Consider the following 58,826-nt stretch of genomic DNA (forward strand, 5'->3'; position numbering starts at 1 on the left):
CGCATTTTTGCGCCTGTCCCAAGTCAGGAGCCTCTGGCCTTTGTTAGTCTTGTATTATTTTAATTTTAGTTTCTTGTGTACAATTTGGAAATTAGTATGGCGTTCATTATCACTGAACTAGTATATATTTGTTTAGGGGCCAGCTGAAGGACGCCTCCGGGTGCGGGAATTTCTCGCTACATTGAAGACCTGTTGGTGACCTTCTGCTGTTGTTTTTTTCTATGGTCAGGTTGTTGTCTCTTTGGCACATTCCCCATTTCCATTCTCAATTTTATATAGTATTAAAGTTTGGTTGGAACTATCCTCTTTTAAAAGTATTGGCAAACATATGTCGCCGAGCGATGCAAATTTTTTTTTGAAGGCTTTCTGAAGCCACTGAACATGCTGAAGGCCCAAGAAGCTATAGAACAAATGATGCAAAATCATGCATTCTAGGTATTCCCGAAGACCCTTTCATAATCTGAAAATGCAAGTTTTGTTTTAATAATTTTTTGACAATATTTTGGTCTCAAAGCAAAATGTATAAATTAAGTGTAAGACTTAAGTTTCTAGGGACAACACCAAAAGACCAATGTGCATGATAAAGCAAAAATGGAATTCACATAGTTAAGTCTGTGGCTGCTGTTATTTTTAAACTCATGATCAAGTTCGTGACAAAATTACTAGATTACAAAATGAATGCAACACTAACAGAATACAGAAGGGCAATCAATGAACAAAAGACAAATAAATTAGAAACATTGATCCCGAAAAATCAGGGCTATATCTGAGCATCCTGAGGGAAAACAGAACTTGCTGCTTGCAAGGCAGTCAACGTGAACACAATTTGATATGGAGACAAGCGTTTGGTTTTAAAATTTCCTATATGAGGCAGTTGTCTGTTAAAATAAATGTGAGGTAAGCCTTGGACAATATACCTCAAGTTAAATGAAATTTCAGACATTTCAAGTATATTTTAATAATATTTATACTTTTGTTATTAAAAAAAATTGGGAAGTGTTTCCCGATTTTTCTTGGGGAAAAAAGATGAATTTATGAAGAATCTGGTACCATCTCATACTTTCGATTAGACCTGCTGAGTTATTTATTTTCAATACATTGCAAGTCAGGTAATTTATTTTCAAACTACCACAGAACAAACCATTTATATTTGTGATTATCAAGGCTGAGTTATTTATTTTCAAAATCCTCCTGCCCACCCCCCCCCCCCCCCCCCCAGAATATCAAATGGTCGTCCCCTTATAGGAAAGTTTGGTCCGAAATTACCATTATTTACCATTATTTTTGTTGAGGAAAAATATGTTCATGATACTGCATTTAAGAATTAAATGCTTCTTTTTGTAACTTCATTGGGGTGTAAAAGCGTTGACCGAAGTAAATTTTGTATGAAACGCGGAAGCGCTTCATCCTAAAAATGTGCGCACGGTCAACGCTTTTACAACCCTATGAAGTTACAAAAAGAAGCATTCATTTGTACAGTCTAATGTGCTTCAATTGATGCTTTTTACCGTTAGCAGTTAGCGTTGTGATGTTTTATAACTATTTATTCGCATGCTGCTTGTTTTGTTTTATTTGTCATTTTTTATGCCCCATTTATGGGCATTATGTTTTGGCAGTGGATATTTTGCCGGTTCCTGCAAAGGCTCCGGCAAAATAGCCTCTTAGGTGCTATCTAACCGGCTCCGGCCAAATAGTCTCCTTGGCGGCACTATTTTGCTCCGGCAAAATAGTGATTTATATAGAGTTGCCGGTCTAATTTTAGACATTTTTTTTATGGACACCATTTATGCACAATTCATATATGTGGCTAGATGTCAATAAATTTTTGTCTCGGCTACCTTGCCTTCTAGATCTGGTTAATTCTCTTTTGGTGAACTGCACTCATTAAATTACATGTAAAAATTAATTAATGGATTTTGAAAACGACAATTATGTAACAGTGGAACGAGGACTATACATTTCATGAAAACCAGACAAAACTTTAAAAATAAATATATGGTGCAATAATTAAGATCGGCAAAATAGCAAAACTTTATATAAATCGCTATTTTGCCGGAGCCGACGGTAAAATAGCCTCTAAGAGACTATTTTGCCGGAGCCGGCAAAATAGCCACAGCCTTATGGTCTGTGCGCCCTTCCGTTCGTCCATCCGTCCGTCCGTCGTACCGTCCGTCCGTCCATCCGTTGTACCGTCTGTTCGTCCGTTCGTCTGTCCCGCTTCAGGTTAATATTTTTGGTCGAGGTAGTTTTTGATGACTGAGTTGAAGTCCAATCAACTTGAACCTTAGTAAACATGCTCGCCATGATATGATCTTTCTAATTTTAATGCCAAAATCTCTGACTACTTTCTGTATTATTTACTAATGAACATCACTATTAAATAAAGTTTCATTTCGACTACCCTTGCGGCATCTTACGATCCAGTCACATCAACTAGCATAGATGCCCTTGCGGATAAAACGTCAGATTGCCTTATAATATCATAACATATTCTTAATATGTATTTAAAAAATGTTTATTATGCCTGGATTAACTTTTATATGTTATTAGTATTACAGTTGATTGAGGTTTTTTTCTGTTGTTTCTTGGTCTGATTTTTTTCATTAGAATTTTCGATTTTCATACCACAAACTGAACAAAATATAGCTACTTAGCTGGTCTTACCTTTCAATTAAGTGAGTTTATCCACTCTGATAAAATCTCTCTTTTTGTAACGTGTTTATTGGCAAAGTACATGTACATGTAACAATATGCTAAAAGTACAGTAATCAGTCCATAGTTCCATCTGCAAAATCAATCATTGGCAAAATCAAGACAAGCACATGTGTTGCTTTGGATCATATGACAAACTTATAAATAAACAATAATCATGAAAAACCAAGGCAGTCGGGATAAAATCAGATAAAATGTTTTATTTATAAAAAAAAATTAGGCAGTTATATTAAAACTTGTTGCATTTAAAAAAAAATCGTTATAGACAGTCAAATAAGATTATCAAAAGACAAAAATAAGCTTGTTAGTTTTCAGTATGTGGTAACCATATAAAAATAAGGTGAAACACATTCTATGGCATTTAATGTTGATCTTTGGCTACCATAAGCATGCACTATGCAACATATAGCGTCATTGCAGATTTGCATTACTTTATCAACATGATTAAATTAGATTGTGATAGTTAGGAGATAACGACAGTCATGGCAGTTTATTTTCAACATCGATATAATCTCTGTAAAATTTCCTTAATTATTCTATGCATTAACCAGTGCTTATACGTGTCCCGAAAAACACCGGACTTATATAGCGATATAAAACTTATATTTTAAAAAGTTGACTGAAAATGCATTTGATCAATTTATAAACTCCATCACAACCTAATATGATTTTACATTATCTCCCTTACTCCATATCGTTTGTGAACATATGAATAATAAGAGGAAATATGATTTCAAACGAAACAAGTTCGGCAACTCTCCATTAGAGACCAAATGGCGTAGATACTTGAAATAAAAGGTCACCGTATGACCTTATAGAATGAACAAATGCCATAACGCATAACAAGCTATAAAAGCATCCCCAAAATGACAAATGTATGTTTTTTAAGAATTCAACGATACAATTGAGAATGGGTATGGGGAACGTGTCAAAGAGACTACAATCCGACCAATGAGCAGATAACATTCCTGGTCAACCAACGGGTCTTACAACGAGAAAATCCCGCATCCGGAGGTGGGTTTTAGCAGGCAACTAAACAGAAATGTGTACTAGTTCAGTGAAAGTGGAAATCCCACTAAACTCCAAAACATATAATTAAAGGAACAAAATTAAAAACATACAAGAATAGCAAAGACCAAAGGATCCTGACTTGGGACAGGCTTAAAAAAAGCGGGACAAGAAGGGGGGGGGGGGGGTAAACATGTTCTGTGAGATCTCAACCCTCTCCTATACATCTAGCCAATGTAGAATATAGACAAACATACAGCAATACGCACAGTAAACCAAAACTTAGTTTAAAACAAGTCCGAATCCGATGTTAGAATAACTAACGACTTGTCAATGCTTGTTTTATTAAAGTAAAACAAGAAACGAAAAAACAAATATGAAAAAATAAAAAAAAAAACATTAACGACACTGAATAACAAGGTCCGGTTTTTGAGATAAATATTAACACATGACATGGATAAAATCTCTTTGTTCTTACTGTGCTATAATCTGAATAATGCACAGCTAAGGTGTGCATTAACTACCTCACACTTACTGCACAGTTTAAAATCTATTCTTACCTTTAGAGGCGTTTCCTGGATTCCGAAAGAGGGATGTTACATGTACTCTATAAAATTATAAAACATCATCGGTTGTAGCGAGACTAAAAATGTTACGTTGTCCAATTCAAGGATGTAAAACCTATTCGCCCCCCCCCCCCCAAAAAAAAAATCCGCCATCTGACTTGAAGTAAAAAAAAAATGATTAATTAAACACTTTGTACAAACATCGTAGTTTCAAAATAAGGAAAAAAAAAATGATTGTTGATGTTTTAATGTCACTTTTAAGGGCCACATTTCGGCTATTTCGTGGCTCCCGTTTTATTGGTAGAGGGAGCCGGAGTGCCCCGAGAAAACCACACACATTTGATAGGAAAACTGACATCTTGTTAGCTGATGACACAACTTTATTAAGCGCAACTGTAAATGGTGCTCAGACATTATTAAACGTTGTTAACAGCTATGCGCTCAAATGGCGGTTAAAATATAATGCATCGAAAAGTAGTGTTTTGACTTTTACACCACCAAAAAAGACTCGCAACAATTATGACTCTGCAGCATGTCTTAACCTAGGTAATATTGTACTCGAAAGAAAACGTACATGTACTTACGCTGGAACACTTATTAGCTCAGATGGAAAAACTTTCGATAGATCAGATAAATCCAGTAAAAAGTTAAAACAGAAACTTCACTCACTATATACTGTTGGTGTTAATCCACGAGGGATGAGTGCCTTAACTAATAACTTGATATGGAATGTTGGAAATAACTCAAAGATATTTCGTCAGATTTATACTAATGATGGATAAACGTAGTCCGACTGACTCTTGTATTAGTAATGTTGGTTTGTGGTCTGTCGAAGGATATACTGATAAAATGAAACTTTTGTTTTTTGGGAGACTGTGTCGTGCAAAATCGACAACAATACATAAACGGATGTTTAATTTTCGTATGGGACAAATATTAACCGGTGAGGCCAGTCAAATTTCATTGACTTACGATTATATCAAAATTTTGATAAAATATGATTTTGATTCTTTTGTTGAAAACTTTGTGGCTGAAAATTTTTTTCCAGACAAGCTACTGTGGAGCAAAATTGTAAAACAGACTTTAGACATATACGAAGAAAACAAATGGAAACACTCAGTTGAACGGCGACCAGAACTTAAGCGGTACCATAAAATACATACTTGTTTGACGGAGCATCGTTTGTTACGACTAGCGGTAACTTATCCATCACTAAATTCAAAATTTATGACGCTTGTGAAATTAGGAGCCATAGCTATTCAAACAGGCAAATGCTCCTTGTGTAACTTATATAATACGGATATACTTATGCATTATATACTTTGCTGTACATCTCTTTTACAAATTCGGACAGAAATGTTCTACAAAATTGTTGATATTCTTGACGTAGAGGATTCCGTTCGTTTCTTTAATCAAGATGATGACGAAATTATCGAGTCGTTACTTGGAAGTATGAATCATACCATGCAAACTATAAATGCTGATGTATGGAGCCTCTTGATGTGCCACATAGCAGATTATATGTATAAACTATATCAGGTCTTCAATTATGATCTTTATAGTCACATATTTGATCTTAACTAATGTTGTTCTTGTATGAAGTTGGTGAATTATAGACGTTTTGTTTTTGACTCTATTTCCTATGTAATTATGTAACTACCTATAGACTTTTTTTATTGCTGTTTGTATACTTTGATGTTGTTTAGAATATGTAAATATGTTAGTGTTATGTTCTTGATTCTGTTCTTATAATATAAATTGTAAAATCTTCATATTATGGAGGAAATAAAGATAATCAATCAATCAATCAATCAATCAATTAAAATTGAACTCGAAAACCCCCGCACGTCGGAGTTCCCCCTTAAAACCCTCAGTGTTGACTGTCTAGTGATTACAGTAGAAGAACAACTTAGACTTCTCGGCAAACGAGGCCCCTGATGAAAAAAAGAAAGGTTTTTCCTTCCTGTTTTATTATCTAAACTGCTATCTGGGACATATTTTTGTTTCTTTATTTGTGTACACAATGTAATTTAAAATCTTAAATCAGTGTTTTAAAGTAGAACAGATAATAACGATTTTTTGTAGTTTCTGCAAAAAAAAAGAAAAGAAATCATGTATTTAAGAATATTCAAATAAATAAAGTCTGATTTGAATAAGTTTTAGACTCATTGAATGAAATTCATTACGATTTTTGGCATAGTATTCCTATAAAGGGACTTTATCAAATTTAAATTTGGGGTCGGGGGTTGAAGGGGTTAAAGATTGGAAAGATAATCGTTGTTTATGTTTATCTAACATTTTAAATTTATGTACTAACATCTTTCTCGGTTCATCTTTCTCTAAGCATATCACTAAGGAAAGAAAAGCAATTAATCTTTTAATTACTCAATAACACTGATTTGACAGTACAATATGTCAAAGTATTAATCGTCACTGTTTGCAAAAAAAAAAAAATATGATTAAATTTAACAGAAATGATAGGGAAAAAATACAATTAAATCTCAAATAATGTAACAATTTAGGAAGAAGTCTAAATATATATATATAAAACAAGACTGTGTCCTCAGTACATGAATGCCCCACTCGCACTATCATTTTCCATGTTCAGTGGACCGTGAAATTGGGGTAAAAACTTTAATTTGGCATTAAAATTAGAAAGATCATATCATAGGGAACATGTGTACTAAGTTTGAAGTCGATTGGACTTCAACTTCATCAAAAACTACCTTGACCAAAAACTTTAACCTGGAGCGGGACAAACGGACGAACGGACAGACGGACGGACGGACGGACGGACGGACGAACGGACGCACAGACCAGAAAACATAATGCCCCTCTACTGTCGTAGGTGGGGCATAAAAACTAGAGGCTCTAAAGAGCCTGTGTCGCTCACCTTGGTCTATGTGAATATTAAACAATGGACACAGATGGATTCATGACAAAATTGTGTTTTGGTGATAGTGATGTGTTTGTAGATCTTACTTTACTAAACATTCTTGCTGCTTACAATTATCTCTATCTATAACAGTACTTTCTGTGGAAAATGTTATTGAAAATCTTCAAATTTTAAGAAAATTGTTAAAAATTGACTATGAAGGGCAATAACTCCTTTGGGGGTCAATTGACTACTTTGGTCATACCGACTTATTTTTAGTTCTTACTTTGCTGTACATTATTGCTGTTTACAGTTTATCTCTATCTATAATAATATTCAAGATAATAACAAAAAAACAGCAAAATTTCCTCAAAATTACCAATTCAGGGGCAGCAACCTAACAACCGATTATCCGATTCATCTGAAAATTCCACGGCAGATAGATCGTGACCTGATCAACAATTTTATTTCCTGTCAGATTTGCTCTCTATGCTTTGGTTTTTGAGTTATAAGCCAAAAACTGCATTTTACCCCCATGTTCTATTTTTAGCCATGGCGGCCATCTTGGTTTGTTGGCCGAGTTACCGGACACAATTTTTTGACTAGATACCCCAATGATGATTATGGCTATGTTTGGTTAAATTTGGCCCAGTAGTTTCAGAGGAGAAGATTTTTCTAAAAGATTACTAAGATTTACGAAAAATGGTTAAAAATTGACTATAAAGGGCAATAACTCATAAAGTGGTCAACTGACCATTTTGGTCATGTTGACTTATTTGTAGATCTTACTTTGCTGAACATTATTGCTGTTTACAGTTTATCTCTATCTATAATAATATTCAAGATAATAACCAAAATCAGCAAAATTTCCTTAAAATTACCATTTCAGGGGCAGCAACCAAACAACGGAATGTCCGATTCATCTGAAAATTTCAGGGCAGATAGATCTTGACCTGATGAACAATTTTACCCCATGTCAGATTTGCTTAAATGCTTTGGTTATTGAGTTTTAAGCCAAAAACTGCATTTTACCCCTATGTTCTATTTTTAGCCATGGCGGCCATCTTGGTTGGTTGGGCGGGTCACCGGACACATTTTTTAAACTAGATACCCCAATGATGATTATGGCCAAGTTTGGTTAAATTTGGCCCAGTAGTTTCAGAGGAGAAGATTTTTCTAAAAGATTACTAAGATTTACGAAAAATGGTTAAAAATTGACTATAAAGGGCAATAACTCCTAAAGTGGTCAACTGACCATTTTGGTCATGTTGACTTAAATGTAGATCTTACTTTGCTGAACATTATTGCTGTTTACAGTTTATCTCTATCTATAATAATATTCAAGATAATAACCAAAAACAGCAAAATTTCCTTAAAATGACCATTTCAGGGGCAGCAACCCAACAACGAAATGTCCGATTCATCTGAAAATTTCAGGGCAGATAGATCTTGACCTGATGAACAATATTACCCCGTCAGATTTGCTCTAAATGCTTTGGTTTTTGAGTTATAAGCCAAAAACTGCATTTTACCCCTATGTTCTATTTTTAGCCATGGCGGCCATCTTGGTTGGTTGGCGGGGTCACCGGACACATTTTTTAAACTAGATACCCCAATGATGATTGTGGCCAGGTTTGGTTTAATTTGGCCCGGCAGTTTCAGAGGAGAAGATTTTTGTAAAAGTTAACGACGACGGACGACGACCGACGCCGACGGACGACGGACGCCGGACACAAAGTGATGGGAAAAGCTCACTTGGCCCTTCGGGCCAGGTGAGCTAAAAATTAAAACCTGCCAACCTATACTATATAAAGGCTCATTTCCTCCTGTTTATACTCTACAAGAAACTTTCCTAGGAGCCGTTGATTGCGGAATATCGTTTGCATATTTCTTAAATTGATGGCGTCATGTGTTAAAACAGTTATTGACGAATCAAATCGGTATATTGGATTTAATTTGCACGGCTCGTGTGACCCTTTAACCCGAACTCCTACGTCGTTCCGGTTAATCAGGGTCACCCAAGCCGTGCAGATTATATCCCAAATACCAACTTGCTTGGTCAATAACTATAACTTATTTTGCAGACACCCAGCACTTCAATAACCTGAGAAAGAGGTGTAACAGCATAATCATCAGTTGAAAGGGCTTAATTAATCAGATCGATACAAAAAAAAAAAAAAAAAAAAAAAAAAACTAACACAAAACACAAGAAGACCCAATGTAAAGGTCTGAGAGACTTCGCAGTTACTAAATGAAAGCTATTTCAAAGCCTTTCAAAGCCAAATCACAACTTTTTTTTAAAAATTATTTAAGACTGAAATGGCAGTTAAAATCTAATAACTTTAGTGTAAAGACGTCATTAACGGTCAGAGAAAAAACATAATCTTAGGCAATACCAAATTTAATTTAAAGAAGTTATCGATAGAATGTGGGACCGTGATTGTTCGTAGTTGTAAAAGCAATAATATTGAGTTGGATTTTAACATGTTTAATGTATAATTATTATTTTAAAATACAATATTGTACAGATATACATCATTCAATGATCTAACTACTGTGCAACCTACAAATCTAGAAAAAAGTTTATTTTACCATTTAATCGATTGACAGAACTGTTTCAATTTAATGAACTGGCAGAACTGCAGGTTATTTTTTTTAACAAAGCCATGATCATTTTCCGTTTGTAGCTATTTCCTACAGTGTACTTTTTCAGAAGTGAAAGCAGAAACAAAAACATTTAAAAAATTTCATTAAAATGCTACCTTACAACATATTTTACGTTTGATTCATTTATAATTCTCAAATCTTTGATTTTACATTTAATGAAGAGTTTAAGTTCTAACTCATATTGTAAAATTGTAATTTCATTTATTTTATAGCCTTGATTTTATTTATTGTTATGTACTTTAAAGACATACGCACTCTGTTTTGTTTACTATGATTGTTTACATAATATGTAAATTTACAGTTTATGAGACTATTTATTACCACAAACCTTGAAACAAATCCGTCACTAGTGGGGTATATTTAGAAAAGTTTACACAACCTGATATGTTAGACGATCTATGCCGATGGTCGACCGTGTTGTCACCAGCCCAGTAGTCAGTACTTCTATGCTGACATGAATTATCATTGATATGGTCATATTTATAAATTAGGTGTTAACAAAACTTTGGATTTTTTTTAAATACTAAGGCTGTTCTACCTCAGGAATAGATTACCTTAGCTGCATTTGGAAAAACTTTTAGGAACTTTGGTCCTCAATGCTTTTTAACTTCGTACTTTATTTGGCTTTTTAACTTTTTTGGATTCGAGCGTTGATGAGTCTTTTGTAGACGAAACGCGCGTCTGGCATAAAAACAAAATTCAATCCTGGTAGCTATGATGAGTTTATTTGACTTGCCTGATATCTATATATACTTCTGCCTTCTACTTCACGATTTGAAGACCATCACACTTCAGTCAACTTACAGTGTAGAATAGAAACAAAACTTGAACAATCGATCGTTATTCAAAAACAGAAAGGACACTGAAGATCAAATATAATTTTTAAAATTTCTCGAGTCATTCAAGCACCAATCTTTTTATATTATGTTTAGTTACTATCACGAATTGAAACTGAAGTCAAGACAACAACTATGAATAACATAATATGAGGCCGCTTCAAAACCTCGTTTTAAAATTCAGTCCTCAGATATATCAAAAGGGCTAACCCAACACCTATTGAATATTTCAATATGAGGGTAGTGTATCTGAAGTTCCTGCCGAGAAGATGTGAAAAGTCTTGGCAATGGCAGAATGTATCATCACATTAAACAAAATTCGGTTTACACCAATTCATCATAGGTTGGTATCAGAACTAAGAATTGGGATGAAAAAAATACGATTGAAAATATGAATTCACATGGCTTATGTGCATCATAAACGGAAATATCTCAGTATCTTAGCAAATTTGGAAATTGGCATCTTCAAAAACATGTCATGTTTATCTACTTCTGCATTTGAAGTCGGTCATATTATACAGGAGGGGGCTTATAATACTGTCTTTAATACTGAGAAAATTGACTTTTATAACAACTTCACTCTATTGATATGGCTGTCTGTCAGTATAAAAAGACTGCTACTTTAAATTCTTTCATTTAAAGTGTATTTTTTTGCTAATTTTATAATTCAGATATTATTTTCTGACTTTTGATAACGGCTTGTGAAATAAATTAAGACCAACCAGTGAATTTTTAGCTCAAGTAACACGAAATTGCACCATTTTCTGATTCTTTTATTTGTCAAAAAAATAAAGTTTATTAAATATTTCTCTCAAAGAAAACACATAATAATGAAGGAAGTGTGGTCCATTTAAGTTGAAAATTCATTGACTTGGTCTCTCTACTAATAAAATAATGTTATTTATAGGATCGATATTTTTACCCGGATCGTTTATAAATTTGCGTGCTCGATAATATTATCAGCATAACAATTAAACTTCCAATTTAAAATATATCTATGAAATAATTTTGTAACGATTTTTAAGTTTGTGGTAACGAAATCCTTATCTTAATACATTGCCAGTAGTACATAGATTACTTTCATTGTAATACAAAACGTCACAACAGACACGGGCATAGCGAACGAGTTGTGATATATAAAAATCGTAAGATGATACCAAATGAACATATCCGTCCAAAAAAGGAAAATTAACAGTATGAAATGAAAAACGCGTCACTGGTGAATCTTATGTAGACGAAACGCGCGTCTGGCGTACTAAATTATAATCCTGGTACCTTTGATAAACTATTTACACCACTGGGTCGATGCCACTGCTGGTGGACGTTTCGTCCCCGAGGGTATCACCAGCCCAGTAGTCAACACTTCGGTGTTGACATGAATATCAATAATGTGGTCATTTTTATAAATTTCCTGTTTACAAAACTTTGAATTTTTCGAAAAACTAAGGATTTTCTTATCCCAGGCATAGATTACCTTAGCCGTATTTGGCACAACCTTTTGGAATTTTGGATCCTCAATGATCTTCAACTTTGTACTAGTTTGGCATTATAAATATTTTGATATGAGCGTCACTGATTTGTCTAATGTAGACGAAACGCGCGTCAGGCGTACTAAATTATAATCCTGGTACCTTTGATAACTATTTTGTCAAAAAACTGGAATATCTAAATCATACAGTGGGCAGTCATCACTGTTTATATTTTAATATTCCATAGTTAGTAAGTTTCTTATGGTAAATATGGTAAATTTCGACAGTGTATTTAATGATGTCCTGATTATTTAACGAAAACATACCAAGATAATGGTGGATTGTTGAATTTATCAATTAAATGGGATTTATACGGGTCTTTCTGGGTTTGGCAATACAAAAATTCATAACAATACAGGAAAATGTCTGATATTAAAGTAACGGGTGCAATTAGTACTAATACGTCCTTTAAGCTAGGTTCATACTGCCGATTATATCAACTCGATCAAGCCCGATCAAGACAAATTACGTGATCGGGAGACTGGTCTGACTCAATCGACAAGGATGTTCGGGATAGTCTACCTTGCTCGTCATTGATCTGACTTTCTACCCGAGAGTTTTTGACATGTCAAAAACATTCCAATAAGGATCGAGAAGCAAGTCACTCGAGAAGAGATCGAGAATTCGTCGAGTAGCGGTCAAATTGATCGGGAAAGGGTCGTGTAGAGATCGAGTTTGCTCGGAATACAAAAAAAAAATACCAATCATTACTCGATCATATCGACCTTTGCTCGACTAATGTCCGATCATTTCCAGATTAACTGAACCAATGCCTGATACCTTCGTGACCACATTCGACCACTCTTCGATCTCTACTCGGCCATACAGGAGAACACATGACTGCTACACGATTCTCTAAAAGTGTGTGCGGATCTGATTAACTCTCATAACTCTGCTTCCGAAAAAATATATTGGCAACATAATTTTTAACTGTACAAAAATTCCTCCATGTACAGTACGTATCTTTACTTTTGCAAGGAGAGGTAACCTTTTAAAAGAGAGGCAAAAGACACCCAAGGAACAAACAAACTCAGAGGTCGAAAACAAACCGACACAGCCATAGCAAAAAACGGTAATTGACGAGAAGACAAACAGCAGTCAACATAACATAGAAAACTAAAAACTTAGCAACACGTAACCCAACAAAACCTGGGATGATCTCAGATGTTCCGGAGGGGAAGAAAATCCTGCAGTTTTGGCACCGGCGGATTTTTCAGATATAAAGTAATTTTGCAATAATATTCATTGTTAGACTGCTGATGACTTAGTTATCTTTCAAAGTTGGTTTATAAGAACATCAAGATTATATTTTACCTGTTTTATTGGCTATTTTATGTTTTGTATGTCCGTATTTTCCGTTTGTCCAGAAATGTTTGTAGCACAAAAAAAGAAGATGCAGTACAATTGTCAATGAGACAGTTCTTCACAGAACACCAAATGACACAGAAATTATCAATAACATATAGGTCACTTTACAGTCAATTTTTTTTTTCATTCGAACTTTTTGACGTAATTTCACACAAAAATTAGACGAAAGACAAATATTTTTTATTTGGTGCGAATTTCTTTCTAACAGTAACGATACAAACTGTTCAGCGAGCACAAGTTTTGATCATTTGTTTCTAACATACTTTTGAAAGTTTGCATAAACTTTGACAAACTATACACTCGCTGCAAATGCATCTACAGTTTGTCGTTCGTCGTTTGTTAGACCAAACGATACATTTATTTCTAACTTTAACATTATATCAATTATTTAAACGTGTTCTTGCTTGTCAACTCAAAACATTGTCTAAAATTACTCAAAATTACAATCCCCTCTAACCAAACGATGCATTTGTTTCTAGTTTATTTATAAGAACATCAAGATTATATTTTACCTGTGCATCGTTTGGTTAGAGGGGATTGAAATTTTGAGTAATTTTAGACAAGAAATTCGCTCCAAAATTTTTTTTATATTTTGTCTTTCGTCTCATTTTTGTGTGAAATTACGTCAAAAAGTTCGAATGAAAAAAAGAATTTACTGTAAAATGACCTATAGTTGTTATTATTCCTGTGTCATTTGGTGTTCTGTGAAGAGCTGTCTCATTGGCAATTGTACCACATTTTCTTTTTTATGCTACAAACATTTCTGGACAAACGGAAAATACGGACAGACGAAACAAAACATAGCCCATAAAACAGGTAAAATATAGTCTTGATGTTCTTATAAACCAACTTTGAAAGATAACTTAGTCATCAGTCTAACAATGAATATTATTGCAAAATAACTTTAATATTTGAAAAAATCAGGCGGTGCCAAAAATTGCAAGATTTTCTTCCCTTCCGGAACATCTAAGATCATCCCAGATATTGGTTTGGTTACTTGTTGCTAAGTTTTTAGTTTTCTATGTTATGTGGACTGCTGTTTGTTTTCTCGTCGATGACCGTTTTTCGCTATGGCTGTGTCGGTTTGTTTTCGGCCTTTGAGTTTGATTGTTCCTTTGATGTCTCTGGCCTCTCTTTTAAAATGTTACCTCTCATTGCAAAAGTTATGAGAGTTAATCAGATCGGCACACTCTTTTAGAGAATCGTGTAGCAGTCATGTGTTCTCGTGTATGGCCGATTAGAGATCGAAGAGTGGTCGAATGTGGTCGCGAAGGCATCGGATATTGGTCGAGTTGGTCTTGTGTATAATAAATATACACGTCGCATTGATCTGGAAGCGTCGAGTTAATCTGGAAATGATCGGACATTAGTGGAGCAAAGGTCGAAATGATCGAGTACTGATCGGTAAAATTTTTGTATTCCGACCAAACTCGATCTCTACACGATCCTTTCCCGATCAATTCGACCGTTACTCGACGAATTCTCGATCGAATTGATCGGGAAATGATCGTGTAGCGATCGACTTTGGTTGGAATACAAGTAGTTTACCGATCAGTATTCGATCATTTCGTTTTTTGCGCGACTAATATCCGATCATTTCCCGATCAACGCCAACCTGTTCGATACGTGATCCAGATTAACTCGACCAATGCCCGATCGCTTCATAATCCCTAAGACTTCTATATTTTTTTTCAGCCCAGACGAACTCAACCAATACCCGATATCTACGCGATCATGCATTTTGACCCCAGAGGATTGTTCAAGTATGAAAGTAAGTGTGCATTAAAATCAATTATTAGACAGTTGATGATTTATTTAGCCTTCAAAGTTAGTTTTTAAGAACATCCATATATTTTACTTGTTTAATAGGCTATTTCTGTTTGACTGTCCGTATTTTCCGTATGTCCAGAAATTTTTGTAGTATAAAAATAAGAAGATGTGGACTAATTGCCAATGAGACAACTCTCCACAGGAGACCTAATGACATAGAAATTAACTATATGTCACCGTACGTTCGAATGTTCACAAACATCTTTTAAATTTAGTTTTTGACGCAATTTTATAAAACAGATTGAGACGAAAGACGAATGATTTTTATTTGAATTCGTGATAAATATATGTAAACAGTTTCAGAAAAGGTATCCTCCAAGGGATTGAAACTCTATTTGTGGCCAAATTTTGTGACATCTATGTGACATCTTTTTTTGCAATATAATTAGTAAAAACAAACAGGTTGTTGTGCTGGATACACCAAAAGAAATATATTGAACCATGACAACTACTGGGTATCAGATCTATGGAAAATACTGATTACATACATATGCACATATATGACACAAACAGTAGGCTTAATTTGTAAGAAAGCAAAACAAGGGGATGGTAAAATTTAACATCAGTACTTCTGAGTGACAAATCTCATTTCGGTGTGCCTTTTTCAAGAAAAGAGCAGTAAAACCCCCAAAACAAATCACTTTCCTACTTAACTTTCAGGAAGTTTTTATAACCATTGGGGTCCTCTTTGTTGAGCCCCTGCAAATCTCTCATACTTTTGATTTTGCTAATTGATTAGAGACTTTCCGTTTTAAATTTACCTTGGAGTTCAGTATTTTTGTGATAACAATTTCCACTGTACACAGTGATCGCCGTGTCAGCCACTGCATCATCTAGATTCTCGGCAACCTTTGCTGTATACCCCTTTTTGTTCGTCTTTTACGCTCTCTTCAGGCTCCGTCACAGCTATTAACCTGTCTATCTGAGGTCTAACCACCTTGCAAAATAATCCAACTGCTTTATTTCCATTTACATACTTTAAATGTTTAATCTTTCTCAGACATTCTGGGAACTACCGAATATAACCAAATAAACGGAGAATGTGTCCATATGGAATACAGGTAATGCCCTAGTTTGCATGTAACGCTATAAAGAGTCATTACTCAAGAGCGATAAAAGTGACGCAACCCAAATTCGCACTTGATCTGTGTTTTATGGTATTAAGCAGTGTGAATACGTTTCATAAAATTTGATTGAGGCTAAATAAAATTAGAGAACGGAAACTAATTGTTGGGACGTACGTATACGTACTTACGGACAGACAAGGGTAACACTTAATGACCCCTCCGCATCAGCGTGTGATATAAAAAAAATCAGACGTTTTTATACTGAAATTGTACATACCCGACCAATACCCGACTTTTCCCACGACCCCTTTACGATCAAGCCGATCTGGTCTGGCCATATCAGGCTGAGATCGAGTATAGTTGATTTGTTCTAGCTAATCTAGTAAAGATCGTGTACAGATCGTGAATTGGTCGGAATCATCGAATATGTATTTAATTAGTGGTCGGGTTGGAATCGTGTTGGAGTCATCAATGAGTCGTGAATGTCAAGTTAAGTTCGTCTACAGTCGGATAGCAGTTGTGTAGAAGTCGTAAACATGCCCGATCAAGAATTTGGTTATGCTTGGTCGTGGAAATTTGGACAATCGGGGTCATCAAGTTGATCTGATCGGCAGTGTGAACCTAGCCCTTTTGACAAAAAAATCTTAAGTGTTAAATTAATCTTACGATAAAAATATTAAGTTAAATTGTTAACTTAAAAGGAATATTTAAGACTTAAGATATTTTGTGAATAGGGCTACCGCTACCTACAATCTGTCGATAAACTGTAATTAAATGTAGGAGAAAAATACAATTTGATCTATTCGCTCGTTAGTTTAAACAGTACTTATTGATGAAAACATTACAACAACAAGAATGTGTCCAAAGTACACGGATGCCCCACTCGCACTATCCTTTTCCATGTTCCATGGACCGTGAAATTGGGTAATTATCTAATTTGGCATTAAAATTACAAAGATCATATCATAAGCAACAAGTGTACTAAGTTTCAAGTTGATTGAACTTCAGCTTCATCAAAAACTACCTTGACCGAAAACTTTAACCTCAAACTCCCACTTTCATTTTCTATGTTCAGTGGACCGTGAAATTGGGGGTCAAAGGTCTAATTTGGCTAAAGATCATCTCATAAGCAACAAGTGTACTAAGTTTCAAGTTGATTGAACTTCAGCTTCATCAAAAACTACCTTGACCAAAAACTTTAACCTCAAACTCCCACTTTCATTTTCTATGTTCAGTGGACCGTGAAATTGGGGGTCAAAGGTCTAATTTGGCTAAAGATCATCTCATAAGCAACAAGTGTACTAAGTTTTAAGTTGATTGAACTTCAGCTTCATCAAAAACTACCTTGACCAAAAACTTTAACCTCAAACTCCCACTTTCATTTTCTATGTTCAGTGGACCGTGAAATTGGGGTCAAAAGTCTAATTTGGCTTAAAAATTAGAAAGATCATCTCATAAGCAACAAGTGTACTAAGTTTCAAGTTGATTGGACTTCAGCTTCATCAAAAAACTACCTTGACCAAAAACTTTAACCTAGACGGACGAACGGAACCACAGACGGACGGACGGACGGACGAACGGAGCCACAGACCAGAAAACATAATGCCCCTCTACTATCGTAGGTGGGGCATAATAAAGTATGAAATTCAAATATGGGATAAGAAAACAAGTTATTCGCCTTCTAACTTTTATCAATCCATCTACTATCGCTCTTTGAGAAAGTATATCTAGCATTCTTACTTTTTCATTTTTCATAACAGAAGAAGGCTTAATCTGACTTGAAGCACATGCATGTACTTCTAAAATAATTGAATCCAAAAGGAAAAAAAGTTTCGTTGATGATATTGAGTGGCCGTGTAGTGTAAAAAGCAGAAAAGTCAAAACCGTCAATCTCCTTATTTGTTTATCTAAAGCAAGCAAATATCAATCCTACTTTTTCTTATAAATCTAACATACATCTCTCAATTATACAAAGTTTTTTTAATGGAATGCAACAATGGAAATTTTTGCAGTGCTTGTGCTGTGTATCATTTCTATTGATATCAAAATTACATTATATTTTGTAGAATGTCTATCTAATAAAAAAAACCTTATAGACTAGATGAAACATATTAAAATGGACACATAACCTTGTTTTATAGAGAAATTTTTATGAAAAGGGTTCTGCATAAGCATTGTCGTTTGTTTTTTTATTGTTGCACTTCATGCAATGTTTCTGTTGTTTCGTTTTTTCTTCTTATAGTATCCTACCGTAGTCTAAAATCGTTCATCTTGTCAGTTCGTTAGGTATTTGTGTTTGAACTTAACACACGGGGAAACTCCGCATTGACGTCACTACGCTACTTCTGGCGTAGAAAAACAATGTAAAATACGTTTTTTCTGCACTTTTGAATAAAAAAAAACATTTCTGAAGGTAAGTTTTCATTGTTGTTCTCAATTATTGCTAAAAAAAATGCCAAATTTCTAATGCCCGTTTCAATCCCGACTTCCGAATGTCTAAAAACATTCTAGAACTTCACAAAATCCCACTTCCGGCCTCCATTGCTTTGTGTACATTCCATTCAGCGTCATCAATCTTGTGGCAGGCAATACAGGTCAAGCAAATCGTATTTTTAGGAATTTTAAAATGACATGCTCCTTACGTCTTTCGCGATTTTCCCGCGAAAAAGCCCAACCAAAATGAAAGGAAAACTAATTGAAAAAACGATGCCCATGCCATAATTTTGTACAGGAATATAGAGTAGGTTAATGAAAAATAATTTACATTTATTTTTCATAGAATTTTCTTTTAATTCATAATAAAAAGATCGATATTCTGACCATCATGACTGTAGATAAATATTCATACAGAATTCCACTGATGTCAAAAGGGATGGCAAAAAAAGAGTTTTCCTGTTGAATAAAACCCAAAATTATTGCAAACTATTTTTAAGCAATATCCCACCAAGAAATAACGTAATTGCCGTAGACTGGAAAATCCCCTAATTGACAGTAGAGCAATTTGATTGGGTAGAACGAATTGAAATCACGTGATTTTGACGCCATTGAAATTTAAATGTAAACAAACAAGGTCAGAAGGTTCAGTATGGGACAGCATCGTACATTTAGTTACTGACAAATAATTATGAGTTACCAAGCTTGACAATGCATGGTAATAAAAAATGAAAGCTAAGTGTACAGAAAAAATAAGAAAAAATAGCCTTAGGATAACGACTTATCATTACACCTGGATACGTATGTTTCCCTCGGTTTTAGTATGTAACCCGGATTTGTTTTTTCTCAATGGATTTATGACTTTTGAACAGAGCTATACAACTGTTGCCATTATTTATATGGAGATCATTTAATAAAATCTTCTTTTAGAATCAACATGTTGCTTTGTCAAATGGATTTTCCAATGTCTGATTGTATTTCGAATAATCATTTAGTTTCATTCATGAATAAAATTACAACTAAGTCTTTTCCCGTTTCTTGATTTTTAAATAGATCTTTCAACTTATATAATGCCATTGATACATTTTTTGCTATACAAGAAAAAACGGCTAGCTGATATATCAGAATTACGTGGATTGCAGTATGCGTAATCAAATGGTCAAGATAAATGACTATTGTCTATTATCAAACTAACGGTTGGTCTTTTTAACTACTGACAGTACCACTGAGTACCCAAGTGTGTTTTTTCAATCTAAATTTATGCTTTTGATTTTTTTTTATATATCTCATATGCAAGTTGTGATAAACAAACTTTATCGAAAAAACAAATTTGCATATTTTATTACAAAACGTATAGCACCGGCATATATTCTAATTACAAGGTTTATTATGCACAAGCATGTGTTTATTATATTTGTCTGTTATCGCTATATATTTCATTGATCCCTAATTATTCAAGCATAGTTTTGATTTTTTCTTCGTATATTGCAATGGTCAGCATTATTCCTGTACCAACAGATAATCCACAGATCTGAACAAACAATCGTCTCCAGGAATGCTTCTCTCCGTCTGTTACGGATGTAAGTTCAGGAAGCTGAGATAAAACAACATCGGTTTATATTTTAATTATTCAATAGATATCTACTTAATATATGTAAAATGCAGACCTTAAATAGTTGGTCAAACAAGGGGTAATTTGACAATATAAAAAGAAGATGTGATATGATTGCCTACAAGACAACTCTTCATAACAGATCAAAATAACAGACATTAACAACTAAAGGTCACCGTACGCCATTAACACAGTTTTCAATGTAAGATATGGTAGTGTCAATTTTCTTAGCGTATAATTTCTTTTACTTGTTTTTTCAATCAAATACGGATCATATTTACAGGTCTGAAAAAGATGACCCAGTTGATAATTGAGATTCGTTATTTATAGGTATGCGGAGAAGGCACAAAATATCGACAAAATTGCTTTAATAATTAATAGTTTAGAATGTGAAAGTACCATTACCCTTCGGTGGATGAGTTATAGAAAGATATTAAAAGTCGTAAGGTTGATTTCCCTCAATCTACTTTACTTGTTTAGTTGATAAAGAAATTCGATATCTCTGTTAAATTCTTCACAACGTTTCTCAGACACCTTGGGATATATTTTTCTATTGCTAATATTAGACCCTAGATATCTTTAAATTGGTTTGTTTCGTTTTGCTACAGTCTCATATTCATATGAGCATCATTTTCATTTATTAACATTACAAAAGTAATTTATTTAAATTAATAATGTAAAGGATATATACCATATCAACAAGGGATATATAAATAAACATCCCAGCTATCGCCACAAAAATCCAGAGGCTGACAGCACCAATGTTCCCTACTGCTATGCCGATAACCATACCAATGCAGCTCAAAAGTGATGATAAGCAGTTAAATAAAACTGCTCGTTTTACACTCATTCCTTTTTTCAACAACATAGCGAAATCTCCTAAAACATAATATAATATGATTTTAAAACCACAAAGACAATTCATAACTAGTTATTTATTCAACTGTATGTGTACTTTCTAACAAGTTAAGGTGGTATGGGAGTCTAAAATAAAAATGATAGAATTTGTTCATACTTTGCCAAAACGTAGTATCTATTGATATATGTTGAAAAATATAATAAAAATGATAGGTCACCGTGCGTTTTCTCAAGCTACAGGACGTGACAAAATGACACATTTTGTATGGATTATACAGGGAAAACACCATTTTGTTATTAGAAACTCAACAAAATGATAAAATTGTTAAATACTTAAGGAAAAGATAGCTTTCAGACAATGCTTTGAGAATATCAAAAGAAAAGATAGGGTCACCGTACGTTTTTTCCAGCTAAAATACAAAATAGGAAAATTCCATGTAGAATCCTTCAGAAAATGCACGGTTTCAGAGTTACTTCCCCTTAAAATGCCAATTTAAAAAAAATTAAAAACAAAAAAAAATAATCAATATTTAATAATTATAAGTTATATTCTTATAAATTGGTTCTTTTAAATGAACATTCACATTTAAAATTTTCATTCCTGCATCAAATTTTGCTAACTTGATAGAAAATCTGCACCTTTGGTTCTCTGTTTTTTACAATCCAAGATGGAGGAAGACACCCATACCACCTTAATTTATGAAGTCTCCTTTTTATATACAACAAATTAGTTTAAATAAACTATTAAGACTTAAGTGAAATATGTTTTTTTTCTCATAAATATCACTTAATGGGTATTATGTCAGAATTAACGGATAGTGAAAAATAAAAGAGAAGAAAACACCAAAATGATAATAATACATCTTCTTCGTTCCAAACTGATATTTATAAATTAAAACGGATGGACATTCCAAGTTCACAAGTCGAGAAAAACACGAACCTTACCAAACACATTGGTACTAGACTTCGAGGGCTTCGAAAGGGTAAGCGTGGTGCTGCATTAGTGGCACCCGTGTCAGTACTAATTTATATTAAAAATGTCATTTTTTATTTACCCATTTCGTGAGGCAACTCGTGAAATAATACAGCAATTGACGTGCTAACGCCTCCAGTTATACTGTTTGCAAAGGCAACTCCGATCGCTAAGCCGTCACTGAAATTGTGTATCCCATCACCTACAATTATACGCCACAACATACCAGAAACAGAATTCGGTACCGCGTGAGTATGTGTATGTCCATGCTTATGATGTATTTGTACATCATATTCCTGTTCAAAATCTAAAATTTCGATACCTACAATAAAATTTGAATATATCATGTACCATATTTTGAAAAGGTAGGTATCTTATCTGATATTGTCTATAAAATTTTATTATTTATAAGTATTTGTCAAACATAAAAAATGCAAATTTCAAAATCTCAAATGTTATACCTGCAATGAAAATTTGTTTTTATACAATAGCAATATTTTGAGTAAAAGTTGATATCGCATTTAATATTTGTTTGTATTTGTCAAACATAAAGTAATACATTGTACCTATTTTGACTAATAGTATGACAATTTCAGTACATTGTAGTTGTAATTGTCTACTAAAAAATTTAACGTTCTTCGAATAGATTAATAAAATATTTTTCACATATTAAACTAAAGATTATGCCCGTTTGTTAATTTTGTTCACACATTGTTGTCAATATAATTGAATTGTATGCGACTGTTATACAGGTGGGAGGTTTATTACCTAGCTATAAAACCAGGTTTTAACCACCATTTTCTACAAAAGAAAATGCCTGTATAGAGTCGGGAATGTGACAGTTGTTATCCATTCGTGTGTTATGTCTTACATGTAGCTTTTAATATTGCCATTTGATTGAGGCTTTCCGTTTTGAATTTCCTTCCGAGTTCGGTATTTTTTGTTATTTTACTTTTGATTGGTTTCGTACTAAATATTAAAAAATATCGTCAATTCCATATGACAATTGTGCATTTTAGAAAATGCGAATTGAGTCTTACTCGAATACGAAATTGTCAAATAGCTGCATTTTTATACCTTCCGTGTTTAACTTTTCGTTTTGTTCTGGAATTTTGACAAGTTTGTTGTTGTTTTCCTAAAACGAAGAAAAGAAAGATGTGCTACATACTGTATTCAGATATTCATTGAAGTTATAAGACTGCTGTGAAGTCATTGATGCTCATAAAAAATACATAATAAGTATTACATGTATGACGTCTATGCTTACCCCGCTAGTCTATTTATCTACAAAGCTGTTAATGGTCAAGTAGTTATTATAGTACATGTTTATGGTCAAGTAGGTATTATAGTACATGTATTGGATCACGTCTGTCATATGTGTTAGTCGTGAATTATTTTGTTATAGATTAGGCCGTTAGTTTTCTGTCTGAATAGTATCACATTCTTTTTTAAGTCGGTGCCTATTATAGCGGACTATACGGTATGTGTGATGGATAGTTGTCTCATTAGCAATCATAGCAAATCTTGTCTTTATATACATGTATATTCACCATGATTAATGTTAGTATCATAATATGGATTCAAACGCTTTTACTATAGGCAGATAAGCTGAACCCTATTTTAAATGACATGTGGCTACCTTGTAAAAAGTTCAAAAGATGAGATTTGCCCTACCCGCACACAATACCCGATATTTTGAAAACAACGCCATATATCTTTACTCTTACTTGTAATTCTAGACGATTAAATATAATTGATATTTAATATGTTCCTTTATTATACAAAGCTCATTTCTTACTTCCCAAAAACATTGCAATCAATGTATGGACATATACTATTAAACTGACTGTTTCTTACCTTCATTCTGCTGTTCGCAATTATTGTCTGAATACGGCTTATAAGGAAGAAGAAATATATTGTTGATAAGCCACACAGTGCTTTGTAAACGTTTTCATGACTGTGAGATCCTGATTCGGGATCATGCTCATGATCCGTTTCCACTTCAGGAACAAGTGCCTGCAAAAAAAAAAATAACATGATGCATTGATCCAACAATAATACATATAAAATATAATTAAATTAAAGCTCATCCAGGGATTGTCTCTTTCTCATCAAATTTACCATATGTCTTATGATTGCTAAAAAATAGTAGTAATCTGTTTGCAACCCGATAATATACTGGCATTTTCTATATTTCTTATATTCAAAGTGGCATAGCTTCCTTAAAACGAAAGAACCGTAATGATTTCAAGTACATCTTTCATATTGATCAAAACGTTTTCCTAACGTATGAGCGAAAAGCTTTGAATGTGATTTACAGTTAAAAAGGACATAACTCTCCAAAAACTTTCAACCAACTCAAATTTCCAATATCATCAGAGTAAAATGGAAAAGATCCATAAACTACAATTCAAACAACAACAAAAAAAAATAGAATTCAACAGTCTTCAACAAAGGAAAAATGTCTGTCAGGTTGATAAATTGAAACAATTGATTTTCTTGAAGGCATTTTACATAATAGTAATCACATTGCTACGTAAAATCTATCAAACATGTTATTATTTGTCAGACCCATTTCAGAACCATGCATTTAACAATGTATGCATACTAGACATACTAGCAGTTGAGTTAATAGAAAGATTTTTTTTTCATATTTCGACAACGTTTAACTATAAACATACTTTCCGATGCTTTTAAATATAGTTTGAAAGAATTCGGTGACCCCTTACATTCTGAATAAATCTGGCGAGTTAAAATTATCTCTACGATACTTTAATAAACTCAAATTACACACATAAGAGGGTCAAAGCCATAATAACATAATAATTTTATACACATTATAATTTTAACATTTACATAAAATAGAATAAAAACACACTACATCACACTAAATGGCCTCAAGTGCCCCTTGTCCTTAGTTCCACAGACTGTTTAATAAAGGAGCCTGAGGATTTCACTTGTGGCTAGTATATATAAAATATAAACACTTTTTAAAGAATTTTAAATCATAAATATAAAAGTTGAATGTTTCAATTTAACGCTATTTAACATAATTTATCAAAACAGCTAACCCAGTTAACCTGTTTTTGCTTTACTTTGAATGAATTATGTCACGGTTAAAAGACTAACTTTAAAAAAACGTTGACCAAAATTCTTTCATATGATTTATCCAAATATGAAATTGAGGATTTATCACATATTAATTTTGATTAAACAAAGATAATAAGGAAATTATTACCCAACACCGATAATATATTGGAAGTCAAGAAAAGGCAAGTCTTTCCGATACGTCTAATTAATTCAGTTTTAAGTCCTTTTATGTAATATTTTATACCCCCCAAAAAAACATTAATGATCTGCCTGGGCTATTATTCCAAAACTGCCATCAAATGTAGAGTGATGTCCTGAATAACATTTTATCATTTTATTAATATACATTGTATGCGAACTTGAAAAATATGTAGACTTGGTAAATATTTGATTTTCAGCAGGCTTCAACATCCTTCCAATTAGTCGAGTGAAAGAACTACATGGAAAATAAACTAATCATAAATACCAGAATTTAAATTTTGTATTTACGTCAGACGCGCGTTTCGTCTACAAGAGACGCTTCGTATAAAAAAGAGCACCGAGGACCAATAATTGTCCAAAGCCATGCCAAATACAGCCAAGGTAATCTACTCCCGAGCAAGAAAAGCCAAAGTATCCAAAAAATTCCACGTTTCGTAAACAGTTTATTTTCGTGTTTGGAAATTTTAAAATTGTATCAGCGTCTGTGGTGTTCGCTTAAATTGTATAAATTTCGAGATTTAGAAAAAGTTTCTCAGTTTGAATATTTTGACATGATTCATTTGACATCGTTCTATTATTGAAGGAGGACATCTGTTATCCGAAATATCTAATATTTGTTCATTTTATAGTTATTTAATGGTGATGTTGTACCCTTTTTGACTTGTTATATATTATATTTTGTAGTGTACAGAATCATATTACATGATCCATCGCCCTGTAAGATCTATCGTTAACTATTTATTCAGTCATTTTATATATATATATGTCTAAAAATAGCAACAATCAACATTCAATCTATTTAAGCGTGGATCAGTTTGTGAAAATAAACTGATACAGTTACTGAATTAAAATTATATAAATGTCTAAGAATATAACTAAAACACGCTAATTTATACATTAAAAGTTCTATTAGATTCTAAATAGAAATATGCAATATTTCGCTAAACAAATTAGCTTCATCAGGCGTGTGCATCTCTCAAGGTGAAATCGGATGCATGACAAAAAAATATTTTTGTAGCTTAATCTATACAAGATTTGAGGAAAAGTGTAACATATTGATTGATGTTGCAAAAATATGTTTGTAGCTACAACTACAATACTATATATATATATACGAGTCTAAAAGATTGTGTAACAATACCGTTAAATAAATGGAAAACAAAACACTAAAAAGTGTTGAATATCATCGCACAAAGATGGAAAAACTGAACAGATGATATAAATTATACAATAATTGCAAATATTTCGGCTCAACAAATGGCCTTTGTCAGTGTTAAATGTTTTAACAATACTGATATATCTTTGTGCGATGATATTCAACACTTTTTAGTGTTTTGTTTTCCATTTATTTATCGGTTTTGTTACACAATCTTTTAGACTCATATAATTTTTCCTGTTTGTGTAGTATTGTCAACTCTGATGATCCAATACTTATTAAGTTTACTGGTTGGTAGATTCTTATAGACTCTATAGTTAGTCAAATGCGTTTTGTTTAAATATACTTTTTCACTTTTTTGGTCTTTTGGAAAATGTTGTTTGTGCTGTTTTTAGACCCTTCTACAACGAAATTTGTTTTACATGCACACGTATAAAAATGCGGTTTTTATCCAATGCAATCATAGGTTTGAACGTAGTTTTCAATTTAGACTCGTATATATACACAGCCATGTATCACCATCATTGATGGCGATCCGATGGATACATCTGTTGTAGGGTTGTCACTGACTCAGACGTACTTATAAATATAATTATTTTCTGAGACTGTATCTAACATTCATTTGTAGGATCCTTTACTATAGATAATTTAGCTGATCTGTAACAATAACATCTTCATGCCTTATATATCATGTACTGCAGTACGCCGCTAGATTAAAACTGACGTGGAAAGGTAACACACGGCCAGCGAAAGCTCTTTTTTGAGAGCCCAGGTGGTCGTGTGGTCTAGCGGGACGGCTGCAGTGCAGTCGATTTGGTGTCACGATATCACAGTAGCATGGGTTCGAATCCCGGCGAGGGAAGAACCAAAAATTTGCGAAAGCAAATTTACAGATCTAACATTGTTGGGTTGATGTTTAGACGAGTTGTATATATATATATATATATATATATATATATATATATATATATATATATATATATATATAAACCTACTTGATACAGTCTATTCAACATATTTTTAAACACTGTCAAACAGAATTTTGAAAAAAAATATGTATTTAAGTTCAAGGCTACGATGTTTTTTTTTAAAAAAGGTGTTCTCTGTCACGTCCACGTTGCAGCTGTACTAAGTAAGACATCTCAATGTGAAAGCAGCTGTTAAACAAATATTATATTCTTCGGCGACAAGATGTTATGACTTTGGGAACGTGTTGATAATGTTAACCCTTGTCACCAGTCCATTAAAAGACAATACTTTTGTGTTGAAATGATACTGAAATTGAATTGAAATGAAAATGCTTAATTATTCTAAACACTATGGTATGGATCGCTTGTGATACTTGTGAAGATGAAACTCGTATTTGGGGTTAACAATTATAAGCCTGGTATCTTTAAAGAGTTTTTACAACTACTAGGTGGATGCAACTGTTTAAGAATGCTTCGTATCAAGGGGTATCACCAGCAATTGATATCTCATTTTACTGTAAATACAACCGATCTCAGTCGAAACAATGCAGTTTTTCTACTCCCAGGCAGCTGCTCATATTGCCTAAGCCGTATTTGCCAAAACATTTTGTCTTTTAATTTCTTATTTTATTTAGCCTACCTACTGCTTTGATTTGATCACCACTGACGAATACTGAAATCAAAAGGCGCGTCTGGCGTACCAAAATATACACGTAAGCCTTTTAAGGCTTTTTGAAAAGCAAATGGTTTTAAAACTAGAGGCTCTAAAGAGCCTGTGTCGCTCACCTTGGTCTTGTGCATATTAAACAATGGACACAGATAAATTCATGACATAATTGTGTTTTGGTGATGGTGATGTGTTTGTAGATCTTACTTTACTGAACATTCTTGTTTCTACAATTATCTCTATCTATAATGAACTTGGCCCAGTAATTACAGTGGAAAATATTTTCTAAAAATTTACAAAAATTTATGAAAAATGTTAAAAATTAACTATAAAGGGCAATAACTCCTTAAGGGGTCAATTGACTATTTTGGTCATGTAAACTTATTTGTAGATCTTATTTTGCTGAACGTTATTGCTGTATACAGTTTATCTCTATCTATAATAATATTCAAGATAATAACAAAAAACGGCAAAATTTCCTTAAAATTACCAATTCAGGACAGTAACCTAACAACGGGTTGTCCGATCCATGTGAAAACATCAGGGCAGATAGATCTTGACCTGATAAACAATTTTTGTCCTGTTAGATTTGCTCTAAATGCTTTGGTTTTTGAGTTATATGCCAAAAACTGCATTTTACCCCTATGTTCTATTATTAGCCGTGGCAGCCATTTTGGTTGATTGGCCAGGTCACGCAACACATTTTTTAAACAAGTTACCCCAATGATGATTGTGGCCTAGTTTGGTTTAATTTGGCCCAGTAGTTTCAGAGGAGAAGATTTTTGTAAAAGATTACTAAGATTTACGAAAAAATGGTTAAAAATTGACTATAAAGGGCAATAACTCCTTCAGGGGTCAACTGACCATTTTGGTCATGCTGACTTATTTGTAGATCTTACTTTGCTGAACATTATTGCTGTTACAGTTTATCTCTATCTATAATAATATTCAAGATAATAACCAAAAACAGCAAAATTTCCTTAAAATTACCAATTCAGGGGCAGCAACCCAACAACTGGTTGTCCGATTCATCTGAAAATTTCAGGACAGATAGATCTTGACCTGCTAAACACTTTTACTGCGTCAGATTTGCTCTAGATGCATTGGTTTTTGAGTTATAAGCCAAAAACTGCATTTTACCCCTATGTTCTATTTTTAGCCATGACGGCCATCTTGGTTGGTTGGCTGGGTCACGCCACACATGTTTTAAACTAGATACCCCAATGATGATTGTGGCCAAGTTTGGTTTAATTTGGCCCAGTAGTTTCAGAGGAGAAGATTTTTGTAAAAGTTAACGACGACGACGACGACGACGATGACGACGGACGACGGACGACAAGTGATGGGAAAAGCTCACTTGGCCCTTCGGGTCAGGTGAGCTAAAAAGAGATAAACACCATGTTCAGGGGCGTAGCTGCCGTTAGGCACTTTAGGCACGTGCCTACACATATTTTTTTTTCTCACAAATATTACAAACAACGTTATATGTACATGAACTCAGTGAAGTTGTCCCAACTCTAATTATCGAATGTCATGTGTACACTAGTCTCTCGTCCTTAGTGAATGGAATATTGGATAGAATTGAATGTTTTTTTTTTATGTGTGTACCTTATATAGAAACTATAAACTAGAACTTTGGTTCAGATCATTTCAATTATATCGACAAAAGACTTAAATGAACCTCAACTTAGACACATGAATTATTAATTAGTTGTTGTTAGTTTTCAACTAGCTTTCCACTTTGTCTTCACCCGACTTGCCAATGTTGGTCGTCCGTTTGGCAGTGCATGCAGGATGTATAAATACGTAGTCACGTCTGGTCAGAATGGGGAAATTTAATATTATGCCTAGTTGTAGAGAGAATGCCACTCTTTTTGGTCTACTGAAAGGCAAAGTTTCTGCTCCTATCCAATAATCCCTCATTTTCCAATGCATGGCATTTTCAAATTTCCAGATCTTCGTCCTGTACAACACCTATTACAGGACTAAGCTCCCTGTTGTGTTTATTGTAAATAATCAATGTTTTTTTTTTTTGTTCTAAACTTGCATAAATATTTTACACTGGATGTTTAAAAATCAATCTATCAAATAGCTTCCAGTAGTTTTGAGTACTCTCAGATCTACGTGTAATGACCACAATTATTCAAATTCCTAAGCAGGTAGGAATTTTACAGTAGAGCGGGATATAAAGAAATACGAATTTCTTGAATTTTGTTACGTTAGTATGAACAGAACAGAACTTTTGCATTAGGCATCGACTATGTGTGTATGTGTTTGTGTGGCTAGGGTGAAGGTTTAAGAATCAAAAGATTGATGGTTGATGTCTTTCTAGCCAAAAGGATAGTGTTATTATATAGTAATATCAGTGTTTACGTGCACGTGCCTATCTTTTTAATGAAGGATCGTGAATATGTATTATCAATTAAGTTAAACGTATATATCGATTATAACGGAATAGATTTGAAAATACCAAACAGGGTGTACTACTTAATTAAAGGGATACGCGGATCTATGCTGGGCAGTACATATTGTAAATTTTTTTTTTAATATTTGATTTTCCAATTGTACTGCGTTATTTAATTCACCATTCAGATGCTATGGTAAATTATTCTTAATTCTTCAAACTTTTCATCATGTATATTATAATTATCATGATTAAATAACCAAAAAAATTTTGTGCATAAAATTTTGCAGCCAAAACGCTGAAATCTATTTTTCGTAAGGGGGGCTTTGCCCCCCTGAACCCCCTACCAGGGCTCTGCCCTGGACCTGCTTGGGGCCTTGAGCAGCCCCCAGACCCCCTGCCTATTTGTGCCTACAGTTGAATGGACACCTAGCTACGCCCCTGATGTTTATATATATAAAAAAAAGATTTTTTTAGTAATAGACAATCAACTGGACCCTGCACGTTTTCTTGAAAGCATGTAATCAATAGCGTCACTTCGAAGAACGTGGTAAAATTGAAGAGTTCTATTTGGAGGAGCTATATTTTTTGTCGCCAATTTTCACAATGAAGGGTTTTATTGTATCTTATTGTATTTGGACTTAACTTTAAAATGATTATTTTACCATATCTCTAAAAGACATAAAATATTATCAAGTACACAACTAATGGTTTTATTATTTCTTTTATTGTCAAAATAAGTCTATACTTTGTTAGTTATACTGATAAAATAAAAAAAAAGTATCATTTTTGTTATTCAGGCTTTTGGCTTTATAACTATTTTGATCTGAGCGTCACTGATGAGTCTTGCGTAGACGAAACGCGCGTCTGGCGTATTAAATTAAATCCTGGTACCTTTGACAACTATTTACACCACTGCGGTCGTTGCAACTGCTGGTGGTCGTTTAGTCCCCGACGGTATCAGCAGCCCAGTAGTCAGCACTTCAATGTTGACATGCATATCAATTAAGTGGTCATTTTTATAAATTCTTGTTTACAAAACTTGGAATTTTTCGAAAAACTAAGGATTTTCTTATCTCAGGCATAGATTACCATGGTCGTATTTGACATAACTTTTTTTTGAATTTTGGGTCATCAACGCTCTTCAACTTTATATCTTTATTGACCTGAGCGCACCGATGCGTCATACGTAGAGGAAATGCGCGTCTGGCATATTGAATTATAATCCTGGTACCTTTGGCAACTATATAGAGTGAACTGTCCCACAGAAAACTATCCAATGTTTTATCGGGTTGGATTTTTAAGAAGGGTTTTTCCACTGACGATATAAATCATGGAAATAATATCACTTTAATTTACGTATTTTTATCAGTAGCATCATTGGCTCAGAATTGAATAAGAAAACTCTCTTGTCAAATATCTTACATGAGTTTTTACTCCATTTCATTTCATTTTCTTGTCTTATTAGAAATAAAATGAGAACAGATGTGTTGAAACATAGTTATTCCAATAGTTTAGATGCAGTGAGCAAAAATGTTACAAAATGTGACTCACATGTGGTAGAAGGTGAAGCATAGCATCTCCGGTAAGTGCACCAACGGCAAGCGATATCAAGAACTGTAAAATTCCGTCAAATGAAATGCGTTGCAATAAAGGAACCAACGATATTACCAACAAACCACTAATACTAATGATGATCAGACAAACAAAACCATATCCCCATGCTATAAATATAATTATTGTTATTATAATATATTATATCATATATATAATATATATTTTATTTATAGATAAAAAATGTTTTGATTTAATTTCTAACAAAATCTTAGAATATCAATCGATATTTTTGTCATTTTCAAATCCTAAAGAATTTAGAAAACTTAAACAAATTTACACTCTTGTACGAAATAACAGTCGTTGGCTTGTTAATTTACTAGACATTCAACTAGATTAGTTCAGTGCAGAGGTTCTCAGTAATAAGGTTCTACTGACAGCAGACTAACTGTCTTTACAATTAGTAAAAAGTTTTAAGCAAGCGTTCAAGCAAAAGTTTAATACGAACTAACAAAATGAAAGATCTGATAGATGAAAAATAAAAAAAAAAAGCGACATGCCTTAAAAACCAAGCAATGAAGATCTACATAGTTGATCCTTACCTTAACCTTAATTCTCTCCGCGCTAGAAGTCGCATATGGCCTCCACGCTGCTTTTCCACCCTTTTCTATCTTTGCCGCTGATCTGGCTACGTTCCAACTTGTCAATCCTTGTTGGTTCCTTTCTCTCTCTGTCGTTCTTCTCCATGTAGTTTTTGGCCTTCCTCTATTTTTTCCCCTTCAGGTGCCCATTGTAGAGCTACATAGCTGTTGTTCTCTCTTTCACGCCTTAATATATGTCCTATCCATGTCCACCGTCTCCTTCTGATTTCACAACCGATGTTTCTTGTGTTAGCTATTTCGTTTACTGTTTTGTTCGATATTTTACTCTGCCATCTTATTTTTAGGATCTTTTTAGGCATTGGTGTTCTACAGTATTTAGTTTCTTTTCTTCAATGTTTGTTAGTTTCCATGTTTCACATCCATACAATAATACAGGTCTAACTAATGCTTTATATAGATGTATTTTTGTTTTTCGGCCAATTCCTCTTGCATACCATATATTTCTTAGGCGATGGAATGTCCCTCTTGCTTTCTGTATTCTGTTTTTGATGTCACAACTTCCTCCTCCCTCTTTGTCCATGACTGCTCCCAGGTATGTGAACTTGTCTACATCTTCTACTTTCTGGTCGTATATGTTATCAACTCTTTACTCTTTGTTTGCTTGGATCTCAGAATTTACACTTTTTAGCTCACCTGGCCAAAAGGCCAAGTGAGCTTTTCTCATCACTTGGCGTCCGGCGTCCGTCGTCGTCGTCGTCCGTTGTCGTCCTGCGTTAACTTTTACAAAAATCTTCTCCCCTGAAACTACTGGGCCAAATTTAACCAAACTTGGCCACAATCATCATTGGGGTATCTAGTTTAAAAAATGTGTCCGGTGGCCCGGCCAACCAACCAAGATGGCCGCCATGGCTAAAAATAGAACATAGGGGTAAAATGCAGTTTTTGGCTTGTAACTCAAAAACCAAAGCATTTAGAGCAAATCTAACAGGGGTAAAATTGTTCATCAGGTCAAGATCTATCTGCCCTGAAATTTTCAGATCAATCGGATAACCCGTTGTTAGGTTGCTGCCCCTGAATTGGTAATTTTGAGGAAATTTTGCTGTTTTATTTTTGTTATCTTGAATATTATTATAGATAGAGATAAACTGTAAACAGCAATAATGTACAGCAAAGTAAGAACTAAAAATAAGTCACTATAATCAAAATAGTCAATTGACCCCCTAAGGAGTTATTGCCCTTCATAGTCAATTTTTAACAATTTTCTTAAAATTTGAAGATTTTCAATAACATTTTCCACAGAAAGTACTGTTATAGATAGAGATAATTGTAAACAGCAAAAATGTTTAGTAAAGTAAGATCTACAAACATATCACCATCACCAAAACACAATTTTGTCATGAATCCATCTGTGTCCATTGTTTAATATTCACATAGACCAAGGTGAGCGACACAGGCTCTTTAGAGCCTCTAGTTGGGGTTAAGTTTCATTCCAACTCTTTCGGCTTCAGTTGTTAATTTTTGTGTTTTTTCATCAAGGTCGATCAATTTTGAGGAAAGAAGTGCGATGCCGTCACCAAAGTCAACATCTTCCAGAACTGTATTAAAGTTCCATCGTATCCCTCTGGCTTTGTCTGCAGTTGTTGTTCGCATGATCCAGTCTATGACTAGAATGAAAAGAAAACCTGACATTATGCATCCCTGTTTTACTCCTGATTTTATCTCAAACCATTCTGATGTTTCTTCTTGATCAATGACAGAACACTTAAATCCTTTATATATCTCATTTATTGTTCCTATGATCTTGTCTGGTATTCCGTAGCTCTTCATGATATACCATAGACTCTCTCGGTGGACTGAGCAAAATGCTTTTTCGAAGTCTATAAAAAGTATTACTAAAGCTGCCCTCCATTCATTTGTTTGCTCGAGTATGTTTCAAAGGATAAAAATCTGTTCAGTTGTTCCCCTTTTTGCTCTAAATCCTGCCTGCTCATTCCTCAATCTCTTGTCTAATCCTTCTTTTATTCTTTCTATTAGCATTCTGCACAATACTTTACTGAAAACAGGTTAAAGAGTCACTCCCCTCCAGTTGTTACATTCTGTCATATCGCTCTTCTTAAAGATCTTACAAATCAATCCCTTTCTCAAGTCTGATGGCCAATTTTCTTCTTCCCATAGGCTGTTAAATATTTCTGTCATTTTCTATGCTGTAAGGTCGATGTCTGCCTTTATAAGCTCTGGTGTTACAGTGTCTATTCCTGCTGACTTCCCGTTTTATGTCTTCTTAAGTGCTCTTTTAACTTCAGCTACTGTCCATTCTCCTAGATCGATCTCATCTATTATAATTTCGGCCATATCTACATCTTCCTCTGAAATTGGATGAAGAGGGTCTTGCCTATTTAAAACTTCAATAAAATGTTCTACCCATCTATTCAATATATCATTTCTTTCACTTTTCAGTTCTCCTTTACTTTTTACTTCTATGTGTTACCTCACCTCACCTATCCTCTTCATGCCGGTCGGCATTTAAGGCCTATGTGTTGCCTCTTTCTTTCACCTGATAGGATTTTAGTGAAGTTATAAAGCTCTTTGCTTCTGTCATTTTCTGCTGCTTTTTCTGCATCTTCAGCCATCATATTGTACCACTCCCTTTTATCATATCGGGCACTTTTCTTAACCCCTTTATTTTTCTGCTTGTATTCTTCATTTAGTCTCACTTTTTATCTTTCCGATCTAGTTCCTTCTAATTTATTTTTAATTTCTTTTCTTTCATCAACCATTTTACATGTATTGTTGGTTATCCATAATTTACTGATCTTGTTACTGTTACCCAATACCTGTTTAGCTGCCTCAGTGTATATCTCTACTGAGCCTTCATATTTAAACACTAGATCTTCTATGTTACCTTCTTCCAGTACTGGGAATCTGTTTCTCAGTTCAATATTGTACTTTTTTTCTTACATCCATATTTTTGAGCTTGTTTAGGTCATACCTCTCTCTCTCTCTCTTGTATTTGTTCTTGTCACCTTTATTTCTTGCCAGTTTGAGTCTGATCTTTGACCTTACTAAGTAGTGGTCAGTATACACGTCTGCTCCTCCCATTACTCTTGTATCTAATATTGATATCCTCATGTCCCTACGTACCATTATATGATCTATCTGGTTTGTTGTTTTTCCATCAGGGGATTTCTATGTTACTTTATGTATTTCCTTATGTGGGAAAATGGAGCCTGTTATGAAGAGGCCGTTGATTTGGCAGAAATTGCATAATAATTCACTATTTTCATTAATTGTCCCACATCCATGTTTTCCTAACACCTCTTGCATATGGCTATTGTCTTTGCCTACTTTTGCGTTCAGGTCACCCATAACTATAAGTATATCATTCTTATTGCAGAATGAAACATTGTCTTGTAGTTGTTGGTAAAATTCTTCTTTCTCTTCATCTTTTGCATCATTTGTTGGAGCGTATGCTTGTATAACTGTCAGCTTCTTATACTTTGAATAGAATCTTGCTTTTATCATTCTCTTGTTGATTGGTGTCCATTCCATCAATGATTTCTTAGCTCTTTCATTCATCATTATGGCTACACCCTTGACTTGATGTTCATCATCCCCGTCATAGATCACTGTGTCTCCACTTTGCAGCTTGGTTTCACCCGATCCTTTCCATCTACTCTCACTGATACCTAGTATGTCCTTACCATAATTTTTCATTTCCGTCGCTACTTGTGCTGCTTTTGATATGTCTGCCATTGTTCTAACATTCCAACATCCTATATACATATTCTGTTTTGGCGCTACTATGGAACCGATCGGCTTTTGGGCTTCCTTTCGGCTTTCCCTAAAATGTGTCATGTTTGGTTCCTCAGCAGTACACCAATCTTGGGTTTTTTTTACAGCGTTTCTGGTTTCTGTAACAAGTTCTTTTTTACAGAGTTGGGTAGTTAGCCCAACGTCCAACCTTGCTGTGGTGGGTCGGGTTTTCTTTCTGGGTAGTCCTTCCCGTAGATGATTGAATTACCATGCTAACGAATTGTATCTGTCCGGATTTCTTTCTGGGTTGTCTCCCATAGTTTTGACTTTCCACAGTCACCCACAAGGCAGTAGGGCTATTTGCCCATAGCTGGGAGTTTAGTTTGCAGGCACCAGGGTGTATCCACTCACAGGTGGGCCTAGCATGCATTGCATCTAGGGGCAAAACCTTCTCCGAGACCTTATGGTTTTGCCTGGGGCCGTGAGGTGCCCAGTTTCCATCTATCACCTCGTGGAGGATCCCATATCTGGGCCACATAGGTCTTACTGCATGAGAGGCTGTAACTGGCAGGAAAGACTTATGCACTCGGCCCTCCTTTTCACAGCCAGCTGCTAGCCAGTGAAGAATGGTGAAAGCTAGAGACTCAGTGACAAGCACAGACACAACAACACACATACTGGTGCGCATCACACAGTCATTTGACAGACCTACATATTTGATCACTATAAAGTTTTTAACCAATTAATCCATAGAAATGAGCTTACCTTTCAGCTTACCTTCTTTGTAATGATATATAATGCATGCAATATACTTTTCACTAAAGGACAACATAGGCAATATTCTTTATACACAAGGATACATGTAACATATGCGATATTTTTTAAACTCAAGGATAACAGAATCTATTTGAAAAACACAATTGGAGCAGGAGACAATCTTTAGAAAACAAGGATAATATTTACAATTAAAATATTCAACAAAAGGGGTTTATCTTTAAATCGAGTAAACGAATCAACTTTAATATATTTTTTAAGCTAATAATGACAGTCTCTTACCTTTGCTACCTAATGTTGTGGGTGTTACAAAGTTCCGATAACGTATCAAAACATCCATTTTTAGGCATCGTCTTTGATCTAACTGAACTATTAACGCTGGGCAAAGCTGTACAAAATCTTGCATCGTGATAACTTCATCTTCGTGTATATCATACAAATTTAAAATTTGACCAGGACTCAAACACTAAAAAAAATAAACAACAAGCAATTTCAAATTCATTGCACCGTAAAAACAAACCTGACTTACCTAAAGCAGTTATGCCGCTTTTATAATTTGACTGACTCAGCTCACAATTGGTGCAATTTGGGGAGAAATTGAATGTTTTTATGATTTTGTTGTGAATAGAAAACATAAAACAGTTATTTCAGTTTACACCAGACACTTTATTGTTTGTTGCTTTGTCTGCAGGGAAGACAACATGTCATGATGATTTCACATGTATCTACCTATACACTTACTTGAGTCTTTGAAGAAAGTTCTCCCAGAATGTTCTTACAACAGATAAGCTCTTTCTTTCAAGTTTTTTAAAATGACAACGCCTTTTACATCCAAATAATAACCACATTTATATATGAGGGTGTGGATGGGGGTTAACAGAATAGAGAATATTGGGCAAAAAATATAATAAACAATAGTGAACAATGAATCAACAAAAATGAACATTGAACAATGAGGTGCTAAAATATAAGAATAGAGAATAGTTAGTAGACAAATAGTATAAAAGGTAGAGAAAAAAAGCTTCAAAAATAAAGGATACAGAAATAAAGAATCTTCATCTAGACCCTCTCACCAACATAATTTTATATGTCACTGTTATTGTAATATACAATGGATTGATATGTTCATATTTAGCTTACAAAATAAAAAGCGTTTACAAAAAGAACGGTTTCGGGTACACATGTAGATATTTTATTCTAATTTTGTAAAAGTAAACATATCTATACTATTAAACGAGAAGACCTCATTTTTGTGTGTCGCTTCTCTTCTTTCCACAATAAATTTGTCATCATGCCTCTATGTCATATAGGTACATGGCATAGTCGCATTTGTCATCCATTCATATGATTATTCAGATTGAGTTATTTTGGGAGAAAAACGAGAGAAAAAAAGCGTCCATTAAACGAGAAGACCTCATTTTGTGTGTCGCTTCTCTCCTTTCCACAATAAATTAATCATCATGCCTCTATGTCCCATAGGTACATGGCATAGTCGCATTTGTCATCCATTCATATGACTATTCAGATTGAGTTATTTTGGGAGAAAAACGAGAAAAAAAAGCGTCCGGATATTATTTCCGACATTGGACGAAATTTTAAGTCAGATTAGACTTCCGGTTTGCGTTTTCTTTATAGGGAAAATGGTACTATTACATTTTCTAGGGAAAATGGTACTATTACATTTTCCCAGCATTTGGTTGGCCTTTTGTGTACCCAAGACAGGTGAAGGAAGTCAACTTAGGAGGGCAGTGATTGGATGTAAGGGTACAATATATTTGTTTATTTATCTATGAATAACTTCAGTGTGTAAATTTACAATATGAATTTTAAAACCTATTGAAATATTTTCTAGAGAATTATTCGAAAAGACTTCCAAAATTTCATAAATTTGGTGCAAAATGACGGTGGGCATGGATAACATAAACAAGCTCCGTTGGAAATTGGTTATGATACTATTTGGCTTCAATTTAAATTTGTTTAAATAGATTAATAAAGTACTATCTTCACACATAACTGTTTTATTCAAGTTTTTATTATAAAAACTTGTAAATTTAGAAAATGTTAGTATTGTCGCCTATGGCAGAATAAATAGTACCGTTTTCCCTATACTTTGAACATACATATAAAATACGAATAAAGAGTATTTTCTATCTGATATCATTTTCAAGTAAACTATCCGTGGCGGTCACAGAGTTTATTAATTGAGAGAGTCTGTATAATTTATCAATGACCGCTGACCCGTGGATCGATTAGTAAAGCGAGTATTGGAAGTAAAAAACAAATACACTTTATTTATAGTAATGAATGTACATACTATACAGATAAGCGCTAAATTATCCATGTGTTATTAAAATTAATAGAAACCAAAGGAGAATTTTTGGGGAAAAAAAGGAGGAGCCGGACTAGAAAACAACCGTACGGCCTTCAACAGTGAGTGAAGCCCATACCGCATATTCAGCTATAAAAGGCCCCAAAATGACAGTGTAAAACAATTCAAACGAGAAAACTAACGGCCTTATTAATTTATGTTCAAAATGTAACACGTAAACAAACGACAACCACTATTTACAGGCTCCTGACTTGCATGTTCACAATAAACTAAATATATATGTTCACACTGTAATTAATAGAAAACACTTTACATACTTTCAACCACGTTCTAGTCAACTTTCCATTTTAAATAAAGAGCTTACTTTTCAATATTAAATAGACAGTGGTGTCCGCCTAGACATGGGTTTAGTTTCATTCAGCGACACAATAGATGACATTGTTATCCAAATGAAGGTGTCTATTTTCTATTAACTTTATTAAATGGATCTGATTTTTAACGCATACAGCTATTTGTTTACGGTATTAATGCACACTTTTTAACAAAAAGACATTATTTTGTAAACTGGAAATGTTGACAGTTCACATAAGTTTTGCCAATAATAAAGTACTGTGATAATTGCCTTGAATGAAAATTTGCAGCGCTTGACAATATATATATATATCGATCTTCTGGATATAATTTTGTTAAATACTTTAAAGGGGCACTAGCTACGAAATATATAAAAATATAAAGTTTGATTTTTTTTTTGTACAATCAATAATGAAAGTGAAATAGTGAAATATCAATTCGCTTTTCGCAGCCAAAAAGGTTCAATTTTGTCAAATTACGCTAAGAAACATTGATAAATTTAATAGTTATTCGCTCGTGTATGTAACAATGTTTTAGATTTTAACGAGAGAAATGTATGTATTACTGAAAAACTATTACACCAGGGTTTTCGATATCACAAACTAGTTAAAACATTTACTAAATTTTATCATCGGTATAAGGACATCATTCGTAAATATAGCTCAAATTGCAGACTTCTAATACGTTCAGGTATTTCACATCCAATATTTTATGGAAATATTCTTTATAAAGCACAAAAATGTCATTATTCACCTCAGAAGCTAACAAAACCTTTAAATAGACTTATTAAGAAGGGATATAGTTACGATACTGTTGTCAGGTCATTAAAGATTGCATATTTTGGCGTTAATATTGATTCACTTATAGGGTCTTTGCATCGGAACTAAACACATTTATTATTAATAAACCAGTTGTTGGCATGGCACGTGTTATGTTCTGCTCATATTTGTTATGATGGTATGATACTAAACCCCTCAGGGGGAGGATTGTGCCTGATATTCATATGATGAAGACATAATTTTTCAATCAGTTTAATTGAGATCCGGAGCTGGCATGTCAGTTAACTGCTAGTAGTCTGATGTTATTTATGTATTATTGTCATTTTGTTTATTTTCTTTGGTTACATCTTTTGACATCAGACTCAGACTTCTCTTGAACTGAATTTTAATGTGCGTATTGTTATGCGTTTACTTTTCTGCATTGGCTAGAGGTATAGGGGGAGGGTTGATATCTCACAAACATGTTTAACCTCGCCGCATTTTTGCGCCTGTCCCAAGTCAGGAGCCTCTGGCCTTTGTAAGTCTTGTAATATTTTAACTTTAGTTTCTTGTGAACAATTTGGAGTTTAGTATGGGGTTCATTATCACTAAACCAGTATATATTTGTTTAGGGGCCAGCTGAAGGACGCCTCCGGGTGCGAGAATTTCTCGTTGCATTGAAGACCTGTTGATGACCTTCTGCTGCTGTCTGCTCTATGGTCGGGTTGTTGTCTCTTTGGCACATTCCCCATTTCCATTCTCATTTTTATTCACTTGCAAGTGAATGAGTTGACCTCTTTAAATTCGTATTCATGTGAACTTCAATTTAACCCCTAGCTAGAGATTGACAACGCATGCATTGTACGTGTACTGGTTATTTGAAGAAAAAGAATGTCAACAATGAAAGTGAAACTACGGTAAATCATTTGATTACTAATTCGATGCACATAAAATCATTCTTATACGGTTAAAAACAATGATAAACATATATTTTTAATCTATAAAATAAAATCAAACAGACCTATACAAATCCAATTGCACGTGTTGGTTAAATCTATTCATATCTTTATTTATGTTTACATCGCTTATATGGTCATCTGAGGTCAAATCGATAGTTAATTAGATGGCGTCTGGACTAAAATACACACGAAACGAACCTATATATTATCTATCCCATGCTCTGTAAACCGTGTATTTTAGACTTTTGATAGTTTGGATAAACGTTTTACATTCTTATAAATCAACTATGAGAATTTAAGTCAAATCGGTGACCATGAATTTGACAGCTAGTGCCCCTTAAGGATTATGTACCTTTGTGTTGATTCAATGCTAAATATGTGGAAATTTTATAGAAAATCCACAGCCTATATCCTTGTACTCTCATGTTTGGCAAGTTGATGACTAATAGGTATAGGATTACTTACTACATGCAGTGCTGGTATTGATTTCCTTAAAAGAAGTTTATTAGTGTAGTTTTTGGTTAAAACAAATGAAAGAAATGATGGACCAAATCAAGTTCACCTTTTAGGGTGCACTCGACTTTAGTGACTCAACACGAAGTATTTTGAAATTTACAGGATGATTAAAACTTTTTGTAAAGAATAAACACTAGCACATCATAGAAAAGCAACTGAGTAATCTGTTTCAAATTTTATAACAAAATTCTATGTTTTAAAGGTTGTGGATTTTCTATAAAAATCTTGGTTTATTTGTCATGTAAAGTACTATTTTTCTATTAAACGCAATGAAATTATAAATAATAATGCTTTGCAGCAAGTTTCCCCTTGGTATATGTACAAAATGGCATATCTCCATTATTCATAATATCTGTAGTTTTTATACAATTGAAGTTTGAAAAGTTTGTATATAAAAGTTTGGTCATAAACCTTAAGGTCATTTTTAAGATTCTAGATTATTTGAGGTACGGTAACTTTTATCGCAATACATATAAACTATTGGGGAAAATTACTTATAAATAGTTACTACTTTGGTGAAATTAAGTTTTGGTCACAACTGTAACTAATAAAAAAAAACTATATATCTCAAATTGAATGATTTGTCTCTTGGTTAGACATGCGTACAAAACAAATCCTTTTATTTCTTACATCACACTTTCTCAATTTTACAATTAAGGATGTCCATGAAAATCAGTGAATACACTATATATACGTGTATACTAAGTATGTGTGATATAACTGACCACATGTTTTAAATACCGGCTTATTTTTAATTCATTTCAGCAAGGATTTGTATAGTTATACACATCCTTGATTTAAGTAAAGAATCCATATCACATTAGACAGTTATACCTCACCGGACAGAGTTTATACCAATAAATAAATGCTAAAAACGTATGATAGTAATATTTGATTTCCAAGTGCACAAACATGTTCCTGAATTTACTTTTCACCAAGTACGCTTGACACGAAACAAAAAAAAAGAAAGACAAAAAAATACGGGGAACAAAAGACAATTTTTTTTTAGAGCAGCCCTAAACATTGCTAAAATACGTTGGTTAGAAAAAAAAAGTTATAACGACGTACAAACCATTTTCAAGATGTCAGATGATTCAGCGACCATAGGTCTTTCACTTTCATAGTTCACATGACGACGTTTTCGTCTATGTTTTGGCAGTTGATGTGATATATCCACAACATGGCTATGGTTGCCATGGTGTAAAGACTTAAAGTCCGTGTCATTGCTTCCAAGTATGTGATGGGCGTCAACAGAATCCTCTAAAATTATATTTCCTAATTCTATTCCGTTCATTAAATGTTCAAAGCCTTCGAATGTCATAACTGTTTTATTTCCATATTTTATAAAAAGGCTGTCAATAAAAATGTTAGAATCTAGAGATTTTGAATTGTTTGTTGTCCGGAAATCTTGACCATTATAATCGCTTCCAAACACGAGGTACGTATGTATTAGATAACAAACTATGGCTATATTTACAATAGGTATTCTCGTCATCATCGAATTGATAAATGTATAGATAATCGCAAAATCTTATGTTAACTTAATGTCGTTCCGTGTCACTGTTTATCATACACTTTTAAACGTATATATACCTGTAAGTAGAAATGGACATTCATCTATTATAATGATAGTTTACATATGAGAGCATTTCAACAATTGTTTGAAAATATTATAAGAAGTCTTAATTAATTTAGGTTGGACACCGGTGATTATTAATCTGACACACTGTGGATTGGTCTACCAAGGAAATAAATTTTAACAAAATGGAATTTATAGTTGTTTAAAGTTCAGAACATTTCAAATGCATAAACTGAGTTTACTTTGCGTTTAGATATGTGTTTATTTAAGAATTGAATGCTCCTTTTTTTTTTTAAATTTATTGGGGTGTAAAAGCGTTGACCAAAGTACATTTTGTATGAAGCGCGGAAGCGCTTCATTCTAAAAATGTACGCACGGTCAACGCTTTTACAACCCTATAATGTTACAAAAAGAAGCATTCAATACTTATAATTAATAATTACATTTTTTAGCTATGATCATGAAATAAATAAATTTTTTTATTTGATTCACCTGTGCACTTTATTGTGGGACCACGTGTTATCCTGAATGAAAAGTTTTATTGAGCAATGCAATTGTTTAAGGAATAACATGTGATGTGCAGTTAGCCAATCAGAATAAAGTATTATAATGAAACATACATCTAATATAATTATATACTAAAAGAAGATGTGGTATTATTTCCAATGAGACAACTCTCCACAAGAGACCAAATTACACAGAAATTGACAACTGTAGGTAACCACACGGCCTTAAACAACAAGCAAAGACCATGCTGCAGAGTCCGCTATAAAAGGTTCCGAAATGAAAAATGAAAAAAAATCAAAATGAAAACCAGCGTCCTAATTTATGTTCAAAATAATGAAAGAAAAACAACAACGCAACAACGCAACAAACGACAAGCACTGAATTCATGCTCTTGACTTGTGACTGGCAAATATAGAATGTGATTAAACTAGTCTGAAGACGGCTAACTCTAATAACCTTGGATAGTTGTGTAACAGTAAAACATAAGAATAAACTATAAAAATCAGTTGAAAATTCTTAACTCATCAGACGGATACTAAAAGAAAAACATCTAACAAAAAGCAGTGGATGTGGCCGGTTATTTGTACACCCAAAATCAAGAACCTCTGGCTTTTGCTAGTCTTTTGGTGTTTTTTTTTTAAATTTTGGATCATTTATATGTTTCGGAGTTTATTGTGGCGTCCGCTTTTGATGAAATAGTATATATTGCTATTGAATCCCAACTTCGAGTTCTGGATTTTCTCGCTGCTTTGAAGACCCATTGGTGACCCTGCGCTGATTTCTGTTCTATGGTTGGGTTGTTGTCTATGTGACACATTCCCCTTTCCCATTATAAGCTTCAGAATACTTTTTACTCATAATGAACAAGTTTTATACTAAATCACGTATATGTGGACATGTGATAGGGGTCTGTGTGATAGGCCGCAGATAGAATCATATTCAAAACAGTGTGGCTGTGGCCATTGATTGACGACCTAAATTATCCCATTGACTGGGACAGATTATGTGAACGTTTGTCTGTAACGACCACTGCTCACTATGTACTTGTTAAAGACACTTAAACTGTGGGGTCACCAAAGGTTCTCAACACCTAAATGAAGTTATTCGAAAAATTAATCAGGAATAACACGATGTTATGATTTATATCAATGATATAAATCAAAACATAAAGATTATTCCTGATTAATTTTTCGAATTATTTTATTATTGAAGACGTTAAGAACCTTTGGTTACCCCACAGTTTAAATTCTACAATAAGTAAATAGTGAGCAGTGGTCGTTACAGACACACGTTCACCTAATCTGTCCCAGTCAATGGGATAATTTAGGTCGTCAATCAATGGCCACAGCCACACTGTTTTGAATATGATTCTATCTGCGGCCCATTTAAATGTTTATCACAGTCCTTAGTGTTATGGTTACGTTGTTTATAGCGCCCGTAAATTTAGAAACGACCCGTGTAAACTTATCGGTTCTATAAATAATTTATTTTAAAGATTACTAATTTAAATCAGTAATATTATCCTTTTTTTCGGTACGATATTATTCTTGTTATCGCCAAATTGAATATTTTCATTTCAGCAATGCAAATAAACTCATCATAGATACCAGAGTTTAATTTTGTATGTACGCCAGACGCGCGTTTCGTCTACAAAAGACTCATCAGTGACGCTTGAATCCCAAACATTTTAAAAGCCAAATAAAGTACGAAGTTAAGAGCATTGATGATCAAAATTTTCAAAAGTTTTGCCAAATACAGCTCAAAAATCTCTTTCTGAGGTAGAAAAGCCTTTGTATTTCAATAAATTAAAGTATAGATATGACCTAATCAATGATAATTCAGAAGTGCTGACTACTGGGCTGGTGTTACCCTCGAGGAATTTAAAACTCCACCAACAGTGCGTTTCGTCTTTGTATTTACGCCAGACGCGCGTTTCGTCTTCAAAAGACTCATCAGTGACGCTCGAATCCACAAAAGTTTAAAGGCCAAATAAAGTACATAAGATCATGTTTTTCTCTAACTTTTTATAATGTCTTTACACTGGAGACAAAACCGTAGCAGCGTGGATAATCGTAACCCATATTTTGTTAAAAATACAGCTTCATTCAACGTAATTTCATTTCATGTGAACACAGTCTGTCAGAGAACGTCTAGTAGAGATCTAATTAATTACATGTTACACATTTTGATATATTAAAAAAAACCTTTTTCAGAATCTTCCAGAAAATTTGATTATTTTTTTTTATCATCGCATCCAACAGTTTCAGATTATAGAAATCTTTCAATGTGAACTAGCTACGAGACATATTAAAAAAATATGATTTATTTTATGTTCAATCACTAATGGAACTGAAAAAGTAAAACAATAATCAAACAGACCTAGAAAAATTCAATTGCACGAGTTCGCTATCTTTTCTTGTCTATATCTATGTAATATTGGGTTATTTGACCATCGGTAATCTTAAATGGACACCTCAATAGTTAATTAGATGGCGCTTAGACTAAAATACATACGAAATGCTGATACATATTATTGAGAACATGTAATGTTCATTGTATATATTTAACTTTTTATAATTTGGGTATACGTGTAAGTATATATTATAAATAAAATATGAAAATTTGATTCAAATCGATGAACATACATTTGACATCGAATACCCCTTAAGGTTTATTATTTTTTCGCAGTAGTGGAAAATTTACCGTATATCCGTTCTATAAAATGAACGAATCGAACAAATATAAAAGACTGGCAAAGGAAGCACACTTTATAAAAGACTTTCAGCCAAAATTAAACGGATCTACTTAAACACGTTTGATTTATCTCCCCTTATCGTTATTGTAACGTAATAAACGTTACCAACGGCAGTGTCGTCAAGGACATTGTTAAAACGTCGCCTGAAGATTGCCAGAAGGCATGAAAGCGCTAGTGACAATATTTTAACGAACTGTTATTATTTGATGTGAAATGTAGTTTGCAAATTTAAAAATATTATTATATATATATATATATATATATACAACTCGTCTTATGCATGATATATATATATATATATATATATATTATATTAAGTGCCTAGAAAATCAACCTAACATTGTTAGAGTAGATCTAATTTGTAATATATATATATATATATAAGTCTTTAAAAAGGACCAACCATCAAATTTACTATGTACCGGGTCGTCTAGAATAGGCGATACTATGCAGATAAGGAAAAAATTATATCAGTCTAAAAATTTGCATACCGGTACTGATATAAGAAAATGTTGTTATTAAATCGTCTTGACAAATACTTCGGCTCAACAAATGGCCTTCCTCTAACAATACTAATGCATAATGTATAAGGTGTAAAAGTAGATCAGTAATAGTACAGGTAAGTTTTGGTCGATTGATTTTAATCCAAAATCTGAATATCATAATATAAACAAAACACTATAATTCAATATACGTGACTGTGTGTATTAACAATAAAAATGAGTGAAAACAAAACTGTTAGTATTTCTTATTAATGCAATGTTACCTGCAACAGTATGAATGTTATTTACATACTAGAATGTTCGGTTTGTGACCTCCAATATGTTGGTGAGTCAAAGCAGCCTTTCAACAAACGCCTCAATGGCCATAGGAGTGATATCTCTAAGAAGCCACTTCTCCCAGTTTCTCAGCACTTTAGACAGTCAGGTCACAAACTTGATAACTTTTACCGCATGCAAATTCTAGTGATTGAACAGAACATTCACTGGAGTGATGCCCAGCGACAGGTTCGGGAAAACTTTTGGATAAAGGAACTTAATGTACATCATCCAAACGGCATTAATAAGAAATACTAACGATTTTGATTTCACTCATTTTTATTGTTAATACACAATCGACCAAAATTTACCTGTGTTATTACTGATCTACTTTTACACCTTATACATTACGAATCAGGGGTGGTGTTCTCGAAGCTATCTTAGGATTAGGACGTGTCCTAAATCTATCTTATGACAAGTCTTTGCCAAATAAATAATAGCATAATAAAGTTTGGATTTCGCTTTTTGCTCATTATTTTACTTGAAAATGAACATGAAATGAAACGCATCATCGGTTATTAACTCGTATATAAAGAAATTGTGCATGATTTTAAACTTTGAACTTCGTGTTTCACGATACGATTACACTACAAATGTAATTCTCATTTAAAACAAATTGTTTTCCAGTTTAAATTACAATCCTTTTTGATATAATTACATTGGTAATTATGCATTTAATTCTATACATGTTATTATAAAATTCGTAAACAATTTTATTAAATAATTTCGTCATGAATAAATGTTTTATCAAAAAATTACTTTAACGATTTAAAATTTCGACTTAGGATATGTTTAGGACGTCCTAACATAAGATTCGTCTGAGATAGCTTCGAGACACAACTTAAGAGTGTCCTAAACTGGTCCTGAGTCAATCCTAAAATTGGTCTAAGATGTGTCTTAGGGCGGATCTTAAGATACTTTCGAGAACACCACTCCTGCATGGTTAAAACTTTTGACACTGTGGAAGGCCATTTGTTGAGCCGAAATATTTGTCAACACGATTTAATAACAACATTTTCGTATAATTACATCTTATATCAGTACCGTGTTGCAAATTTTTAGACTGATATATATATACATATACAACTCGACTAAACATCAGCCCAACAATGTTAGATCTGTAAATTTGCTTTCGCAAAATGTTTTGTTCTTCCCTGGCCGAGATTCGAACTCGTGCTACTTGGATATCGTGACACCAAATCGCCTTCACTGTATCCGACGCGCTAGACAACTCGACCACATTGGCTTCACAAAAATTAAGCTTTCGGTGGCCGGGTGTTACCTTTCCTCGTCAGTGTTAATCTAGCGTCGTTATACAGTACATGATATATAAGGCATGAAGATGGAATTGTTACAGATCAGCTGAAATATCTATTGTAAAGGATCCTACAAATTAATGCAAGATACAGTCACAGAAACAATTATATGATACATATGTACGTCTGTGCATCAGTGACAACTCTACAACAGATTAATCCATCGGATCACCAGCAGTGATGCTGATACATGGCTGCGTAAATTCTGTATACACAACTCGTCTAAATATTAGACCAACAATGTTAGATCTGTCAATTTGCTTTCGCAAATTTTTTGTTCTTCCCTGGCCAGGATGTATATCTACGCGTTGTAAACCATTAGGAAAACCCTAACATTTATTCAATGAATCAGAGTTTTTTGTCGAAAGAGCTACCGACACTTGGTTATATATTATTATCAAGTAAATAAGAGAGAGAACAGCCAAGTTAGGTTCCGACTCAATCGACTAGGATCGCCAGTTATACTGCCAAATTTCAGCGGTTCACTCCGGGAACTAATACTTACTCCATCAATCAATGCTTATCACAACGATATGGCTAATAGTTGTGTAAATTGCGTTAAACACAACAAATCAATCATCAATCAATCGAATCAATCAATTAATAAAAAACAATCACCAGAGAAAGACGGAAAACTCCGTTAACATGAAGGGAACAAAATATTAGTAAATTTATTGATAAAGAATTTGAATTTAGAACGTAAAACCATGGATAAATTCCTTTATTTCTTATGCAGGAAAAATACTGCAATATGATTGGTTAATTACCACGGTGTAAATAACACCCAACCTTGTTCACCCCGGGATAATTAAAGTTTTGCCAAAATCAAGAAAAAAATGAAAAAAAAAAATAAAATGATAATGATAAAATGTCAAAAAAAAAATAAAATGAAAAAGAAATAAATTTGAGGACAAAAATTGCGCCTAAGGGTGTATGAATTTTCAACAACGGTGTAAAATTCTGTACACCCCTGACTACACCAAGATAACTTATAGTTCATCGGAAGATAAGTTTGGAAGGTAGACAATTCTTCCATTTATGACTCCGTTAAAGTAACTCAGATGAGTATCCATATAAAGATATATAAAATTATTTCGTTTTGCATATTGTGCAAGGAACACTTTTAATTTCTTTAAAAGATTTTATAAACAGAAAATACGTTTTGTACTGTGTAATTATACTTTAAAATATATAAGAAAATCTAGTTTAATCTAGATTTCAATAACAACCAACGTTATACATGTAAGAATATTGCATGAAAAGAGCAATATTATTAGAATAAAGGTACATCTTGCTGTATATGGAATCGAAAAGTAAAGAGACTGACAATGAATTAATTATCTTTTTAGACCAAGAACAATAACAAGTCATTTAACAACAAAAAGCAGAATATATTTTGCTCTGTTATGCATGCAATTGATTTGTGTCTATAAAACAACTAATTAAGTAAACATAACTAATTTTTCATTACGATTTAATGATACTCTTAGAAACAACGGTTGTATGGAACAGCGTAGGTCTTTTTAATTAGAAGCTAGTATATAATCATTGCCAAATACATGTGGCCAGTCCTTTTGCTATTCTTATATCATAAAGTATTTAATTGTATACTTACATGTACTTTGATGAATATCACATTTAATAACAAAGTTATAAAGGAAGTTTAAATATGGACAATCACGTTTAAACCTAACTATACGAGTATAGTGCAGTTTAAACGTGATTGTCCATATCTAAAGATATTACTCGTATAGTTTGAAGTATTTATTTACTAGTAAGTTTGTTTTTTTTCTGAATAGAATTATAATAGATATAGGAAGATGTGGTGTGAGTGCCAATAATAACTCTCCATCCAAATAACAATTTAAAAAAAGTAAACCATTATAGGTCAATGTACGGCCTTCAACACGGAGCCTTGGCTCACACCGAACAACAAGCTATAAAGGGTCCAAAAATTACGAGTGTAAAACATTCAAACGGGAAAACCAACGGTCTAATCTATTTTAAATTAAAAAAAAGAAAAAACCAACGGTCTAATCTATTTTAAATTAAAAAAAAAAAAAAACGAGAAACGAGAAACACGTATAAATTACATAAACAAACGACAACTACTGTACATCAGATTCCTGACTTAGGACAGGTGCAAACATATGCAGCGGGATTAAATGTTTTAATGGATCCAAATTTTTTTTCTGAAACAATAGCATTACATCACAACATAAAAAAGCACACGATAAAATATTAATTGGCAGGCTTAACTCAATCAAAAAACGTACAATTATACACTATAAACGAATAAATTTGATCTGCATGTTTATTGGAAAACATGAAGGGATGAAATTTAAATATTACCCATAAGGCTTTATGTATACATTTTTGTACTTCACAAAACACCGTAAACAGCGAATAGTACCATGGATCGACCTTGGAAAAACGTTATCCTTGCGTTTTCAGAAATAGCTGAATATTGACTGGCTTAGACCTTTGTTTGAGATTAGGATCTGCAATATAAGTACATATTAACTTTAAGCTTGCTGAACTTTGGTTGATGCAGTGTTGATTATATAGATATAAGAAGATGTAGTATGAGTGCCAATGAGACAACTCTCCATCCAAGTCATAATTTAAAAAGGATAAAACGGGAAAAAGCTGACAAAAAATCTTTGGACTCTTTTTTTAATTCAGTAATGAAGATAGTTGATATACGTATTCAACATTTTAAAGAACATTTTACTATTAACAATAACCACAAAAAACCTATTTCTCGTATCAAACATAAACTAAAAGAACTAGCCATGAAATTTGTTTTTGTCCCGGCCGATAAAGCTGCTAATAATATTATTATTGTTTGACGTAAATTTTACATTGAGGTTCTTAAAAAAGAAATCACCAATTCACCAACATTCCAACTGACTCCATTTTCAGAAAACGACATCTGTAACAAACATAAACTTTTAGCTACCGCTTTACAAGCAGAGCCAATACAATGAAAGTCCCAACTATGTACTGGCTTCCGAAGCTACACAAACCACCTTACAAATATAGATTTATTTCGTCTTCAAGCCATTGTTCCATTACTAAATTGTCTATTCTTCTTACCAGCACACTTGGTACAATTAAAAATCTGATAATAAATTGTTCAAATAAGGCCTTCGAAAATAGTGGAATTAATTACTTTTGGAGTGTCAAGAACTCGTTGGAAGTACTTGATAAATTGCATGCTTATATTGGTGATTTTGAATCTGTTCAAAGTTTTGATTTTTCTACCCTGTATACCACATTGCCTCACATTCTCATTAAGAAAAAATTCACACACCTAATTAAATGGGCATTTAAAAAGTCAGAATGTGAATATATATGTTCAAACTCTTTTAGGTCATTTTTTAGTAGCAATAAACAAAAAAAAAACTATGTCAATTGGACATGCTTTGATACTATATATGCCCTTGAATTTTTACTAGATAACATTTTTGTTCGCTTTGGGAATTCCGTATATCGTCAGATTATCGGAATTCCAATGGGGACTAACTGTGCACCACTTATTGCGGACCTGTTTTTGTATTGCTATGAGTTACAATTTATGACAAAAATAAGCAAAAACCCATCGAAACAACATCTGATAAACAAAAACAATACTTTTAGATATTTGGATGATATTTTGGCTCTCCATAATGACGAATTCAGTATGTATATTAAAGAAATTTATCCTGCTGAACTTACTTTAAATAAAGCTAATACTAACAATGACCACTGTCCTTTCATCGATCTTGATATCTATATCACTAACGGAAAGCTGAATACTAAAATTTGTGATAAAAGAGATGACTTTTCATTTCCTATCGTTAATTATCCATTTTTAGATGGTGACGTTCCCTTGTCACCATCTTTCGGTGTTTATATATCTCAACCTGTACGATTCGCTCGTGTATGTAACAATGTTTTAGATTTTAACGAGAGAAATTTATGAATTACTGAAAAATTATTACACCAGGGTTTTCGATATCACAAACTAGTTAAAACATTTACTAAATTTTATCATCGGTATAAGGACATCATTCGTAAATATAGCTCAACATGCAGACTTCTTATACGTTCAGGTATTTCACATCCAATTTTTTTATGGAAATATTCTTTATAAAGCACAAAGGTGTCAGTATTCACCTCAAAAACTAATAAAACCTTTGAATAGACTTATTAAGAAGGGATATAGTTACGATACTGTTGTCAGGTCATTAAAGATTGCATATTTTGGCGTTAATATTGATTCACTTATAGGGTCTTTGCATCGGAACTAAACACATTTATTCTAAAACCAGTTGTTGGCATGACACGGGTTTTGTTCTTCTCATATATGTTATGATGGTATGATACTAAACCCCTAACGGGAAGGATTGTGCCTGATGTTCATATGGTGAAATCATAATCTTTCAGTCAGTTTAATTGAAGTCTGGAGCTGGCATGTCAGTTAACTGCTAGTAGTCTGTTGTTATTTATGTATTATTGTCATTTTGTTTATTTTCTTTGGTTACATCTTCTGACATCAGACTCGGACTTCTCTTGGACTGAATTTTAATGTGCGTATTGTTATGTGTTTACTTTTCTACATTGGCTAGAGGTATAGGGGGAGGGTTGAGATCTTACAAACATGTTTAACCCCGCCGCATTTTTGCGCCTGTCCCAAGTCAGGAGCCTCTGCCCTTTGTTAGTCTTGTATTATTTTAATTTTAGTTTCTTGTGTACAATTTGGAAATTAGTATGGTGTTCATTATCACTGAACTAGTATATATTTGTTTAGGGGCCAGCTGAAGGACGCCTCTGGGTGCGGGAATTTCTCGCTACATTGAAGACCTGTTGCCTTGGTGACCTTCTGCTGTTGTTTTTTTCAATGGTCGGGTTGTTGTCTCTTTGGCACATTCCCCATTTCCATTCTCAATTTTATGTTCTTCTCATTTATTTTATGATGGCATGAAACTAAACCCCTAACAGGAGGGATAGTGCTTGATATTCATAAGATAAAGGCATACTTTTACTCTTTCAATCAGTTTAATTAAGGATAGATTTGGCATGTCAGTATAACTTCTAGTAGTTCTTTGTTAATGTATCATTGTCATTTCTTTAGTTTCTTTTGATACCTATTCTGACATCGGACTCGGACTCCTTTTAAACTGAGTTTTACTACATGCATATTCCGGGTGTGGGATTTTCTCGCTGTATAGAAGACCCATTGGTGGACTTCGGGTGTTTTATGCTCTTTTGGTCGTGTTTGTTGTCTCTTTGACACATTCCCCATTTCCATTCTCAATATTATGACACCTTCCTGCATCCTCACCATTGTTTTGCAAGCATTGTCAATTTATAAGACATGATAAATTTAGTCACATTTTGTACGTGTCTGTCCTATAAAGTTGTAATTTTTAATCAGTACTATTGGGCCTATATAAGTTACATATAAAGTTGAATTCTTTGATTTGCCGTTTTTACGTCATACCGACTAACAAATTGAAAACTGTGTACCTACGCCTTATTTTATAACTGGATTTTTTAATATTCCGAATCGTATTATCGTCTTATAAGGTCATGTTGATTAAAATACAACAATAGAAAACAATATGACAATGATTGAACTAAGTAGTGTCAATTCGGTATAATGAAGAAGTTTGTGTGTGATTTTAACCCGTGTATATATAGCAAATCCTAAATACACTGTTTGGTGGTGCGCCTAACAGATGTGGAACGTGAGGTAATAGGTAACAGGTGATACATGTATATACTATTGGTATCGGTATCGGATTCGACCCGGAACTTGTTAGTTATTGGCAATATTAATTATATGGAAAACAAAAGTATGTTGGCCGGCTAAGTCCATTTCGTGTTTTCGCCCTTCATATTCTATAGGGCGAAATCGCGAAGTCGAAAACGTGGAGTCGAAAACGCGAAATCGCGAAATATTTTTTCTTACCGATTTCGCGTTTTCTACTTTACGTTTTCGACTTATAAAACTCCTAAGATGATCCTTAAGGGCATACGATACAGTTACAGGGAAGGTAATGACGTTGCTAACGTAAAATGTTTTTTTCGCGACGTCAAACTCTGTCATATCGAGAAAAGAGGCATTTTTCGACTGATTTTTATCATTCAAACTGATTTAATTTGAAAACGAGTGCATGGACCCCTATTTTTTAAAACAGCAATTTGTTTCACTTTGCAAGGAGATTATGTGACCCAAATTTTATAAAACTGTAAATAGCGCAATTTTTTTAATTTTGATAAACATGCAGCAAAAAATGACGTTTTTTCCTCTATTCATGAACATTTGATAAATATAGAGATATTTCGGAATAAAAATTGCATAATTTTTAATGATAGTTATAAAATACAGAAATTACCGATTATTTAACAAAAACCATTTTGTGTTTATCTTTTAAAACAAAAAAGTTATGTCTTTCTTTCGAAAAAGAAAAAACGGACACAAATCTGAATTTTGAGCAAATATACAAAATTTCGACCTCATTTTACTCAAAAAGTAGCACATGAAGGTATATTTTTTATTACATATTTGATTTAATGAGGTAAAAAATAGCCTATATGCAAATTTTCATCAACTTGTAAATACAGGTTCAAAACTGTATATGCCGTACATATGGTGGTACCTTAAATTTAAAAAAAAAAATTGTCGAAAGTATGCTGTTTCGCAGAATTAGTAAGTATAAGCAGAGATTCTAATTAATCACTTAATAATTTGTGATTTTGTTTCTATATAGCTTAATATAAACGACCATGTTTTTTTTTTTAAATAGGAAACAAGTGTGGACACAGATGAGTGTGGATAGTATGTTTGGATGTTTGACAGTGTTTTATGATAAATGTAGTTTTATGATTTTCCTATATGTGTTATTAACTGTGTTGCACGATGACAACCAACCGGAGCATTAGGAGTATTGTTTATTTTATATTTAGTTTAGTTTTTATGTTCAAGACAGGCATGGAAGAGACACTAATTGCATTAGTTACCAAATGATTATGATAGAATATGTTCCACATCTTTGATTTTGGATACATTTTATAGCTAGGAGAGCAACACATAATAGGTTCAATTTTTCGTGATTTTTTTAAATTGGGAGATGATATCTGAGAACATGATATAAGGAGCCTGTAATTTAGTGGTTGTCGTTTGTTTATGTGTTACATATTCGTTTTTTCTTTATTTTTTGTACATAAATAAGCCTGTTATTTTTCTCCTTTGAATTGTTTCACATTGTCATTTCGAGACCTTTTATAGCCGACTATGCTGCATTAGCTTTGCTCATTGTTGAAGGTTGTGCGGTGACCTGTAATTGTTAATTTCTATGTCATTTTGGTCTGTTGTGGAGAATTGTCTCATTGGCAATCATATCACATCTTTTTTATATGTATTTGCTAACTATTTGTATGGTTCTATTTATATATACTGAGTGCCAATGAAAACGCAACACTTGGTTTTTCAAAAATAAAATTTATATTAGAAATCATAATCTTTCAAAATGAATTGTTCTTGAAAATTAACAATTCTAACAATAGATCGATATCAAACAAAAATGTTTCATTGTCATCTTTCGGGCGCAATAGATAAACGAAACATCTAATGTCGAATCATCAAATCACAGTCCTAACAAAAAATGTTACAACCCCGTTGTGCAGCGCAATCTCGACAGCGCCGTGGAATTGATCATACCGGACGTTTAATGTGATCTCGTGGAATGTTATTCCACTCCGTCCCTTAAAGCAAACTCAAGCTGACTTTATGATATTGGTGGTGGTTTTCATCGTCTAAATCATGTCAAATCTGATGCAAAATTTGCTCTATCGGACCTAAATCTGGCGAAACACACGACTTTTGGCCAAGGCGGGTGCCAAACGTCTATGTAACCACCACTGACGATTTTTGGTACATAATGAATGATTTTTGGTCTACAGAATTCGATGTTTACACCAGACGGCCGTTTAGATGTCGGCTGTGGTCCTCTTTAACCGTTGAATTTCTGCGCAAATGGTGCTTTACTGAAATTGCTCCATAGGATCTACCGTGACCACCATTGAACTCACGTGACCTTTGGACATCCATCAGAGTCGATATCGGATATGTTAAAGACCAAATGTATCGGTTTTGCTGAGTGTTTCTTGCTTTTTGAACCCCAGGATGTGGCTCATCATTAACTGATCCATTTTTGTTGAATTTGTGGATGATTTGGGTTATTGTATGCTTTGAAAGGCTTCATTGGATCATGCGCGAAACTGCATGTCGCTGGTTGTCAGAAAGTCCTGGCATTTACTCAGATGTTTATTGCAGTTTCCTTACAATAAGGGCGGGAAAATTCATGACATTAGCCAAGCTTTAAATGACAAAATCGTGAAAATGGTGCGTATGTTGAAAGGCGGTGAACTCGGTTTATGTCCGTTCAAAATAACCTTTACTTCGCATTTGTTCCAAAAATCACCCATAAAGTTGTCGACAATTGTCTTTAAGGTCATTTTCAACCAACTTTACAAAGTTCTAATATAAAATAAATAAAAATTATCAGACTTTTTTGAAAAACAAAAGTGTTGCGTTTTCATTGGCACTCAGTATATCTTTGTGGTGGCTTGTCAGTATCATTAGTAAAACACTTTAAAATGTTGAATTGATCCTCAGATTAGAAGACATTTATTGGTTTTTAGTAATGACAATGCCTAACATGATGCTTGGGCCTGATGAGCTAGAAAGTAAGCTTCTGTGCTGTTTTCTATCAATTCTTTGATAATATCTCCTTCAAAGCTGGTGAAAGCAAAACAAATTTGGTCAATGTACAAATAATGTTTGGTTCAAACAAACAAAAAATGCTTTTATCTCCCTGTTACTTACATTGTACATAGAAATGATAATACTTGGAGACATCCTTGTACATGAGAGTTGTCTGTAAAATCTTTATTTCACAAAGAATTAATTGCATAACAATGAACCGAGCTCAAAGCAAAACACTTTAATAATACACTTTGACAGAGAGCTCAATCCAGTGATATACTTTGTACTACAGGTCCTTCATGAACATCCATCAACCAGAACCATATCTCAATAACATGCCATTCTACATGGTTGGATCAGAAGTCCTGAAAAAGACATGATTTTTTTTTATCGTATTTAAAGTATATATGCATAGGTTAAAACTTTCACAAATTTGTGGTATAATCATTCAGTGTCTGGCAACTATCAATCGCTTCATGCACAAACTGATATAGGTTGAGCATGAGTGCCCCTCTGTTGGAAATAAAAACATACCTCCACCTAATTTTAGTCAACTGATGAAGAAACATTCAAAACTATAAAATGTTATCTAAGACTTGTCAGTGTCTATATATAGCTATTCACCATCTAAATACATGTAAGACTAAAATTAAAGTACATACTGTATATAAGAATAA

At 33.5% G+C, this 58,826-nt stretch overlaps 1 protein-coding gene across 5 annotated transcripts; it reads right to left on the reverse strand.

The window, feature by feature from the left end:
* Positions 1-20,216: 20,216 nt before the first annotated feature.
* On the reverse strand, positions 20,217-51,085 carry LOC143064007 (zinc transporter ZIP5-like). Of its 5 annotated transcripts, none has more exons than XM_076236500.1 (10): positions 51,007-51,085; positions 43,489-44,009; positions 37,786-37,969; positions 37,495-37,521; positions 32,375-32,544; positions 24,192-24,350; positions 23,412-23,469; positions 22,417-22,656; positions 21,195-21,382; positions 20,217-20,485 (listed from the first exon to the last, which is right to left on the reverse strand). In XM_076236500.1, exons 2-10 carry the CDS (start codon positions 43,912-43,914, stop codon positions 20,342-20,344), a joined length of 1,596 nt encoding a protein of 531 aa, XP_076092615.1. In that variant the 5' UTR covers positions 43,915-44,009; positions 51,007-51,085; the 3' UTR covers positions 20,217-20,341. The 5 variants fall into 5 exon arrangements, with proteins under 5 accessions (XP_076092615.1, XP_076092616.1, XP_076092617.1 ...); XM_076236501.1 differs by lacking the exon at positions 51,007-51,085 and adding an exon at positions 48,053-48,330; XM_076236502.1 differs by lacking the exon at positions 51,007-51,085 and adding an exon at positions 48,024-48,330 and having other exon boundaries at positions 37,507-37,521.
* Between the last annotated feature and the right edge of the window lie 7,741 nt (positions 51,086-58,826).

Source organism: Mytilus galloprovincialis, chromosome 2 (genome assembly GCF_965363235.1).
Source record: "Mytilus galloprovincialis chromosome 2, xbMytGall1.hap1.1, whole genome shotgun sequence".
NCBI lineage: Eukaryota > Metazoa > Mollusca > Bivalvia > Mytilida > Mytilidae > Mytilus > Mytilus galloprovincialis.

Bases quoted from the DNA above. Each gene is read 5' to 3' on its own strand.
- LOC143064007 (XM_076236500.1), bottom strand. From the start codon at position 43,914: ATGATGACGAGAATACCTATTGTAAATATAGCCATAGTTTGTTATCTA. The intron at 22,657-23,411 runs GTATAAAAATGC...ATTTTATTGTAG, and splicing joins CGAAAAGTTAAACACGGAAG to GTATCGAAATTTTAGATTTT. The intron at 21,383-22,416 runs GTAAATAAAAAA...ATTATGTTTTAG, and splicing joins CGAGTTGCCTCACGAAATGG to GAGATTTCGCTATGTTGTTG.